The sequence below is a fragment of the Trichomycterus rosablanca genome, chromosome 3 (genome assembly GCF_030014385.1).
Source record: "Trichomycterus rosablanca isolate fTriRos1 chromosome 3, fTriRos1.hap1, whole genome shotgun sequence".
Classification (NCBI taxonomy): Eukaryota; Metazoa; Chordata; class Actinopteri; order Siluriformes; family Trichomycteridae; genus Trichomycterus; species Trichomycterus rosablanca.
The window spans coordinates 16,572,359-16,644,447 of NC_085990.1; the positions used below are offsets into that span (position 1 = coordinate 16,572,359).

Genomic DNA, 72,089 nt, shown 5'->3' on the forward strand with positions numbered 1-72,089 from the left:
GTTTCCCAACAAAATCCGCCCATTTGGTGGATAACTGCCCAATCTGGCAACACTGGAACGAGCAGAGCCCGGTGGCACCTTTACTCGTAGCGCGCCACAATTACTACTAAGTGCAGTAGTATTAGTGCTAAGTAGCAGTAGTACTACTTCTGTGTTGGTGATTGACATTAATGTTGAGAGTATTCCTGAACTGTTTGGTGGAGGTGCGCTGTTGAATTGAGTCCCTGTGCAGAAATACTTCCGCAAAAAAGTTGCCGGCAAAGCGGTGGTTGGGGTTTGGGTTGCCAAATATTAATTTATAGTGGACTTGGAGTTTGTGGAACGAGCTCCTCCACTGCAGAGCCGCTTTCCGCCGTACTAGTTGCTGTGCCCAAATGACCCACGTAACGAACGTACGCCATTTGCGTAGCTGTGTGACGTCATTACATAAACAACGCAGAATATCGCTATTATCACGATATGGGATTTTTTTATCGTTTTAAAAATTATACCGGTATTAACGTAAACGATACGATATAGCACACCCCTAATCAAAAGGTTGCTGGTTCAAGCCTCACCCCTGCCAGGTTGCTGCTGTTGGGTCCTTGAGCAAGGCCCTTAACCCTCAATTGCTCAGATTGTATACTGTAACTGTACGGTAAGTCACTTTGGATAAAGGCATCTGCTAAATGCTGAAAATGTAAATGTAAATGTAGTTAACTTGCCTATTTCACGAATACTGTTGGTGAGCATTATTGTTTAACTGTAAGGGTAGAGTTATGTGTTCTTTTATCCCCAACTTGCTCCCCTTTGATTACCTTAATCACACTTTACAATAGCAACTGTAAGATTTAAAGTGTATTTTGACTAGTTTATCATTCATGTTCTCCATATTTCTGTTTATTTATTTATATTGTTTTTGCATTTTCCCAATTTCCTCCCTAATGTAGTCGTATCCAATTACCCGATTGCATTACACTTCCTCTCTATTGATGCTGAACCCTAATTCTGATTGAGAAGAGCGAGACTGTCACACGCCCCCTCCGACACGTGTGCAGTAGCCGACTGCATCTTTTTACCTGCACGAGGCGAGTTCATATGTGGATCAGCTTTGTGTATGGAGAGCCACACCTTTGTCAATGTTTATTTGTTCTACTCAATAAATAGTATAAAAAAGCATTGCATTGTACTGTGCATGTAATATATGGAAAAGGCAAATAATGTCCTTTTTTCTATTCTATACTATTCTTTTCTTTTCTTTGATTGTACAGCCCCAAAATGAATTTAATACCTGTAAATGCCAAAGGTGCAGAATCTCTTTTTATCTTAAAGAGTACAGAAAAATGTTATATTTTCTTTGAAATTTTGTGCAAGTGCTGATATTTATATTACAACTACCAAACAAGATGTATTTGGAAAAAAATAGAAAAACTCTTTATGTCGTACAAAACACTTATTACTATTACAAAAAAAATTAAGGAAACATTACAATCGAGGGACGGCACAGTGGATTGGAGGGTAGCACCTAGTCATCTTACAGCAAGAAGGTCCTTGGTTTGATTCCCAGGTTGTGCAGGTCCTTTCCATTTGGAGTTTGCAAGTTCTCCCCATGTCCATGTCCATGTGGGTTCGGTTTCCTCCCACAGTCCAATGACTCTCAGGTTAATTGGAGCTACTAAATAGCCCTTGAGAGAGAGAGCGAGAGAGAGAGAGAGAGAGAGATTGTGTGAATGACAACATATCCGGAATGTTCCCGTTTTTTCGCCTGATGAACTTTACCCACTGCAATTCTGACTAGGATAAAATCGTGGTAATACAGACAACAAATGAACGTTGCAATTGGAATCTACTGTGCAAAGGATAGATAACCCTAACCTTCAACAAATTACCACATATACCTGTCCTTATAGGCAAACGTGTGACCTGTCACAATCTCTACCCCTATTTTTGCATCATCGCCCTAACAATGGAACATTAAAGGAGCATACCGAGGAGTTAAGTCAAAGGTCTAAAGCAAGCTGAGACCACACTGAACCATGACCTAGAGAAGCTCCCACTCCTTACCGATTCCTCTGTTGCTATAGGAAGATGGTGAGACTTATTAGTGTTCACATTAACCATTTCCTGTTGGATTAGAAGTAGTAAGGGGAGTAGTGCGAGAATTCACAATGCTATTCAGGTTGCTGAAGGAGCATACTCTCAAAGTGGATAAAACTTAGAAAACCATTCTTCCACTAAAACTTTGGCCACCATTGTGGCTTATTGGTCTCTGGTGATGCTCTAATTACCCCAAAGATACTCCCTAAACTTTTGGTCATACTCCACTTTAGTGCCAAACTCTCCAACTTCATCTATACACTATGGTATAGCTATAATACATTTAATGGTTGTAATTTTTTCTCATTTTGTCTTTTTCTATGGACCTAAGAACTTGGCTGGCATAAGCAATAGGTCAGACCAGGCGATCCTGGGACTGGGATGGCACTGCTATCAATCCACTATGACTAGCAACCAACTCCAAAATAAAACATAAAAAAATAGGCATAGGCTTATTCCTAAGCTGTCGAAGTCCCTCTATACTTACCAACTGAACTGACAATTTATACAAATATGACTTTGGTTTAGAAATAGGGGGTGTGTTCAAAAACCTAGTGAGCTGCCTACATAGGCAGCTGCCCAAGTAGAGAGGATTCTAGTAAGTCATTGACTTATAAGGCAGATTATTCGAACTCGCTACTCAGACAGCGATAACATAGGTTTTGACTAACTAAGCTAACACAGTTAGCCTCATGCCATTCAAACCAATGGGATGGGGTGGCACAATGCGCTAGCATGTCAACTAGTTGTGGGCGATATGGCCCTAAAATAATATCACGATATTTCAGGTTATTTTTGCGATAACGATATTTTTGGCGATATAACAAAACACTGAAAAATATTGTATTTATTTCAAGAAAACACTATTGCAAAAAAAATAATGTTCAGGTTTGATTTAGAATTAATATAAGTTTCAAACACTTCATAGAAAAATGTAAGAAGTATGTAAGAATTACACACACTTTTCTTTATTTTGTCTTTCCAATAAAAATAATGTAACAATGTAATGGCGGATTTAGACAATTTTCATAGGGGTGGCCAGACTGACCATTGCTCACACACAGGGGTCACACAGAAACTGATACTTTTTTCTTATGTGGTCACTCACTCATTTACCTATACAGGCAGTGAATGCCATGTAGAATTGCATCACAAAGACCCGCATAATAATAATAATAATAATAATAATAATACGCTTTTTTTCTTTTCATTTTCCCTGACAAGTGAAAAACCAAAATATAGCAACCTTAACATTATGAGGAAGAAAGATATTCCTTTGCAATACTTTATCATTTGGCTGCCAACTTGTGTGTACTGATGAGACTCATTTGAACCCCAGAGCATGCCAGTGTGAATGCATGGTAAACTAAGTTTAATTTTCTTTCAACAATATGATACAGACTGACCAACACTATTAAGCCAAATCAGCATTGAAAATTGACTTTACTTTAATAGCCTTCTACAATACTGGAGCTTCTTAAAACGGAACATTTTCCTTTAAATAGAAGTGTTATTTAACTGCTATTAAATTGTTTCCCAACAAAATCCGCCTAATTTGGTGGATAACCGCCCAATCTGGCAACACTGGAACGAGCAGAGCCCGGTGGCGCCTTTACTCGTAGCGCGCTTCCTCGTACTCGTACTTCCGCAAAAAAGTCGCCGGCAAAGCGGTGGTTGGGGTTTGGGTTGCCAAATATTAATTTATGGTGGACTTGGAGTTTGTGGAACGAGCTCCTCCACTGCAGAGCCGCTTTCCGCCGTACTAGTTGCTTTGCCCAAATGACCCACGTAACGAACGTACGCCATTTGCGTAGCTGTGTGACGTCATTACGTAAACAACGCAGAATATCGCTATTATCACGATATGGGATTTTTTTATCGTTTTAAAAATTATACCGGTATTATCGTAAACGATACGATATAGCACACCCCTAATGTCAACTAATATCTCTCTCTGTGTACCGAAAACGGTTAAACTGACAAGCCCGAATTTGCAAATAAATGACACTTGTGCATGTTTATACAAATTAAAAATCAATAATAATTTATTTACGTTTGAAAATAACTCTTTATATTTTTCTGTGAGAAAAGTTGTGCCGCACTGAATGCTGGGATTGCCCCCATTGCTAAGGCAGCATCGGATGCTCACTCATTCTTGAGTCAAAACAGCATTGAAATTTTAAGATACCTTAATAGGAATTCCTTGCACAGAATGATGTAATATGCTGTCTATGTAGAGAGCTCCTTAAATTTTCTAACACACTCATGGTTATATAATAATTATCAAAGCATTCAATACTTATAGCTGTTAAAAAATAAATCTAAGGGTGTTTTCGAAAACCTAAGGAGCTCTCAACATAGACAGCATTTTACATCATCTTATGCTTGCTCCAGAGAAGGAGGCTGTTCGAAATCCTAGATGCCTTAAAATGCTGTCTACTAAGGTATCTTAAAAATTCAATGTTATTTTGACTCAAGAACGAGTGAGTATCGAAAGCGTCCTTAGCGGTCAAGGCAATCCCAGCATTCATTGTGGCACAACTTTTCTCACAGAAAAAACAAAACAAAACATGGCAAACAGTGTGGAGAAACGAGTTTTTTTCAAATGTAAATAAATTATTATTGATTTTTAATTTGTATAAACTTGTACAAGTGTTTTTATTTGCAAGTTCGGGCTTGTCAGGGACAGTTTAACCGTTTTCGGTACATGGAGGGAGATGTTATTTGATATGCTAGCGCGTTGTGCCACCTCATCCCATTGGTTTGAATGGCATGATGCTAACTGTGTTAGTTTAGTAAGCGAAACCCGATGTTATCGCTGTCTACGTAGTGCGTTCGAATAAGCTGCCTTATGAGTCAATGACTTATTAGAATCCTCTCTACTTAAGCAGCTGCCTATGTAGGCAGTAAGACAGCAAGGCAGCTCACTAGGTTTTCGAACACACCTTAAGTGACTTGTTACTTCCCATGCCACCAAACTTTTTCTCCTCTGGATCATGTGTTGATGTTGTGACGTTTAATAATTACTAGGAATAATTCATAAAAGTAATAATAATAATAATAATAATAATAATAATAATAATAATAAAAGTAATAATAATAATAATAATAATAATAATAATAATAATAATAATAATAATAATAATAGTTTACTCGCAGTGCCTTGTCTTAAGTACTAGTAAAAAAAATTACCTGTTTTCTCCATGGTGCAACTCAACGTGTTCATTAGCGTTATAATAGCTTTGGCTTTTTTGTAGTTCTACCGCCATCTAGCGATTAAAATTGATCATGAATTCAGGACTGTTAATTAAGCTCCGGTTTCCTCCCACAGTTTAAAAACATTCAGTCAGGTTAATTGGAGACAGTGAATTTCCCTATAGGTGAATGTGTGTGTATGTGTGTGTCTGCCCTGTGATGAACTTGCACCCCATCCAGGGTGTTACTGTGTGCCTTGTGCCCATTGAAAAACTAGGATAGGCTCCAGCACACACCCCACGCGACCCTAATCGGATAAGCGGTGAAGAAAGTGAGTGAGTAATATCACAATATTAAAGGAAGGTGTGGCACAGTGGCTCAGTGGGTAGCACTGTTGCCTCACAACAAGAAGGTCATGGGTTCATTTCCCAGGTGTAGGTCCTTTCTGTGTGGAGTTTAAATCTTCACCATGTCTCTGTGTGGGTTTCAGTCCAAATACATGCTGTCAAGTGACTTGAGCTACTAAAATTGCCCCAGCTATTTCTAAATTAAATTTTGAATACTTGACAGTCATTTTCATGTTTAAATGTCAAGGATGGATAACAGTTGTGTTTATTTTGTCTCAGTCAAGACTCCAAGACTGGGACAACTACTGTAAGTACTTGCAAAAAGCAGCTGCTTCCATCTAGAGGAAACATTAGGAACTACTACCAAGAACTGCTGCAGTTTGTTAAGCTCGATCACCACATGTGCAACTATTTACCAAGTTTTATTAATTAATTAATTAATATTTTTTAAATATTTTATACATGTTCATACAGTAACTTAGATGATTGATTAGGTAATGTAAAAAACTACATAATGTCTTTAATTTAGGAACATTGCTTTCTATTTTCTTATTGACTATAATTAGGGCCCTTCCACATTCAAAAATCACAGATATTACTTATATGTTAAAAAAAAAAAGTGCCACATTTCACAGCCCCCAATAAATAACACTCATAAATGTAATGGTAGAATAAATGGAAGCTACAATACACACCACAGTCTACCTGAATATTTAAAAGACAAAAATTCCTGTCAGTGTTTTGACACAACCCCTCTGCATCTACAGAATTGGTTAGGAGTTTTGTCTAACCAATTGCTAATGTAACTGAGCGTCTTTAGAGTTTGCTGAGTTTATAAAGTATAAAAAGAACTAAACTGTACATAGACAAATTATCAGGAGCATAATACTTGACTTTACTGGCTTGTTCATTTGAGGCGCAACAGAGATGATCACGTGTGTAGCGAAGCAAAGGGAAAAATGCACTCAATACATACACACACATCAAATATTGTCAGCACACTACACCACAGAAAAGTCACACTAACTTAATTACCGTACGTTTGCTAGGACCGCCTCATACTGCATATTGTGCCTTATATTTTATACTGAAATATAAAAAATGTTGAATAACTAAACTCAAGCCTTACATTTTGAATTTTACAGCAACTTGCATATTACATGGGAAACGACTCAGTTCATGGTCCGTGACATGATTTTCACGGCCGTGAATTAGGCAGGGCCTTAACTATAATTCTCTGTGTGCCTACACCAACAAGCATTGCAGTGGTATAGGATTGAAAAGTTTGTACAGGAGTAACTGCCTGTACGCACAGTTTTTTAAAACATAAAACAAGCAGACCTTTTTGGGTACTTTTTGATTACCCCTAACCGTCAGGGCAAAATATTCTTCAGGCAGATGGTAAAAGTTTTGGTTTTTCTCATTACCTTGGCAAAGAGACAACTACTTGGCAAAAATAGTTGTTTGTAAAGCTACGTATGTAACCTCAATTAAAGTGAAGATGAATTTAAGTGACATTTCTGACTATTCCATCATCGCAGGTCAAGTGAGAGAGAAACTGAGAAGGCTTTGTCCTCACAAGGTAGGTGGCCCGGAAAGGGGTATGCCAGAAAATACTTAAAGTTATAAAATGCACTGATTATTAACAATAAAAAAGTAGTGTCACAAGCTGTAGTCAGTCAAAATAATCAATGAGGTCATGCCACACTAAAACGTTCTATGCCATCTGATATCTCAATTGCTGAATGTGTAAAAGTTTGACGGTACGGTACGGTACGGTCACAAAAATGAATGACAGGAAATACATGTCCCTATAAAAGTGTATGTAACATTTTACCTTTAAAAAAATAATAATAATAATATATATATACAGTGTATCACAAAAGTGAGTACACCCCTCACATTTCTGCAAATATTTCATTATATCTTTTCATGGGACAACACTATAGACATGAAACTTGGATATAACTTAGAGTAGTCAGTGTACAGCTTGTATAGCAGTGTAGATTTACTGTCTTCTGAAAATAACTCAACACACAGCCATTAATGTCTAAATAGCTGGCAACATAAGTGAGTACACCCCACAGTGAACATGTCCAAATTGTGCCCAAATGTGTCGTCGTCCCTTCCTGGTGTCATGTGTCAAGGTCCCAGGTGTAAATGGGGAGCAGGGCTGTTAAATTTGGTGTTTTGGGTACAATTCTCTCATACTGGCCACTGGATATTCAACATGGCACCTCATGGCAAAGAACTCTCTGAGGATGTGAGAAATAGAATTGTTGCTCTCCACAAAGATGGCCTGGGCTATAAGAAGATTGCTAACACCCTGAAACTGAGCTACAGCATGGTGGCCAAGGTCATACAGCGGTTTTCCAGGACAGGTTCCACTCGGAACAGGCTTCGCCAGGGTCGACCAAAGAAGTTGAGTCCACGTGTTCGGCGTCATATCCAGAGGTTGGCTTTAAAAAATAGACACATGAGTGCTGCCAGCATTGCTGCAGAGGTTGAAGACGTGGGAGGTCAGCCTGTCAGTGCTCAGACCATACGTTGCACACTGCATCAACTCGGTCTGCATGGTCGTCATCCCAGAAGGAAGCTGACGCACAAGAAAGCCCGCAAACAGTTTGCTGAAGACAAGCAGTCCAAGAACATGGATTACTGGAATGCCCTGTGGTCTGACGAGACCAAGATAAACTTGTTTGGCTCAGATGGTGTCCAGCATGTGTGGCGGCGCCCTGGTGAGAAGTACCAAGACAACTGTATCTTGCCTACAGTCAAGCATGGTGGTGGTAGCATCATGGTCTTGGGCTGCATGAGTGTTGCTGGCACTGGGGAGCTGCAGTTCATTGAGGGAAACATGAATTCCAACATGTACTGTGACATTCCGAAACAGAGCATGATCCCCTCCCTTCGAAAACTGGGCCTCATGGCAGTTTTCCAACAGGATAACGACCCCAAACACAACCTCCAAGATGACAACTGCCTTGCTGAGGAAGCTGAAGGTAAAGGTGATGGACTAAACCCAATTGAGCACCTGTGGGGCATCCTCAAGTGGAAGGTGGAGGAGTTCAAGGTGTCTAACATCCACCAGCTCCGTGATGTCATCATGGAGGAGTGGAAGAGGATTCCAGTAGCAACCTGTGCAGCTCTGGTGAATTCCATGCCCAGGAGGGTTAAGGCAGTGCTGGATAATAATGGTGGTCACACAAAATATTGACACTTTGGGCACAATTTAGACATGTTCACTGTGGGGTGTACTCACTTATGTTGCCAGCCATTTAGACATTAATGGCTGTGTGTTGAGTTATTTTCAGAAGACAGTAAATCTACACTGCTACACAAGTTGTACACTGACTACTCTAAGTTATATCCAAGTTTTATTTCTATAGTGTTGTCCCATGAAAAGATATAATAAAATATTTGCAGAAATGTGAGGGGTGTACTCACTTTTGTGATACACTGTATATATATACAGTGTATCACAAAAGTGAGTACACCCCTCACATTTCTGCAGATATTTAAGTATATCTTTTCATGGGACAACACTGACAAAATGACACTTTGACACAATGAAAAGTAGTCTGTGTGCAGCTTATATAACAGTGTAAATTTATTCTTCCCTCAAAATAACTCAATATACAGCCATTAATGTCTAAACCACCGGCAACAAAAGTGAGTACACCCCTAAGAGACTACACCCCTAAATGTCCAAATTAAGCACTGCTTGTCATTTTCCCTCCAAAATGTCATGTGACTCGTTAGTGTTACTGGGTCTCAGGTGTGCATAGGGAGCAGGTGTGTTCAATTTAGTAGTACAGCTCTCACACTCTCTCATACTGGTCACTGAAAGTTCCAACATAGCACCTCATGGCAAAGAACTCTCTGAGGATCTTAAAAGACGAATTGTTGCGCTACATGAAGATGGCCAAGGCTACAAGAAGATTGCCAACACCCTGAAACTGAGCTGCAGCACAGTGGCCAAGATCATCCAGCGTTTTAAAAGAGCAGGGTCCACTCAGAAAAGACCTCACGTTGGTCGTCCAAAGAAGCTGAGTGCACGTGCTCAGCGTCACATCCAACTGCTGTCTTTGAAAGATAGGCGCAGGAGTGCTGTCAGCATTGCTGCAGAGATTGAAAAGGTGGGGGGTCAGCCTGTCAGTGCTCAGACCATACGCCGCACACTACATCAAATTGGTCTGCATGGCTGTCACCCCAGAAGGAAGCCTCTTCTGAAGTCTCTACACAAGAAAGCCCGCAAACAGTTTGCTGAAGACATGTCAACAAAGGACATGGATTACTGGAACCATGTCCTATGGTCTGATGAGACCAAGATTAATTTGTTTGGTTCAGATGGTCTCAAGCATGTGTGGTGGCAATTAGGTGAGGAGTACAAAGATAAGTGTGTCATGCCTACAGTCAAGCATGGTGGTGGGAATGCCATGGTCTGGGGCTGCATGAGTGCAGCAGGTGTTGGGGAGTTACATTTCATTGAGGGACACATGAACTCCAATATGTACTGTGAAATACTGAAGCAGAGCATGATCCCCTCCCTCCGGAAACTGGGTCGCAGGGCAGTGTTCCAGCATGATAATGACCCCAAACACACCTCTAAGACGACCACTGCTTTATTGAAGAGGCTGAGGGTAAAGGTGATGGACTGGCCAAGCATGTCTCCAGACCTAAACCCAATAGAACATCTTTGGGGCATGCTCAAGCGGAAGGTGGAGGAGCGCAAAGTCTCGAATATCCGCCAGCTCTGTGATGTCGTCATGGAGGAGTGGAAAAGCATTCCAGTGGCAACCTGTGAAGCTCTGGTAAACTCCATGCCCAGGAGAGTTAAGGCAGTTCTGGGAAATAATGGTGGCCACACAAAATATTGACACTTCAGGAACTTTCACTAAGGGGTGTACTCACTTTTGTTGCCGGTGGTTTAGACATTAATGGCTGTATATTGAGTTATTTTGAGGGAAGAATAAATTTACACTGTTATATAAGCTGCACACAGACTACTTTTCATTGTGTCAAAGTGTCATTTTGTCAGTGTTGTCCCATGAAAAGATATACTTAAATATCTGCAGAAATGTGAGGGGTGTACTCACTTTTGTGATACACTGTATATATACGTATATATATATTTTAGCGCATCCAATTGCCCGATTGCATCATGCTTCCTCTCCACCAATGCCGATCCCTGCTCTGATTGAGGAGAACGAAGCTAACCCACGCCCCCCTCCGACACATGGGCAGCATGCCGTATGCATCTTATCACCTACACTTTGGCGAGTGCAGTGCAGCTCAATGTCGTGTACGGAGAGACACACCCTGAGAGCACTCTTTTCTCATCTCTGTGCAAACGCCATCAATCAGCCAGCAGAGGCCGCAACCGCACCAGTCATGAGAGAGAGACCCCATCCGGTTTAGTCCCGCCCATATCTGAACAACAGGCCTAACCTTGTTCATGTGGCCGCTCAGCCTTAGCCGGCAGGAAGAGCTGAGATTCGATACGATGTATTCGAGATCCCAGCTCTGGTTCCAGCAAGTGTTTTTGCCGCTGCGCCGACTTTTAATTTAGTTTTAAAAAGCTTTATCAGTTTTGGGATTATGACTGTATGATTGACTCCCAGCCATTCCGAACAGTACACCAGCAAACCAAATCAAGGCTGTCAACTTCGATTAAACTATTAAAACTGTGCATTTGAGAAAAGAAAACAATGTACTTCTACAACTAATAAGCTACTTGCTTTAAATGCATTGCTGCCTTCTAGCCTTGAACCTTTGAAGAAGAAAAAAACTAATAGCTTTTCTACTTGAGATGCTGTTGTCCAAAAGTCTGATTGGTATTTATTCACAGTAGTGGGAATATATTGTTTTTTGTGCAGTGTTCTGTCCGAGTCTTTACAAGACAGGCCTTGTAAAAATAAAAAATATAATCAACAGAAAACCAAAGCAGACAAAATCAATGAATGTATTTCTTTTCTCTTATCATTCTTTTATAAAGAAGATCAAACTAGCAAGAATCTTTTAAAGGCTTGTCAGGCCACACACTAAACCCTAACAAACTCCAGAAGGATTTTTATCTGAAATATAGCTTTATATTTCCAGAAACAAACAAACTGTCAAATATACAGTACATCACATTTGTGTTACACTTTAGTCATGCAGCCATCTTTAAGCGTTTTACAGGCTCACCATTGCAAAATCGTATAATGTTAAAAGTGCTGTAACAACATTTAAGTCTTTGTCATATATTATTCTGACTCCAGGACACCACTGAACCACAGCAGGAGACATTACCATTGGGTAGTGGTGATTCTAACCAATAGTGATCAAGAGTTTAGTAATAAGCAATAAGCATGTATACACTGATCAGCCACAACATTAAAACCACTTCCTTGTTTCTACACTCACTGTCTATTTTATCAGCTCCACTTACTATATAGAAGAACTTTGTCGTTCTACAATTACTGACTGTAGTCCATCTGTTTCTCTACATGCTTTGTTAGCCCCCTTTCTTGCTGTTCTTCAATGGTCAGGACCACTACAGAGTAGGTATTATTTAGGTGGTGGATCATTCTCAGCACTGCAGTGACACTGACATGGTGGTGGTGTGTTAGTGTTTGTTGTGCTGGTATGAGTAGATCAGGAGCAGCGCTGCTGGAGTTTTTAAATACAGTGTCCACTCACTGTCCACTCTATTAGGCACTCCTACCTAGTTGGTCCACCTTGTAGATGTAAAGTCAGAGACGATCGCTCATCAATTGCTGCTGTTTGAGTTGGTCATCTTCTAGACCTTCATCAGTGGTCACAGGACGCTGCCCATGGGGCACTGTTGGCTGGATATTTTTGGTTGGTGGACTATTCTCAGTCCAGCAGTGACAGTGAGGTGTTTAAAAACTCCATCAGCGCTGCTGTGTCTTATCAGCTCATACCAGCACAACACACACTAACACACCACCACCATGCCAGTGTCACTGCAGTGCTGAGAATGATCCACCACCTAAATAATACCTGCTCTGTAGTGGTCATGTGGGGGTCCTGACTATTGAAGAACAGCATGAAAGGTGGCTAACAAAGCATGCAGACAAATAGATGGACACAGTCAGTAATTGTAGAACTACAAAGTGCTTCTATATGGTAAGTGGAGCTGATAACATGGACAGTGAGTGTAGAAACAAGTAGGTGGTTTTAATGTTATGGCTGATCGGTGTACATTCATACTACAAAAGATACCAGGTCAACCTAAGAATCATGAAAGGGTAGCAAGAACAAACGATAGGAAAAAAAACTATAAACCAGTAACCAATCAAAGCATCAGTGCATGACATTTGCAAATAAACTTCTACATGGACTTAAAACTATTTGGGCATGATGCTTACATGTAACAAACAAACCAAACAAGAATATTTTGGACAACATGGGTCTTATGTCAAAGATGGTGAGGGTAGTGTGATGGTGTGAGGTGGTGCTTCGCTCTATGAAAAAAACAAAGGGAATGATAAAACCTATTCTATCAAAACATAAATGAAAATGTAAGGTCAGCTGTAAGCGAGACGAAGCAAAAGTGTAACTGGTTTATGCAGCAGGACTTTGAGCCAAAGTACAACATCATATTTACATCTGAATAGCAGTAAAGAAAATGAAATGAAGTTTAGAGTTGCCTAGTTCAGGGTTTTTTTAAACCTTGGGTGGGCTGCAATCCAAAAAAATGGGTTGCAGAGAGAAACAGTAATAATTAAATAAACTAATTTTTAAAGACACCACTAAACCACAGTGGTTCACTTATTAATTAAGTATTTTAGTTTAGAGTCAGATGCATTGTTTGTGTTGCCTGGGTCGCGGTTAAAATCATGGACAAAATGTGGGTTGCCTGAAACAAAGTTTAAAAAACACTGGCCTAGTTCATGCTGTGATCGTAATTATTAAGTTAAAGTGTTTCAGTCACACCTATTGCTAACAGGTTTTAAAATTGAATTTTACAAACTCGTCGGTTCGAAACTGAGCTCTGCCATCCGGCAGGCTTGGCGCCTACATGAACAACATGATACGCTGTTGTTTATACAGGGTGGGAGCTGGACGGGACCTCATAACTGATGCAACTACGACCTCTGCACAGAGGCGAAGGATACTGTGTGATCAGGGTGTGTCTCTCCATACACAAAGCTGATCCACATATTAACTCGCCTCATGCATATGAAAAGATGCAGTTGGCTACTGCACATGTGTCGGAGGGGGTGTGTGTCAGTGAAGGCTCTCCTCAATCAGAGTATATGTATATACACTGTACACCAATCAGCTATAACATTAAAACCACCTCCTTGTTTCTACACACACTGTCCATGTTATCAGATCCACTTACCATATAGAAGCACTTTGTAGTTCTACAATTACTGACTGTAATCCATCTGTTTCTCTGCATGCTTTGTTAGCCCCCTTTCATGCTGTTCTTCAATGATCAGGACCTCAACGGACCACCACAGAGCAGGTATTATTTAGGTGGTGGATCATTCTCAGCACTGCAGTGACACTGACATGGTGGTGGTGTGTTAGTGTGTGTTGTGCTGGTATGAGTGGATAAGACACAGCAACGCCGATGGAGTTTTTAAACACCTCACTGTCACTGCTGGACTGAGAATAGTTTATCAATCAAAAAACATCCAGCCAACAGCGCCCCGTGGGCAGCGTCCTGTGACCACTGATGAAGGCCTAGAAGTTGACCAACTCAAACAGCAGCAATACTGTAGATGAGCGATCGTCTCTGACTTTACATCTACAAGAAAGACCAACTAGGTAGGAGTGTCTAATAGAGTGGACAGTTAGTGGACACGGTATTTAAAAACTCCAGCAGCACCACTCATACCAGCGCAACACACACTAACACACCACCACCATGTCAGTGTCACTGCAGTGCTGAGAATGATCCACCACCTGAATAATACCTGCTCTGTAGTGGTCCTGTGGTTGGTCCTGACCATTGAAGAACAGGGTAAAAGAAGGTTACAAATGTATGTAGAGAAACAGATGGACTACAGCCAGTAATTGTAGAACTACAAAGTGCTTCTATATGGTAAGTGGAGCTGATAAAATGGACAGTGATTGTAGAAACAAGGAGGTGGTTTTAATGTTATGGTTGATGGGTGTGTATATATAATTGCTTTTATAATAATGATTGTTTCCAACATGAATGTGCTCCAGAGTAAGACATGGTTTGAAAGCCATTGTTTGATGTGGAGGAACCCCTGTGGCCTGCACTAAACCCTAATCTAGATGACATTTACATTTGCGGCATTTAGCAGATGCTGTTATCCTAAGCAACTGACAACTGTGACTGAATACAATGCAAGCAATTGAGGATTAAGGGCCTTGCTCAGGGGCCCAACAGTGGTAACTTGGCAGTGGCAGGGCTTGAACCGGAAACCTTCTGATTACTAAGCCAGCACCTTAACCAATCAATGAAACGATCAATGTGAAGGCTTTTTGTCCAACATTAGTGCCTTAGAAATGTTCTTTTGACTGAATGGGCACAGATTCCCACATATACATGTGGAATTACATATTTATTATTGTTATTATTATTATGAAGTCTGAATTATCCTGAAGACTTCCCCCACCCACCACCACCACCAAGAAAAATCCTGTAGCATACTTGACTGCTTAATGGAATTTATTGTTAAATCCTATTAGAATGGAATAGATAAGGAAGCAGAAAATCGGATGGGGTTTAATTATCCCTTTAAACTCAGTATGGATGAAACAGCTGGACCTTGACTCGACTAACCACTTGTCAGCCTGTGTTTCTTTTCCAATCATTGAAAATCTGATATTTAATCAGACTTCAATTGACCTCTATCTAAATGCCTAAATCACTTTTCTTATGCTAAACCCAGTTCTGCAGCATTTAGCCACTTGTGGAAATAAGAACGAGTAGATCAGTAGAGCAAGGCTGATATACAGCTGAGTCACATGGTGTGTCAGAGCTTTGTCTTTGTGTTTTGTTTCAGTAATGAACTTGACCTTGGAAAGTCCCTCAATAGCTCATGTAGCTTTCTTTTTCTTTAGTTCACATTCCATGTAGCCACAGGGCACTTACTAGTACTCACTGATCATAAAAATTCTATCTCTCCCTTTTGAAAGTAAAATGAGCATGGAGCTATTTTAAGTTATTTATTTACAACCCAAATCAGAAAAAGTTGGGATAGCATGGAAAATGCAAATAATAATAAAAAAACATTTACATTTACTTTAACTTTTATTTGATTGCAGACAGGATGAACCTGAGATGTTTCATGTTTTATCTGCTCAACTTAATTTCATTTATTAATAAACATCCAATCCTGCATTTCAGGCCTGGGACAGTAAAGCATTTACCACTTTGTAATGTTGTCATTCCTTTTCATCACACTTAAAAGACGTTTTGGCACTGAGGAGACCAAGTGATTTAGTGTTTCAGCTTTTATTTTGTCTCATTCTTCCTGCAAACACGTCTTAAGATGTGCAACAGTACGGGGTCGTTGTCGCATTTTTCCTTTCAAAATTCTCCACACATTCTCTGTTGGGGACAGGTCAGGACTGCAGGCAGGCCAGTCCAGTACGCATACCCTCTTATTCCACAGCCATGTCTTTGTAATGTGTGCAGCATGTGGTTTTGCATTGTCTTGTTGAAAAATGCATGGACGTCCATGGAAACATGATGTCAATGCACTTTTCTGCATTAAAGCTGCATCACAGAAGTGTAAATGACCTTTACCAAGGGCACTGACACAGCCCCATACCATGACAGGCCCTGGCTTTTGGACTTGTTGCTGATAACAGTCTGGATGGTCCTTTTCATCTTTGGTCCGGAGCACACAGCATCCATTTTTTCAAAAAAAGACCTGGAATGCTGATTTATCTGACCACAATACACGTTTCCACTGAGTGATGGTCCATCCTAGATGCCCTAGAGCCCAGAGAAGTCGACGCCGCTTATTGACATGGTTAACATAAGGCTTCTTTTGTGTACTATAAAGTTTAAACATTTGTGCATGTAACTCTGTATTGTAGTGCTTGACAAAGGTTTCCTAAAGTAATCCCTCACCCATGTGGTTATATCAGCTATTTATGCACTGAAATTCCGCCAGATTCCTTGAATCGTTTAATGATATTATGCACTGTAGAGGGAGAAATATGAAAATCCCTTCCAATCTTTCTTTGAGGTACATTGTTTTTATACATTTCAATAATTTTCTTACATATTTGTTGACAAACTGGAGATCCTCTGATCATCTTTGCTCATCAAAGACTCAGCCTTTTGTGCATACTGCTTTTGTACCAAACCATGATTACAATCATCTGTTGACATCACCTGTTTGGAATCACACCATTAGTTAGTTTTTTCACCTCATTGCTAGCCCTAAATTGCCCCCGCCCCAACTTTGTTTGGAATGTGTTGCAGGCCTGAAATGCAGGAATGGATGTTTATTAATGAATGAAATTAAGTTGAGCAGACAAAACATTAAATATCTTGGGTTCAATCAAATAAAAGTCAAAGTAAATGTAAGAAACACTGCATTTTTATTTTATTTGCATGTTCCATACTGTCCCAACTTTTTCTGATTTGGGGTTGAATTTAGTAGGATTTTAACACCACATTTTACACACTTTGGCAGGACAGGACAGGTAGTTACTGGTTACACAATATTCATCAGTTCAAGTCTTTTATGTCAAACACCGTCATGGACAATTTTGTATCTCCAATTAACCAGAGCTCCCGGAGAAAACCCACTCAGACATGGGAAGAACATGCAAACTCCACACAGAAAAAACCCAGAACGCTCCACCTGGGGATCAAACCCAGGACCTTCTTGCTGTGAGGCGACAGTGCTACCCACTGAGCCACCGTTCCGCCCCTATTTGAAATTAAGGTCAAAATGTGCATACATGTCCACTATACTGACCATCCTATGCAAAACCAAGAGCATTAATATGGATTTGTTCCCCTTTCCTCGTTTGCAATCTCCACTTACCTGTAAGGGCTTCCTCCAAATATTTAGAGTGTGTCTGCAGGAATTTGTTGTCTTCCAGTCAAAAGAGTATTTGTAGGGCGTTTGAGTAGTTGTTGCTCTTTGTGCAATGCACTAAATTCAATGGCAACAAAACAGTGCAAAAGTAATTTATAAGTAAAATAGCAAAAACTTCTTCACACAATAATTTTAAATAATTGAAAAACTATGAACTATATTTGTAATTATAAACAGATTTTAAAATACAAGGTTGTGAAAAATTAACTGCCTTCTTTCTGATTGCTTTCGATATTCGTCGCACTTAATATAGAATTATAATAATAATCACATAATTCCCCTTGTTAAAAACCCAGCTACAACCATTGTAAAAGAACAAGTGCTTGCAATAGTAATTACATATCTCATTGCAGCACTGTTTGGAGCAATGACTGCAATCAAATGCTTTCATTACCAGGCTCGGTTTTCTGGCATTAATTGCTCATTTCAGGTTTTACCACATTAGCTCTTAGACTAGGCCACACCAATTACTGTTTATTTCTGACATTTACATGTGCACTTACTTTTGGAATTTGGATCATTGTCCTTCTGCAGCAAAGCAACCCACATCACTATTCGACAACTACCATGTTTAGGTATAATGTATTAACTGATATACACTGATCAGCCATAACATTAAAACCACCTCCTTGTTTCTACACTCACTGTCCATTTTATCAGCTCCATTTACCATATAGGAGCACTTTTGTAGTTCTACAGTTACTGACTGTAGTCCATCTGTTTCTCTACATGCTTTGTTAGCCCCCTTTCATGCTGTTCTTCAATGGTCAGGACTACAGGGCAGGTATTATTTGGGTGGTGGGTCATTCTCAGCACTGCAGTGACACCGACATGGTGGTATGTTAGTGTGTGTTGTGCTGGTATGAGTGGATCAGACACAGCAATGCTGATGGAGTTTTTAAACACCTCACTGTCACTGCTGGACTGAGAATAGTCCACCAACCAAAAATATCCAGCCATCAGCGCCCTGTGGGCAGTGTGCTGTGAGCACTGATGAAGGTCTAGAAGATGACCAACTCAAACAGCAGCAATAGATGAGCGATCGTCTCTGACTTTACATCTACAAGGTGGACCAATTAGGTAGGAGTGTCTAATAGAGTGGACAGTGAGTGGACACGGTATTTAAAAACTCCAGCAGAGGCCGCTCAGGTGGCGCAGCAGTAAAAACACATGCTGGAACCAGAGCTGGGATCTCGAATACATCGTATCTAATCTCAGCTCTGCCTGCCGACTAGGCTGAGCGGCCACATGAACAACGATTGGCCCGATGTTCAGATATGGGTAGGATTAAGCCGGATAGGGTATCTCTCTCATAACTAATGCAATTACGACCTCCACTGGCTGATTGATGGCTCCTGAACAGAGATGAGAAAAGAGTGCTCTCAGGGTGTGTCTCTCCATAAACAGTGCTGAGCTGCACTGCACTCGTCAATGTGTAGGTGATAAGATGCATATGGCTGCTGCCCACGTGTCGGAGGGGGCATGAGTTAGCTTCGTTCTCCTCAATCAGAGCAGGGATCAGCATTGGTGAGGAGAAAGCATGATGCAATCGGGCAATTGGACGTGCTAAAATGGAGAAAAAACATAAATAAATAAAATAAATAAATAAAATTTATAAAAACTCCAGCAGAGCTGCTGTGTCTGATCCACTCATACCAGCACAATACACACTGACACACCACCACCATGTCAGTGTAACTGCAGTGCTGAGATCATCCACCACCTAAGTAATACCTGTGGGGTCCTGACCACTGAAGAACAGGGTGAAAGCAGACTAAAAAGGTATGTAAAGAAATACATGGACTACAGTCAGTAATTGTAGAACTACAAAGTGCTACTATATGGTAAGTGGAGCTGATAAAATGGACAGTGAGTGTAGAAACAAGGAGGTGGTTTTAATGTTATGCCTGATAGTGTATATTTTTGATCCAGCATAAATTCACAATAATCTTAAATGTTTTTTTTTTTTTTTTTTAAGAAATCACTAAAATTCTAATCCTCCCATGAACTATAGATAAACTTTGGACTTCTTAATTATAATAATAAGTATATATTTTACCCAGGTGTATGTGTGTACAGTATTATAGATACACATCATGCTTGAAATGCTACACCACACTAGCATCTTCTTAAATGCTTAAATGAGTGCAAGCACAGCGTGAAGTCCAAAAAACCCTCAATTAACATCTACATTGTTGAACCGACTCAGTATCCTTTTTGCTGCTGCACTGACAAGTCAGGACAATCAGCAGTGTGACGCATTAAGTACTTCTCATCATGGCTTTATGTACATTTTCATTTTGACTTGCTGCTGAAAAGCTGATTCAGACTTGGCAACGTCACACACCCTGCTGTTTATGCTTTATGGTTCCTAAAAAGTTTGAGTCAAGAATTTTGTGCTTTTTAAAACTTTAAATAAAGAATAAACCCAGATAAATTAAAATGGATAGCCTATAAATATTAATGCAAACCTTGGTTCACAAATAAGAGCCGAACTTTTCAATAATTAACCATGTTTTTCTTGATGCCAAGTTTGGTGTGGGTAATTGCATCTGTGAGAAAGCTAGGAACCTAATTTGCCAGGCATATACTGAGGCATAATTGAAAAGTTGGTTTGATAATGACTCTAACCTTTTAGTTAGAGTGTGTCTAGACTGTTGTAACTGCCGACGCCAGCCTGAGATGTGTGTTCTTCCACATTATATTTTTTTGTTAAAATAAAAAATTACTATCATATTGTGGGGGGTCAAAACATTTACACAACAAACTAGACTTTTAATTTGGTTGTGTAATATGGCATTTCATTTCGTAGCATCTCAGTGGGTAGCACTGTCGCCTCACAGCAAGAAGGTCCTGGGTTCGATCCCCAGGCGGGGCGGTCCGGGTCCTTTCTGTGCGGAGTTCGCATGTTCTCCCCGTGTCTACATGGGTTTCCTCCGGGAGCTCCGGTTTCCTCCCACAGTCCACAAACATGCAGCCAGGTTAATTGGAGACACTGAATTGCCCTATAAGTGAATGGGTGTGTGTATGTGTGTCTGCCCTGCAATAGACTGGCTCCCCGTCCAGGGTGTTACTATGTGCCTTGCGCCCATTGAAAAGCTGGGATAGGCTTCAGCACGCCCATTGCCCCCCAACCGCCCTGCAAACCCTAATTGGATAAGTGGTTAAGAAAGTGAGTGAGCATCTTATTACTCCTAAGATTACTGTAAGTAATCATGGTTGACTATAGCTGGAGAGTTCTGTGAACACATATAGTACATATACTGTAGGTTCATTTTGACTTTACTTAATTAAAAATTATATGAGAAAGCTCAAACTATCACCTTATGCTGAGAATAAATGTCTTGATGGCCAGATGTAATTTGAAAATAATACAAAAATAAATAAATAGATAAACGTGTGACATGCTTGGAGCTTTACAATGCCTTGGTCTTGGACAATGCTGTTTAAAAATATCCCCCTATTTTTCTTAATGTAATGAGCAAATATTGTTGTATAACAAATGTAATGACTACAAAAAAACAAATAACCAACTGCACAGGATTGTAATAACTACCATAAAAATTGATATGTGCATAATTTAACATAGCAGATGTTGTGTTGGCAAATGTTTAGCAAACCCACAATTCACAAACTTGTAAACTTTTATGTTTTAATAATTTAGTCACAGGGAAAAAGATGTTGCAGAAGTCATTATTATGTTATGTTATTTAACTGAATGTGCATTTGATGTATGTATATGCTTAGACATTTACAAACATGGTCATGCACAAAAGTACGGAAATACAACCACAAATCAGAAAAAGTTGGCACGTATGGACAATGCAAATAAAATAAAAATGCAGTGTTCCTTACATTTACTTTGACTTTTATTTGATTTCAGACAGTTTGAACCCAAGATATTTAGTGTTTTATCTGCTTAACTTCATTTCATTTGTTAATATACAACACATTCCAAAAAAAAAAGTTGGGACGGGGCAATTTAGGGCTAGTAATGAGGTGGAAAAACTAAATAATGATGTGATTCCAAACAGGTGATGTCAACAGGTGATTGTAATCATGGTTTGGTACAAAAGCAGCATCCAGGAAAGGCTCTCCAGAGGATCTTATGTTAACCATGTCCAGAAGTTGTGTACTGTTGCACATCTTAAGATGGAAGAATGGGACCAAATAAAACCTGAAACACGGTGCCAAAACGTCTTTTAAGTGTGATGAAAAGGAATGGCAACATTACAAAGTGGTAAATGCTTTACTGTCCCAACTTTTTTTGGAATGTGTTGCAGGCCTGAAATGCAGGAATGGATGTGTATTAATAAATGAAATGAAGTTGAGCAGATAAAACATGAAATATCTCAGGTTCATCCTGTCTGCAATGAAATAAAAGTCAAAGTAAATGTGTTTTTTATTTTTTATTATTATTTGCATTTTCCATGCTGTCCCAATTTTTCTGATTTGGGGTTGTACCTTCATACAGAGTATGCACCTTTTTATAAAAGTGTATAGTGAATTATTATAAATGTAGACACCTACTATTTTAGAATGGACTTTACATCTAAGGTAATATAAAATAAAATAAAATATTTACATATTCAAAGGTCTTTAATAGACACTCACCTGGCACCAATCTCAGGTAAGATAACCTGAAAGAGGACTGAACTGCATGGAAACAAGTGACGTTGTGGAGAAAAAAGAAAGTGCACATTCATGTAAATTACCACTTATATGACAAAAAACTTGACAATATTTAGGAATAAATTGTGTTTTATAAATAAACAGCCATACTAGCATCGAGTGTACGACTGTACCCGTCGATTTTGGATTCTCGGGGTTTGTTTATAACCTTCTCGAGTATCACGCGCGTCTCAGAGTCTGAAGCTCCGCCCCCGCTGTTATAAATATAGAGCACAAACATTGCATTGACAGACAGTTGAGATTCAAACGCTGAGAAGGAGAAGAAACGCTGAACATTCAAAATGAAAGGCTGCATTTTGCTCGCCGTGGTTATCCTCGCACTCCTGAGGAGCAGCACTGGTAAATACTCTAGATATAGCTCTAGATATAATATTCTGTGTATAATTCAAGATATATTAAAATTTTTTCCGTTTCGTTTCTGCGTCTCCGAAGTTGAGGCGTTTAGTGGGTTAACTGAAGGTTAAGTTACCGTCTTTCACATTCAACGGTTGCCTTGTTTTGATAAATAGTTTAAAAATACAAAGTTTGCTATATTTTATTATTAACCGAGTATTTGCTTAAAATACTCTAAAATATTATCTACCACTTGACTTGAAAGGAGAAAACACTATAAATGTTATTATAATATATCAACAGTCAAGGTAGGTCAGGACATTAGGGGCATTTCTAGTTCTCTTTCGGAAAGCACCCATGTACAGTAGAATCAGAAATGAAACTGACTGAGTCACGTTGTAGGTGGATTTATCCGCATTCCTCCTAAAACAATAGCAGATAAAAAGTACCGTGGCTTCCCCCAGCTTCTGCTGACCATTTTATATCAGGCCTATAAAAGTGCGCAATCACAAAGCTTCCTCTTGTTTATGAAACAGAGCTGCAGAACTGGATTGTTCACATTTCTCTGTTGGCATATTGAGTGCTTTCAGTTACAGGCGTGCATCAGGATTACATAAACATACAATAATAACATAACCCTTTAAGATCCTGGTTGTCTCCTTGGTTTAACAACTTTTTTTAAGTCTGGAAATGCTTAAACAATCTTTAAAGAGGAACAGTAACGTTTGACTTGTTTACACACACACACACACACACACACACACACACACACACACACACACACATATATATATATATATATATATATATATATATATATAAAACTATATGAAACTATCGATTATTTTTGTTACCGAGTATTCTATCGATTATTCCAGCGAGTAATCGAATAAGAAATACTTTTGCTTTAATAAAGAGCGAAAATAAACACATATAAGATTAAATAAGACATGTCTCTTAAACCAAACTGCACATTTTTTATTCCTTGCATACAGTTTAAAGAAACAGATTTTGAAATGCAAAAACAAATATATCAAAAATAAATCAAATTTTAATTATTTTCAAAATGTATACAGGCAACCTAACACTAAGGCATAAATAATAATAAACAATAATACATAAACATAAGCCTCTAATTTGTGCAACTTTTAGAACTAAACCTTTAATATTTTGTTGGGAGTCTTTGTGAAATAAATATATATATATATATATATATATATATATATGTGTGTGTGTATATATATATATATATATATATATATATATATATATATATATATATATTAACATCATGTTTAAAATGTATACAGGCAACCTAACACTAAGGCATTAATAATAATAATAAACAATAATACATAAACATAAGCCTCTAATTTGTGCAACTTTCAGAACTAAAAGTTTCAGCTACTGCTCACTCATAACATAAACCTTTAATATTTTGTTGGGAGGTTTTGTGGCATACATACAAACCCAAAACGTTTCCTTGGCTTAAACCATTAAAATTATTTTACCATTTGTGAGAAATTTATTTATTCATTTATTAGGATTTTAACATCATGTTTTACACACTTTAGTTACATTCATGACAGGACAGGTAGTTACTCGTTACACAAAATTAATCAGTTCAAGTCATGGAGACACAGTCATGGACAATTCACCTCACTTGCACGTCTTTGGACTGTGGGAGGAAACCGGAGCTCCGGAGGAAACCCACACAGACACGGGAGAACATGCAAACGAGACACAGAAAGAACCCGGAGCGCTCCACCTGGGAATCGAACCCAGGGTCTTCTTGCTGAGGCAACAGTGCTACCCACCGAGCCACTGTGGCTCCCCTAGTTTGTAAGAAAAAAAATGAAAAAAAGTTTAATTTGTGATTGTGATATTTTGCAAGATTTTGCAAAGCCCAATCTATCACATTATGCTGAGAATAAATATGTCTTGATGGCCAGATGTAATTTGAGAATAATAAAAAATAATAATAAATAGATAAACGTAAAAAATATAAATAAAAAAATATATAGTTTGTCCAAGTGAAGGCAGTCTACGATATACATTTGAGTATATACCCTGCTCAGCAATGTAATTGGTCATTTGTAATTGGCAAAGCTCTGGTATTAAACATTGTTTTTAAAATATTGTAAAAATGTCAAATGAGATGGTTTCCCTTTAATTCTCCTAACCAGTCAGGAATGAAGCTTTTTGTAGGACTGTAAAGAAACTACAAACATTGCTAGTATAATTAATTAAAATAATGTTCAATGCTTAGAAAAGTATAAACTCTTATTCCTGACCTGAATACTTGAGTCCATATCCAGTGACAATTCTGGTCTTGTTTGGAAAAGGGCATCATTGTTGGAGTGTTTCTTTCTGAAATCTGACTCCATTAACCTGCTCTTACAATGTCCATTATGGAGAAAATCTTTGGAAAATGAATAATAAAATGTGCTATGTGTATTGAAAGCCCTATAATAGCAAGAAAGGTGATCTGGGCTCAGCATGATGTTATCTGTAAATCTGTATTCTATTTATTACCTAGCATACAAGCCCCCCCCCCCCCCCCCCCCAAAAAAAAAGTATTTAAGGATATATACAGTTTACGTGATTTATAGATACACTTGAAAACAATGATATTTATCACATCTTATTTCCTGCCAGTGTAAAATTTGAGATAGTGTAAGGAACTCAACAAGTTCAAACCCCAGTTCCTATTTTTTTAGGTGTACCAGAGATCTGTACCCCGATCTAAAACTGCTATCACACGTGCCCAAACAAACTGGGATGCTTGTGTAGAAACAGTAGAAATAAGTGTGTTAGTGTGTTAAAATGTTGGTTAAGATATCTTATACACAAAACATTAGCACTGCATGTATGGTCATATTATCTGTTTGACACTGTCTTTTTACACTGATCAGCCATAACATTAAAACCACCTCCTTGTTTCTACACTCACTGTCCATTTTATCAGCTCCACTTACCATATAGAAACACTTTGGGGGTTTTTGTATCTGTTTTTTTGTTTTGTTTTTGTATCTGTTGGTCCTGGATTTTGTAAAGTTGTTTTGAGACAATGTCTATTGTAAAAAGCGCTATATAAATAAAGTTGACTTGACTTGACTTTGTAGTTCTACAATTACTGACTGTAGTCCATCTGTTCCTCTACATACTTTTTTAGCCTGTTCCAATGGTCAGGACCCCCACAGAACCACCACAGAGCAGGTATTATTTGGGTGGTGGATCATTCTCAGCACTGCAGTGACACTGACATGGTGGTGGTGTGTTAGTGTGTGTTGTGCTGGTATGAGTGGATCAGACACAGCAGCACTGCAGATGTAAAGTCAGAGACTGGCTGGATATTTCTGGTTGGTGGACTATTCTCAGTCCAGCAGTGACAAGTGAGGCATTTTAAAACGCCATCAATGCTGCTGTCTTATCCACTCATACCAGCACAACACACACTAACACACCAGCATCATGTCAATGTCACTGCAGTGCTGAGAATGATCCACCACCTAAATAATACCTGCTCTGTAGTGGTCCTGTGGGGGTCCTGACCATTGAAGAACAGCATGAAAGTGGGTAACAAAGTATGTAGAGAAACAGATGGACTACATTCAATAATTGTAGAACTACAAAGTGCTTCTATATGGTAAGTGGAGCTGATAAAATGGACAATGAGTGTAGAAACAAGGAGGTGGTTTTAATGTTATGGCTGTTTGGTGTACGTAAACACTGTACTCAACAATGTGATATTTTAGGCAACAAAAAGCCAACAGCACACATGACTGTGTTCACATACCTCTGGAACCTGTGGTAGGGCATGAATTGTATAAAAAGTACAGGATGTGCTTTTGATTATTTTCTTAAACAATACTAAGGAACAATGCAAAGGACAGACTGGAGTCCTTGATTGACCTTATTCTTAAAGGTTGAAACCTTTTGTGTAGATAAACAATTTAGCTGTTGTATTAAAGGCTGTATGTGTATGGTAGAGGACAAAATCTAGACATTAAACATTTCTGAAAAGTTTACTATCAAGTTAGTTGGCCTACACGTTCACTGGCATGTAGTAAGACCAGAGAAACATTGCTTTGCAGTTATGTACGCTCCAGTTGATCTAGACTATTTGGTGATAACAACATAGACGTCATGTAGATAAGAATTCCCGTCAAACCAACAAGAACTTCCTTCACGCCAACTCAGTGGTCACCTTAAAAGTGTTCAGTGCGCAGCTTAAATTCCAGCATACAAGCAGTACATGTACTCTGAGATACAGAAAAAAACTTGTTTACACAAGTCAGAACGGCTTTTTTATGGATCGGTGTCTGCTTTGTAATGAAAGTAGGAAGCAGGTGAACTCCAATGTTCTTTGCATAACCAGCCAGCTAAACAAAGCAGCGTTCTAAAAAAAGAAATGTCTGATTTGGTTTTGTTTGTTTCGTTTTTCTTATGCACCTGTATTTAATGTAGGACCTAAAGTCATGATGCTGGATGTTTGCTCACAACCTGTGTGCTATAATAGTTCAAATTTTGAAATAGGCATTTTAATATACACACACTCAACTCAAAAGAAGCTTTATTGGCATGACAAATAAGGACATTTGTATTGCCAAAGTTCAGTTACAGAGAAAAATAAAAATAACAATGAGAAAGAACAAATATATACAAAACAGTTACAGGTGCAAAAATATAAAATAGAATAAAATAATAATATATAATACATTACCAGTAATGAGGTAGTAATATAAATTAATGTGTGTGTGCGTGTGTGTGAGACATGGTCACCCACTGTCCCTCACCTGGTGGCAGGTGTGTGTGTATAGAGTGCTGCTAGTGTGCAGCTCTCTCTGTGCTCCCCCAGTAGGTGGGGCAGTTTGTCGGGGTCTGGGAGGGAGTTGAACTTGTTAAATTTGGGGAAGAATTGGGCCCGGATGTGGTGGTACTTGGTACACCGGGTGAGGAAGTGCAGCTCCGTCTCCATTGTACTGAGAGTGCAGTGCTGGCACAGCCTCTCCTCCCGGGGCAGCCGGGACCGGGTGTGTCGCCCCGTCTCCACGGCCAGGTCGTGTGCGCTCAGTCTGTACCTCGTCAAGGTGTTTCTTAATTTAATCTGCTGCACTGTAGTGTCTGTATAGCACTGCATTTTACTATGGACTTTAGTTTCAGTTTCCCAATAATTGTGTACCGTAATTTGGTTCATTCTAATTGGGTTTGCAGATTTTTAGGTTTTTATTGAGGCTTTATTGTGTTAGTGTGTGTTAGTGGTGTATCGGTGCAGTGACTCAGGACACACACTTACTCATGCTTTGGCCAGTTTAATGTATAGTTAAGTAAAATATATTCCTCTGTTTTAAAAACATAAGCCCAGAATAATCTCATTTTGATCTGAGCAGTCTGGTAAAGAATGTAAAGTAGGGGATAAATAGTAGTGCGGTAAATTAGATGTCACTAGTGATGAATAATGCATCTGCTATATTTCTTTATTGCCTAGTAATAAATGGACTGCTTTGTAAAATACTTATAATTTACTCCTTTTTTTCCTTGTCAGTGTTTAATGTACTTTTTAAATTAATCCTGTTTTGTACTTTGTATTATGCTGTTTGCTTTATGCTTTGTTTGATGAAAGGCCATTCTTCCTATACTAAGGCAGTGAAACTGACAGCTGGAAGAATCATAAAGGATTAATTGCAAAGCACAATGAAACAGACAAAACGAATAAATGACTGCACAAAGCGGCCAACTCGCAGATGCATTATTCAGTATTCATTATGACTCCTGGAATTATTAACTTGCCTTGTTCTTACTCGCTTGCATGAGTGTTCATGTGTATTTAAACAAAAATCCTTAATCATCTTGCACACTGGAGTGTAGTTAGAAAACTACAGGTCAAATTAACACACCTGAGGTGTTGTTTTAAACCTTAGGGTGTCTACTTTTTAATCAGTATAGCTATTTGCTTTCATTACAATAAGTCTACAAATATTTTGGTATTAATGAAGCATTTTTCATCAATTTTCATCAACCACTTTATTCTGGGTAGGTTTGCAGAGGGCCTGGTTTCACTGGACGCAAGGCAGGAATACCCTGGACAGGGACAGGGATCTATCACAGGGCTTCAAATACCCACCCCCCACCCACCTGGCTGGCAGATAGCACTTAGCGGTGATGGACTTGCATACTAGACCTCTGCACCATCCGTACACCATTAGTATTAGTGAGAATGTTTGTTTTCCTTTAACCACAGCTTTTGTCAATGTAGACATCATATATCAGTTACGATTGATTATAATTGATCACTAAAATAGTCAAATAAACTAAATTTAAAACCTGTAACTTGTATAGACTTACAGTATAAATGTTTTTTTATATTTCCTTTCATTTTTATCAACTGCTTTATTCTGGTTATGGTCATGGCGGGCAGCACGGTGGCTAAGTGGGTAGCACTGTCGCCTCCCAGCAAGAAGGTCCTGGGTTTGATCCCCGGGTGGTCCGGGTCCTCTCTGTGTGGGGTTTGCATGTTCTGCCCGTGTTTATGTGGGTTTACTCCGGGTGCTCCGGTTTCCTCCCACAGTCCAGACATGCATGTGAGGTGAATTGGAGATACAAAATTGTCCATGACTGTGTTTGATATAACTTTGTGAACTGGTAAATCTTGTGTAATGAGTAACTACCGTTTCTGTCATGGATGTAACCGAAAAATCCTAATAAAACAAAACAAACATGGTCATGGCAGGTCCTGGGTTCAAAGCAGAACCCCCCCCCCACACACACCTTTCTGACCCAGGCAACAAAAGCAATGCATCTTACTCTCTCTGGGGTTTACAAGATGTAACATAAAGCCTCCACAAGGGGGCATTTGTGTACAAGTTTATTTAATTATTATTATTTTTTCTCTATGACTGATTTTTTCCGGCTTAAGTCCCACCTAAGGGTTGCGACCCAGGGCTTAAAAACCCTGCGGTAATAGACCTCTGCTTCACCTGAGCACTGATTACATTTATTATATTTTTTGATGCTATATTTTCATGATTGAACACTTAGGTGTACTCAGGTATTTGAGTACTCTTGTCCATTACCATTAACTAGACATTTGTTATTAGGCTATTACACACTTAGCTAGTAATTAATTTTTTTCAGAATATGTTACTGTCTGTAATATGTTTAGGGAAACCCTTTTAAAGTTAATGCTATTATAAAACCTTTCACCTGTATTTCATGTTTATGTACCTGTGTGTGTTTTGCAGGCTCTCTGATTGTAAAGGGGCCGGCTGAGCCAATCCTGGAGGGGCAGAGCGTGACTCTGGAATGTCTTGACTCGGAATTGGAATACAACATGAGCTCAGTGCACTTCGAGAAGATGTCAAGGGTACGATCGGTTTATGCAGTAGTGATGGAACACATCTATTAGAGCGTCCTTTAATGTGCATTTACCTTCAAATGTCAGAGAAAGTATAAAGTGCTAGAATGGAGACCTGAGCACCTTAATGAACCTGAGCACTCAGCAACACAGTGCTGAACAGCTGCGTCGCTCAGATATCTCTCTTATGTTTTATGAGTCTATTTGCCTGGGTAATTGTACAAGCCTGGTAGTCAGGTCTCTGCTATACAATTCTAATAAGGAAACGAACCAAAATCAGCAGCTTGAGTTTTTGTTATTAAGGAAATTCAGCCTGGGTGAAAGCCAGGGAGCATTTTGTGTTTTACAGGGCTACAGGGGGCGTTTATCCGTTTGTTTTGATTAACACATCACTGCAGTCTGTCTGTGGAGGATTCATGGCATCTGCCACTGCACAAGACACAGTGCCTGGTGCAATCGAAACCCGATGTTTATTGTTTATTGAGATGTATGCGCAATAAGGGTGTCAAACAGATGGTTCCTTTTTAATAAGCTTGATCATTAGAGTCACACAAAAAGTACTGTTATTTTTCCTGATATGAAATTATGATGATTTATAAACTTTTTTACTGCGTTTTATTGCAATGTTGTAGCTGTTAGTAAAACACCCTTAGCCACAATTGTTTAATGATTAATATGACCAAATACTGAACATAACCAGAGTCTAACATCCTGGAGTTCACTCACGAGTTCTAAACTTTTTTGGGAGCATTCCCCCATGTATTTTTCAGTCTACTGCATTGCTGTACAGGATGTCATTGATTACACATTTAGACAAATGTACAAGTTTGTGCAGCCATTGAAACACATAAAGCCAATTAAACAATGGGCCATACGTTATAAAAGACTTCATTTCTTTCAAACGAACCAAAACATAGTGACCTGACAAAAAACATAATTGGACACATACCATTATTCCGGATGCACTTCACATAGCTAAAAAAACTCCTAAATGAAGTAAATATCCTTTATAATATATTTTTAATATCAAGTTGCTATACACCGATCAACCATAACATTAAAACCACCTGCTTGTTTCTACACTCACTGTCTATTTCATCAGCTACACTTACTATATAGAAGCACTTTGTAGTTCTACAATTTCTGACTGTAGACTGTCTGTTTCCCTGCATGCTTTGTTAGCCCGCTTTCATGCTGTTCTTCAATGGTCAGGACCACTACAGAGTAGGTATTATTTGGGTGGTGGATCATTTTAAGCACTGCAGTGACAATGACATGGTGGTGGTGTGTTAGTGTGTGTTGTGCTGGTATGAGTGGATCAAACACAGCTCACTGTCCACTCTATTAGACACTCCTTCCTAGTTGGTCCACCTTGTAGATGTAAAGTCAGACACGATCGCTCATCTAGTGCTGCTGTTTGAGTTGGTCATTTTCTAGACCTTCATCAGTGGTCACAGGACGCTGCCCCTGATATTTTTGGTTGGTGGACTATTCTCAGTCCAGCAGTGACAGTGAGATGTTTAAAAACTCCATCAGCACTGCTGTGTCTTATCCACCAGTACAAGACACCAACACACCACCACCATGTCAGTGTGTCACTGCAGTGCTGAGAATGATCCAACACCCAAATAATACCTACTGTGTAGTGGTCCTGTGGGGGTCCTGACAACTGAAGAACAGCATGAAAGGGGGCTAACAAAGCATGCAGAGAAACAGATGGACTACAGTCAGTAATTGTAGAACTACAAAGTGCTTCTATATGGTAAGTGGAGCTGATAAAATGGACAGTGAGTGTAGAAACAAGGAGGTGGTTTTAATGTTATGGCTGATCAGTGTATAATGAAAGTAACAACTTTTATGTATGTAATTTCCTTGACATTCCATGACAAACATATATTGCTATGATTTGAAATCATTATAAAAACAAATGTGCACTGGTAAAATGTCATTGTATTAATTATTACAGGGAAAGTAAAGATGTAGAAAATGAAAAAACATAGTTGTTAAAACAATTGGATAAGCATCTGAAAAGCATTGAGACAGGCTGTCGCCCTGCCAGTCACAAGAATAATACGATCTGTTGCTGTAGTCTACCTTGTAACCAGTAGATCCCAAAATCTAGCTTTTGCTCTTTTATTAATACTTATTAAGAGAATTTATGTCACGATAACAAGTACCAGATAATTTTAGCATGAATTCCTGATAGAAAATGATGTGTTTTTTTCTTATCCTGCAGCATTTCATGGCATGGCATAGCCTGGAAGGAAACGGTTATGAATATTACTACCGACGCTGTTTCATGTATGACATGGACATAAACAGGGAAGATGGACGTCTGCGCCTCACAATCCCAAGAGTCCATAGCTGGACTGCTGGAATGTTCCGCTGCGTGGCTGACAACACCACCGATGCAGACAATTCGTCAGAGCCATATGAAGTAGTGTTTCACTGTGAGTGTTCATTTTTGTTCTGTCTGACATCTGTTTTACAATACAATCATCAATGTGATAGCAAACTTTAGTCAAGCTTTAACGTGTTCATTTTTAAGCAAGGGCTTACCAGAACCAACTAAATCCTAACAAAGAATTTGGACTCATGTCATGGGCACATGGGGTGGCACATCTGTCTAACATGCTAACACACCACTGCAGAGTGTTCGAACTCTCCAGTTTGAACCTGGCTGGGAACCCATTTAAACACAATTGGCCGTGTTTGAGGGAGTAAAGGTCAAACAGGGTCTCTCCAACTGGTCTGGACTAATGCAGGAGTGGGGTAAGGGAGGCACTTGGAGCTTAGCTTGGCTCTCCACTACACAATATGACTCTGTGTGGGAACCCAACCATGGCAGGTGATAAGATGCGTCCGCAGATGGGACACCCGTCGGAGGGGCTGTGTGGTGATCCGGCTGTCTTTGATCAGATCGGGGGTTGCGTAGGCTGTAGCAGATTCACAATGGGGAACTGGAAACGACTACATTGGGAGAATAATCTGATTCAGGTTGGCAGAAAGTGACACGTAATTACAGTACAGTGCACGCTGATCTAACTGACAAGACAATAGTGGAGATGCTGACGTGAGATATTGTCTTATTTTGGAAAATGTAGTTCCCGTGATTTAAGTTCAATGCAGCATTTTAAATCTGGGTTGTAAGAGCAATGGCGAAGAAAAAATTTGTTGTTCTCTGTTCTGACAAGATGACAGAACCAAGCTTGATATTAAGTGGTTGTTAGGCTGCGCCTTTGAATGATTAGAAAGTAGTGCCTGATCAGAAAAAATAGCACACTGCAGTAAATGAGATGAACAGCAGAATAGGTCAGTACTCACATGTGTAAATAACCATTACACATTTTAATATGGTGGGTCAAGTCTGTACAGACCAGCTTTATTATTACTATTGATTTGGTCTCAGCACTGCTTTGCTGGAAGACCAGGATCTTACTGTGCTCTATTGCCCAAAGGATGTAAACATTCTTTTAATTACTGTATTAAGTTTAGCTGTTAAATCCCAGCAAGACAGAGCTGATACTTATTCCTGGATATTAATCTCCATCCCAAGACTGAGTCATCTCTCTCGATGACTTTCAGATCCAACCATTTGACAAGGCACGAAGCCTTGGTGTTGTCCTTCTCTCCTCATGTAGCCAACATGACAAGATCAGGCCATTTCTCTCCATGGAAGCCACTCAGATTCTTGTCCAGCCACTTGTAATCTCTCGGCTGGACTACTACAACTCCCTCCTGGCAGGTGCTCCCATGTTCACTATTAAACCCTTGCAACTCGTTTAAAATGCATCTGCTCGCCGTGTTGATTGCAACCAGGTCATCTTGTCTGGCATCAGTGTCTGACCTCACAAACACTTTATAAAGAATGAGCACAAATTTACCAAACAACCTTTTCAAACGAGTATAGGCTGTTATAGTCACAAAAGTGTCAGGCAACTCTATATCAATATCAGTGCCCATGGTTTTGGTATGGGACATTCCAAGTCCTGGTCTGGTGTCTATGTACTTTTCATAATATAGTGATTGCCTGGTAAGAGATCTTGATTCAAAATGATTCAGTGACATACTATTGGGTATCCCAACAGTAAATAACTCTAATGTAACCACTGTCAGGTTGCCACTGTTGGGCCATTGAGCAAGGCCCTTAACCCTCAATTGCTCAGACTGTATTCTGTAAGAGTATATAGGCATTTGATATTTTCTGTTGCGCCAAAGCTACCATCCAAGCACGTTCGGGCCACCAGTCATGGGTCATTGAGCAGATTAAATAAGTGTGCCTATTCACTTTGCTCTCCCCCTTTAGTTCCTTATTAGTCATTTCCACTTGCAACTCACAAGCGGCCCACATTTCACCTTCCAATCTGAAAGGTTAATGACCTGCACATGCTTACTTTAGATGTGAATTAAAGCACTGCATGTAGAACTGCAGGCCATCACTGGATAGCATAGCTTTGTTTTGATTGATATCAAGTAATGTCATTCCTCTCACCCGTGACTCTTGATCATTGGCAACATATTCATGATAGATAAAAGGTTTATACTGCAGCCCTTAGGAGTTCCTTTTAATTGGTTAATTAATCATTTGTAATCGACACAGAATGAACTGAACTAATCAATGTCAGCTTGGCCAGTGAGACTAAGAAAGCTGCATTCTACCACTGTAAAGAGGTTATCTGACTTGGACTACAGTCTATTGCCTGTGCTAGGATGCATTTGGCTATATTTACAGTGGATTCAGAAAGTATTCAGACCCCTTGAGTTTGCACATTTTACTTTGTTGATTATAAATGGATCTAATTGCCATAAATCCTCATCTAATCACCTACAAATAGATGAAGTGAAAAGATGTATTTAGTTTAAAAATCAAAACCTAAGCACTGGAGTCTATCCATTGCAATTTAAATAAATTACTCATAGCATAGAAAGGTACACACCTGGGTCTGCAGGGGGCAACAGTTTACATTGTGTTCTCAGGATAGAAAACATTAAGTCCAAGGAACTGTCTGTGGATCTTGGTGATCAAATTATAGCAAGGCATAGAAAATATGTAACAATGTCTAAGGATTTGAGTGTTTTCTGTTCCTCAGTGGCCTCAATAATAGTCAAATGGAAGAAACTTGGCACAACCTTAACCCCCACCCTTTTAAGAGTTGGTCATTTGGCCAAATTGGACAACAGGCCAAAACAACACAAAAGAAAAAGCCCAGAATGAAACCCCCCCAAACATCTATGGAGAGAACTGAAGATGGCAGTTTACAGATGTGTACCATCCAATCTTACAGAGCTTGAAAGGATCTGTAATGAAAAATGAGATAACCTGCCCAAATTCAGTTGTTGAACATGGGTGATGCTGTGTGGACTAATGGGCAAAATGGCAAGAGAAGTCTACAATGCAGTAGTGTGCAAAAAGACAAGGGGTTTGAATACTTTCTGAATCCACATTATACATGTGACATTCATTTTTGTCTTTCTCAGATATGAAAGACCTTACTGTGCGCCAAGCTGGTCTTGCCAAGGCCGCCAACTACTTCACCTCGCTGGAGGAATTGAATGTTCAGCTAGGGGATGATGTGGAGCTGGACTGCTCTGCCTCTTCCTCTGAGGATCCTCAGTACTTCTGGGTCAAGGAGGTAAAACTGACACAGAATCTAGGCACACAGTAATGTTTAATGGGGTAGTTAGTGCGTGTATATGACAGATGACTACACCAGTCAGTGCAAACATTTTGTTACCTGTTTTTCATATAAGCAGTTATTGGAAATGTGTTGTTTAAGTAATGTTATATTAATGTATTAATTTATTAGGATTTTAACGTCATGTTTTTACACACTTTGGTTTAATTAATGACAGGACAGGTAATATCTGTTAAAGACTTCAATGTTAAACACAGTCATGGACAATTTTGTATCTCCAATTCACCTCACTTGCATGTCTTTGGACTATGGGAGGAAACCCTAGCTTCCGGAAGAAACCCACACAGACCCGGGGAGAACATGCAAACTCAACACAGAAAGGACCCAGACTGCTCCACCTGGGAATCAAACCCAGAAGTTTCGTACTGTGAGGCGACAGTGCTACCCACTGTGCCACCGTGCCACCCGTTTAAGTAATGACTAAATATAATACAGAGACTGCAAGTGATCAAAAGATTAGTTGAGCCTTACATAAGATAAACATTCATTCATTTATTCATTGTCTGTTTTACCACCACTTTATCCTGTTCAAGGTCGCAGTGGGTCAGATTCACTGGGCGTAAGGCAGGAAACACCCCCGACAAGTCACCACTTCATCACAGGGCAAACACATATACACACACAAGTATACCTAGGGATACTTTAGTATCTCCAGTTAATCATGTCTTTGGACTGTGGGTACTGAGAAAACCCATGCAGACCCGAGGGAGAACATGCAAACTCCACACAGAAAGAACCTGGACCCAGGACTTTCTTGCTGTGAGGCAACAGTGGTACCAACTGCACCATCATGCCACCCTAGGATGAACATGTATACAATATACACAATAAATAAGGGTTGTAAAGAAAATGAGCACACAGTCTAGGGCAAGCCGTAGCCTAGTGGTTAAGGTACTGGACTAGTAATCAGAAGGTTGTTGGTTCAAGCCCCACCACTGTCACACCATTGCTGCTGTTGGGCCCTTGAGCAAGGCCCTTAACCCTCAATTGCTCAAACTGTATACTGTTATGTAAGTCGCTTTGGATAAAGGCGTCTGCTAAATGTCGAAAATGTAAATGTGTTACTCTCATCACATTGTGTGAGTAAAATATGTCACACTGTCTACTGACTACTATAAAAAAAACACTAGTTCCATACCTGGTAAATTTGGGATGTATTTAGATCCACAGTCTTATTTAAATGTATAAAGACCTGGGGTAAGTTCGGGCGGCAGGGTGACGGCATGGGTCCAGGGTTGGATTCCCAGGTGGAGCGGTCCGGGTCCTTTCTGTATGGAGTTTGCACGTTCTCCCCGTGTCTGTGTGGATTTCCTCCGGGAGCTCCGGTTTACTCCCACAATCCAAAAACATGCAAGTGAGGTGCATGTCTTTTGTCCATGACTGTGAACTTGAACTTATGAATCTTGTGTAACCAGTAATTACCTGTCCTGTCATGAATGTAACCAAAGTGTGTTAAAACATGACGTTAAAATCCTAATAGAATAAATAAACAAAAATAAGTTATCACTGAGCAATAACCGCTTGCATATTTAATACTAAATTAGACATTTAAAGCCTTAAATGCTCTTGCTGGCTTTCTAAAGACGGGTATCTCATCCCAACCACTTTGCTCAGCAAACACAGGACTTACTCATCTGATGGATGATGTTTTTCTTGTTTCGTCCCTAATAAACTAAAGCACCATTAATAAGTGGCCTTTAATAACACCATTTATGAGAATAGGGATGTCCCGATCACGCGTTTTTGTTCCCGATCATTAATTTTGATCCCGATCTGATACCGAGTCTCAAACCGATACTTGTATTTTGTAGATATTGTCTAGATTAGAACTGGATAATACTGTTCACACAGTGCACACTTCAAGTACATTACAGTTATTCAAATTAATCAAATGTATATGTTTAACAACTGAATAGCTCTGCTGTGCTGTAGGAAAAAATTGCCTGCATCCAAGCTATTGCTTAGTGTTCTTTTATTTTTACAAAATAAAAGTAAACAAACTTAGTGCAGCATTGTAGTAGTAAAACTAGAACACTCAAAATGTTGTGATGTTTTCTGTTTTTTTTTGAGGAAAATCAGCATCTCTGCCGTGTTAGTGGACAGCCGGTTCCTCTTCTCATCATATAATAATAAACTCGCTGTATTCGACCATGTGTTAATTTTTTAGGTGCCGTATCAAATTGGTAGATCGTTTGGTTAAATTATATCTAGTTTGTTTATGAGCCACTGTACTTGTAGGCGTTTTGTAACTAAGCCAATCAGAGTGCCGGAGTGATCCTTGACTCACACACCATATAAATAGTAAAATTCTACAGTAATGAACTAAGCTCTGCTACTACCGCCTCGTGAAACGCTCACATTGCAGACATCACACTTCACTGTTGGACTCTCCGTTTACGACACCTGCCGATACAGTAAAGCCGATACCGATCAGTTAAAAAATGCCTTGATCGGGCCCGACTCCGATCTTTGAGATCTGATCGGGACATCCCTAATAGAGAATTACAACAGATGAATAATATTATTAGTGTGAGAATAAACAGTAGAAAATCAGCATTTTTATTCTAGTTGATATACTGGGAATTAGTTCAATGAGTTGAACTTTATTTGGCAAGCATTAGAAATTCCTTTCTTGCCAGAATCATTTGTCTGTGACATTGGCCTCAATTTTTAACTGGCAAACCCTTTCTGTTCTGTAGTTATTTTAGTCCTTTAAGTTTATTTTTCCTTTCACTATTATTTGTTTTAACAAGACACTGCAGTACAGAGACAATTATCAAGCTTAATTACTATCTCTTTTGTTTCTGTGCTGGAGGACTTGGCTTTTTTCCTAGCCTGGATGGTTTGAGCTAATTTCACAATGCCTTTCAGAAAACACGTATGGACATCTGTTTGGGATTGGGACATCTGTCACAGTCTTTTGTGTGTGTTTTTTCCCTAATTATGCCACCATGTTTCCTGTCAGGCTTTTCTTTGCCATTTCTTCTTTTCACAATTTTCTTTACAAATCAGCCCCCTCCCCAGCCTAACTCACTCCTCTCCTGTGTTTCTGCAGGGAGAAACCTGGATGGTGCCCTCCAGTAAGCTGAAGCTGTTTCAAGTGAGGGATCTGGACAGTGGAGCATACACCTGCACGGCTCAGCACCCCACCGTGAGCTCCCTCAGCAAGAAGCGCACCGTCAAAATCACTGTGCTGCCGGGTAAGACATACCTGCAGGGGGCACCACAGGGCTGCTGAACACCAAGTATCAAGCACTTGCTCTTTAAGATTGAGTGTATAAGACGTGTACATTATATGAACAAATATTCGTGGACACCTTACCTTATGTTTGCTGTACATTTCATTCCAGAATCATAGCATTGATATAGAGTCTCCACTTTCTCTGGCCATTAAGTTACAAAATGATTAGTGAGAAGTCACTAATCAGGTACTGATCTAGCTGGAGAGGGTCTGTTTCTTATTCCACGTTCAATCCCTGTGTTCAGTGGGGACAGGTTAGGACTCTGTACAGGCAATTGGAGTTTTTATTACATTTTCATTTAAACTTGTCAGATCATATCTTTATGGTCATTACTGCTAGAACAGAAATGAGTCTTCCCTAAACTGTTGCTACAAAATTGGACGTATTTAACTAATTTTATATTTATTATGTTACATCCCTCAAATGTGTCTAAAACACCTGAATCTTTTACTTAGGGGCGTGTCTATGTATTTTTGGCCATATAGTGTTTGTCTGTGTATATATATATATATATATAAAACACATTTTGTTGTTATCTGTAAGTCTTTTTAAACTCACTTACTCACTCAATTTCTTAACCGCTTATCCATTTGAGTCGCGGTTGTGCTGAAGCCTATCCCAGCTTTTCAATGGGTGCAAGGCACACAGTAACATCCTGGACAAGGCGCCAGTCCATCGCAGGGCAGACACACATACACACACACATCCATTCACCTATAAGGCAATTCAGTATCTCCAATTAACCTGACTGCATGTTTTTGGACTGTGGGAGAAAACTGGAGCTCTCAGACGAAACCCACGCAGACACGGGGAGAACATGCAAACTCCGCACAGAAAGGACCTGGACCGCCCCGTCTGGGGTTAGAACCCAGGACCTTCTTGCTGTGAGGTGACAGTGCTACCCACCGTGCCACCCCTTTCTAAACTTAAGAAGTTATTATTTGGTATCTATTCAAAAATGTTAAAGAACAAGATGTTCCTTGATGAATATACGAGGGATCTTCAAAAAGTTTCCACACTGAGAGACTGAGAGTGAGCTTATAGTCCTGATTTAGCGCCATCTGATTTCCACCTTTTTGGACCGCTCAAAGAAGCTTTTAGGAAGAAGATTTTCATGTGATGATGATGTGAACGCAGCGGTGCATCAGTGGCTACACGCTCAACCAAAAACCTTTTATGCTGATGGCATTAAAAAGTTGGTACGACGCTGAGAAACATGCATCAGAAGGTGACTATGTAGAAGAGTGATGTAATTTGTTTTTGAAATTCCTAACAAATAGAGTTAGAAAAGTGCGGAAACTTTTTGAAGAACCCCCGTAGTTGCATCATCATCTGAAAAAAACACCTTTTTTTCTTGCTGAGCTAAAGCTCCATTCAGATTGAATTAGTTTAGCAGGGGGGTGTCTGTAATATGATTTTTACAAGTGAGCTCAGCAATAAAACTTTTGTTCAGACAGTAGAAGAATGACTAAAGAAGAATCAAGTTTCTTTGATTTGTTTTGTTTACGAAGTTAAACTGTAGAGCAGCAATGAAGCCTAGTCAATCTCCTTCAGTTAGGCAAAGACAATAGTGCCTGTTTGGACACTCAGACAAGTCGATAGCACTGCCTGGGATGTGAAAACCAGAGCTGTGCGGGGTTAGCGCATTAGACTGCTGCACCACCCAAGCAGTTGTGTATTTTACACCGATCAGCCATAACATTAAAACCACCTTCTTGTTTCTACACTCAGTGTCTATTTTATCAGCTCCACTTACCATATAGAAACACTTTGTAGTTCTACAATTACTGACTGTAGTCCATCTATTTCTCTGCATGCTTTTTTAACCTGCTTTAACCCTGTTCTTTAATGGTCAGGACCCCCATAGAACCACCACAGAGCAGGTATTATTTGGGTGGTGGATCATTCTCAGCACTGCAGTGACAATGACATGGTGGTGGTGTGTTAGTGTGTGTTGTGCTGATATGAGTGGATCAGACACAGCAGCGCTGCTGGAGTTTTTAAATATTGTGTCCACTCACTGTCCACTCTATTAGACACTCCTACCTAGTTGGTCCACCTTGTAGACGTAAAGTCAGAGACGATTGCTCATCTATTGCTGCTGTTTGAGTTGGTCATCTTCTAGACCTTCATCAGTGGTCACAGGACGCTGCCCACGGGGCGCTGTTGACTGGATGTTTTTAGTTGATGGACTATTCTCAGTCCAGCAGTGACAGTGAGGTGTTTAAAAACTCCCATCAGCGCTGCTGTGTCTTATCCACTCATACCAGCACAACACACACTAACACACCACCACCATGTCAGTATCACTGCAGTGCTGAGAATGATCCACCACCCAAATAATACCGGCTCTGTGGTGGTTCTGGGAGAGTCCTGACCATTGAAGAACAGCATGAAAGGGGGCTAACAAAGCATGCAGAGAAACAGATGGACTACAGTCAGTAATTGTTGATCTACAAAGTGCTTCTACATGGCAGGTGGAGCTGATAAAATGGACAGTGAGTGTAGAAACAAGGAGGTGGTTTTAATGTTATGGCCGAGTGGTGTATTTCTACTACATGTTTTAAGACATTAAACAACAAGGTAAATGCAAGCAACTAAACCTTTACCTTGTGTTTGTCGTTTACAGAGGAGGCCGCATGGTATGAATCAACAAATGGACGCATCTATCTCATGGCCTCTGCAGCAGGCGTGGCTCTTCTGATCATCATCGTCTCCATGACCGCCTTCTTGTGCCGCCGGGCCAGACAGACCAAGAGCAAGGGACCCATGTACGTAGCACACACCAGCCTTACACACAGTTTACACCTCGGTGACAAATGACCAATTTCCCTGTTTATGTTGGGTGATAATTCAAGCCATATTCGTACATATACGCACAGTTTTGTTTACTGGAAGTGTACTAATATAATATTTATAGCACTGTTACTATATAAATAATGATTGGTTAGTGGATTGAAAACAATCCTCTAATTACGGAACAACATCAGTAAGTGTGAAGCACTTCTTTTGAATGCAGCTATTAAACAGTCTGAGGCTCATAAATGTCAGGGTGGTGAGTGCCTCGTTACAGAGAGGTGCCAAGTGTCACCCCACACCTGAAATAATAGGTGATGAAACCAGTTCAGAGAGAACTAAACTGACTCTGCTGCAGCCCAGAGAGCGCGACTCGATAATAAAAAAGACAGACCATTATGGGAGCACTACCACTGCTTTTCACTCACATGATTTCCAGAAAACAAAGTGCACTTGGGTGCAACTTTGACAGCTATTAAGTGTGCCGGCGAGTTACAACCCAAACATTCACCAGCTGTGGCTGACCAACCCAGAAAGCCACCACGCCACCTTTTGGAAAACTTGGAACTGAAGGATGCCTGTGGCAGCTGTAGACGTTTAAGAGTAAACCGAGCTAAACGACGCTAGCAAGAGAGCTAGCAGATAGGGGCACGGAGTATGTCAGGGATTCAGAAGACTCAGGCTGCGTCCGAAATCGCATACTTAAACAGTACGTACTAAATTGGAGGTAGTGCGCACTGCTCGGCCGGTAAAGCAGTCGCTCTTTCAGTATGCAAGTGTGGAGTATGCACGCAACCTCAGACGTACTACGCCCACCATCCTATTTTAACTATTTTAAAATCTCCACAAAGCTACTCATAACATCATTCAGGAATGTACTTAATCATAACATTTAAAATTTTTGCTTTACGCCTTTGCTGCTCCAGTTGAATTCTTCTTCTTGTTCCTCAGCCTTTGTCCCGTTTTTCGGTTACGTGCTCGGCATTTCCGGCTTCTTCCCGTCAGGGGTCGCCGGCGGGATTTGGCATAGTTTTTACGTCGGCTGCCCTTCCTGACACAACCCTCCCTATTTACCCGGGCCTGGGACCGGCACTACAATGCACTGGTTTGTGCATCTAGCGGCTAGGTAACTATAGGACAATTCAGTGTCTCCAATTAGCCTGATGGCATGTTTTTGGACTGTGGGAGGAAACCGGAGCACCCGGAGGAAACCCACGCAGAAGGTCCTGAGTTCGATCCCTAGGCGGGGCGGTCCGGGTCCTTTCTGTGTGGAGTTTGCATGTTCTCCCCGTGTCTGTGTGGGTTTCCTCTGGGAGCTCCGGTTTCCTCCCACAGTCCAAAAAACATGCAGTCAGGTTTATTGGAGACACTGAATTGCCTTATAGGTGAATGGGTGTGTGTCTGACATGCGATGGACTGGCGCCCCGTCCAGGGTGTTATTGTGTGCCTTGTGCCCATTGAAAAGCTGGGATAGGCTCCAGCACCAACCCCCATGATCCTAACTGGATAAGCGGTTTAGAAAGTGAGTGAGCGAGTTATCAGACCGCAAGTGTGCTGTGTTTGCACACTCAAAAATGGCCCCCCATGCAGAAGGTCATCTGGGTACTATTCGCGTACTGTTTAATGAATACTACGTATTCCGACACACTACCCACTCTCGCGTACTGCTTTCGCATACTATTCAGTATGGAAGTATGCGATTTCGGACGCAGACTCAGCCTTGAGTTGAGCTAATTCAACTTTAGGCGCCACCAGTGAGAGGAATTGCTTATAGACAAAATAGACAAAACGCTGCACAGGCATGGTGAAACCAACCTAAAATTTTGCATCACATTATGATTTGGCCCAGCGACTAGTGAGCTGTGAAATGTGAAAACCAGGCTTGCATATTAGGTAGCAAGTTTCTTCATCCTGGAATCACTTGTCGTGGCTTTGTAGCTCTTTGATAAGATTTAATGCATCCCTAGATTAACGAAACAATAAAATTTCACTAAGCCACTTTATTCTGTTGCCGGGTTTTTAATCTCCCCACGTCTCTAAATGACGACACTGCTTAGCATCCCTGTATGAACTAAAATACATTTCATACAAGCAGTCAATACTGTGGATTGATTTCAAGCCTGGCGCTCAGTGGCACAGCCAGCAGAAAGCACTCCTGCCGTGCATTATAGGAAAGGCTTAAAATACTGTGGTAAGCTGCAATGTGTGTCAGGCATTGTGGTGAACGAAGCACAAAAGACTTAGAAAGAGTCTTTAAGTCTTAATTACAGTGTTCTTCTCAGCTCTGAGACATTCTAGATGATTTTGTGTTCTTACTTACACAGTATGGCCTGAAGCATGTAGACATCTGACCATCTCATTCCAAAATCATGGTCAATAATATGGGGTTGCCACCATGTCCCCTCACTGTGGCAATAAGACCCAGAAGAGCATTTGTGTTATCGAGCACTGATGTCTGTGGTGGGTCGCGAGCCAAAAAACCTGGGTCGCAGAGAAAAATAATAATAATAATTAAATAAACTTGTAGCTCGGTGGGTAGCACTGTCGCCTCACAGCAAAAAGGTCCTGGGTTCGATCCCCAGGCCGGGTCCGGGTCCTTTCTGTGCGGCGTTTGCATGTTCTCCCCGTGTCTGCGTGGGTTTCCTCCTGGAGCTCCGGTTTCCTCCCACAGTCCAAAAACATGCAGTCAGGTTAATTGGAGACACTGAATTGCCCTATAGGTGAATGGGTGTGTGTGTGTATGTGTGTCTGCCCTGCGATGGACTGGCGCCCTGTCCAGGGTGTTACTGTGTGCCTTGCGCCCATTGAAAAGCTGGGATAGGCTCCAGCACCCCCCCCCCCCCCCCCCGCGCGACCCTAATTGGATAAGCGGTTAAGAAAGAAAGTAAGTGAGAGTATGTGAATGCCCCCTTGTGGAGGCTTTATGTTACATCTTAAAAACCACAGTGAGTGGTTTGTGTCTGGGTCACGTAAAAAATCATGGACAAACTTTGGGTCGCTTGAATAAAAGTTTGCAAAACCCTGGTCTAAAGGATGTCTTTATAAGCCCTGCATTGTGTACACGGGCACAGAGATGCTGAAACGGAAATAGCTTAGAAGTGTATATTTTATTTGATATAATTGATTTTAGGTGCTTGGGTGGCGTAGCTTTAAACTTTGCCAGCCCTCTACTGCTCAAATCCAAGGTTTGATTCCCCAGTAGTGCTATCAGCTGGTCAGGCGTCTAGATACAGACATGATTGCTTTGTGTGTGTGTGTGTGTGTGTGTGTGTGTGTTGGGGGCGAGGGCAAGGCGTTTGCATCCAGGGTGTGTGTTACTGCATTGCGCCCAGTGGTTCTGTGGAATACAGACATGACTGGTTATATCTGAGGTGTAGGGATGGCCGGGCCTTTTGATGGAGCCACCACCACCCTGTCCAGGATAAAGCAGTGGGAAATAAATGATGCTTTATGGATATAAGAATATAAGAATGCATATAAGAATACATTTTATACACCAGTTAGCAATGGGTGTGGCTGAAACACTCAAACTTAGTAATAATGAAGGGTGTGCATAAATGCATTCATACACGGATCAACCCTTACATTTAAACCACCTCCTTGTTTCTACACTCACTGTCCATTTTATCATCTCTACCTACCATATAGAAGCACTTTGTAGTTCTACAATTACTGACTGTAGTCCATCTGTTTCTCTACATGCTTTGTAAGCCCCTTTTCATGCTGTTCTTCAATGGCCAGGACCCCCACAGAGCAGGTATTATTTAGGTGGTGGATCATTCTCAGCACTGCAGTGGACACTGTCATGGTGGTGGTGTGTTAGTGTGTGTTGTGCTGGTATGAGGGGATCAGACACAGCAGCGCTGCTAGAGTTTTTAAACACCTCACTGTCCCTGCTGAACTGAGAATAGTCCACCAACCAAAAATTTATCCAGTCAACAGCGCCCCGTGGGCAGCGTCCTGTGACCACTGATGAGGATCTCAAAGATGACCAACTCAAACAGCAGCAATAGATGAGCGATCGTCTCTGACTTCACATCTACAAGGTGGACCAACTAGGTAGGAGTGTCTAATAGAGCGGACAGTGAGTGGACACGGTATTTAAAAACTCCAGCAGCGCTGCTGTGTCTGATCCACTCATACCAGCACAACACACACTAACACACCACCACCATGTCAGTGTCACTGCAGTGCTGAGAATGATCCACCACCTAAATAATACCTACTCTGTGGGGGTGCTGACCATTATAGAACAGCATGAAAGGGGGCAAACAAAGCATGCAGAGAAACAGATGGACTACAGTCAGTAATTGTAGAACTACAAAGTGCCTCTATATGGTAATTGGAGCTGATAAAATGGACAGTGAGTGTAGAAACAAGGAGGTTGTTTTAATGTTATGGCTGATCGGTGCTTAGATAAATGAAATTCACCTGGATTAAAAAGCTTGCATTGCAGTCTTACATAGTGTGAAGATTGATCTAATTCCATCATTCATTCTTCCTCTTTCATGCGCTGTTCGGTTGAGGAGCAGCATGGTGCATGTCTGTTCCTCTCACATTTCACACCTGCTGTGCTGTCCAGAAGGACCAGTCCTATCTGCGCCTCTGTCAATAACCTGCTTGGTTATATTTTTCTTTGTTTCTTTTTACATCTTTTGTTTTCCAAAAGTGCCTCATTTTCCCGTCCAGCTCAGTGCTTATCACTTAGTATTGTTATTCTGTCTTTAGTGATGACCACTCTCAGAAGAAGCCCATCTACAGGAACAGCGTGGAATCCCTCACCTCAACTGCCGGAGACAATCAGCCGCTGGTGTAATGAGGGAGATTGATGGAGGAGAGGAGTAAGTGGAGGAAAGGGAGCGTCGAGGGTGAGGAGAGACAGAGACTGCCAGATTGGATAAGAGATAGTTTTGTTTGCCAGCGAAACTCCGACCGTGAATGGAATTGACGGCGGTATGAAAAGTGTGCGTCTGTGTTTGTGTGTATGAGTGTGTGTGTGTGTTTGTGTGTGCACAAAAAGATAGGCAGACATGATTGTTTCATGGTAATGGTTCCATTCCAGCAGGTTTGGCAGCAGAACTCCTTGACAAAAGGTGTGCAATTTTCTCTATATTGATTTCACAAGCTAACAAAATTGAGATTCACTCTTGTTGTCAAAATTTGAGACTGTGCTTTCTGACTATACTGGTGTGAGCTTTAAATTTTAGGTTTTTTTAAGCTAGTCATTCTGGCAGCCTTGAGTTATAAACAACATTCCAAGCACTTTTGCGTCTTTACTTGTTAATCATTCTGGGATTGTTATTATATACACTTTTTAAATGAATTGTTTGAGATTACTTGACAGTACCTTAAGATTATATTAAATTCTACTGAAGCACTTTAAATCGTTTTTTCACTGGGTTTATTCCTTCTTTTGTACATTTAAAAAATAATTAAACTGCTTTTAAAACATTAGAAACTGTCTTTGTTGTTACTGATTCAAGTAGGATACAGAATGACATATACAACATACAGTGGATCTATAAAGTATTCAGACCCCTTTATTGTTTGCATCAGAGATGGGGACTCGAGTCGGCGACTTGAGTCGCAAATGACTCGTAAACAACAAGATCTGTTAACATTAATTCCGTGTGACAATTATATATATGTACATGACAGCTTTTTGTTACTGAAATTTCTTTGAGCGTATACTCGGTTTGAGCATATACTCGGTTGATACTCGGTTTGAGCGTATACTTGGTATACTTTACCTTTATATACTGTATACTCGGTTCATTTGAAAGAGCCGTTCAATAGAATCGGATAGAACCTCCCCACAGTAATACCGCGGTGTTTTCTGAAGACGGTATGACGGCAATACCGCCCAACCCTAGTTTGAACGTTGCTTTACTTTCTAAACTATAAAACTAATAAAGCCATCTATCATATTGTGATGTCATCTGGGAATAAACCTGATTTTATCATCGTACAGCCACTTTGTGATGTCATCACGTGGTGTTTTATTGTTTGTGATTAACGAGCTACATTTGTGTTTTTGGTGGATTGGGCAGCGTTTCTGGACGTTCACTACTTATCATCACATTACTGCTAGTTTTTATTAAAGATGAATAAAACGTCGGTCCAAAATCATTCTGATCGTGTCATTTTCTGCCCTGCAACGCACGCAATGGATAAATGTTACAGCCAGCTGCCGGTGTAGTGATAAAGCGTCGCTCCCTACTCCCTACACAGTTTGAAGTTCACTTCATTTGAACATTTTCTTTACCTTTTTATTGGAATCTCACTAAAAATGGTGGAATACCCTACAAAGTGCACTTCACAACAACTACTGGGGTGAATGGAACGATCCTACAGAATTGGCGCTAATGGTTGAAATGGTAATGGTTCGTAAGAAATGCTGTTATTTGCATTTATTCAGTTTGCGTCACACAGATGATGTGTTAATGAAACGCTTGATTGGTTTTACAACGAATTAGTTTTTTACTTCACAACACACAAGCACACATTTACAAAATAACGGATTATATTCCTAATGGGACACAGTTATAAATTTTATAGCATCTGGAAGAACATAAGCTAAGGTAAGCAGTGGTTATGATTTTGCTGTGTTTTGGATTTTGGCCACTGTGCCATAATTTATCGCACGCTTTTGTTTTGCAATGAAAACAAAATAAATCAGTTTAAGGTTTTAACTGGTACCTTTTTGTTATGGAAATTACATTTATTTGCACAATGACTAGGAAAGTAAAGGCACTAAGTAAAACGGCAAAATACAGTTGCTTATATTATTACATATTATTTGTTTATTTCTACGCTACAGTTCCAGTATATGTTTTGTGTATATTATATTGACTCGTGACTTGACTCGAACTCTAGCCTAAAGACTCGTGACTTGACTCGGACTCTAGCCTAAAGACTCGTGACTTGACTCGGACTCATATTTTGTGACTTGTGAACATCTCTGGTTTGCATACTGTAAAGTGTTAAGGATATTTTATTTTATTTTTGGTCAGCAGTTGGGTCGGCATACCTGATCTGACAGATGTGCTAAAACAATTACACTAACCCACTACCGCTGAATTAAGGGGACAAATCCCCACTGGTGCTATAAGATGACTGGGCGTCTACAGTACATACAGACATGACTGGCTATGTCTCAGGGTTGGGGATGGCCGAGACCCTGTCATGAATTGGCATCATTCATTGTGCCCATTGTACCCTGACCAGAACAAAGCGGTGGTCAAACATAAAAATGATGATGATGAGCACTGTAATAGCTTTACAGTTGATCTGAACACCAAGACATCTTCCACATGACTAACTGACTAATTTGTACAGCACAGATAAGCAGGACAAAGAGACAATTCCCATCCCAAGCGGTAAGGTACAAAATGATTTTTTGTTTTTTTAATAAATTTTTACCCCTTTTTCTCCCCTTTTTAGCGCATCCAATTGTTCAATTAGCATCGTGCTTCCTCTCTGTCTATGCCGAACCCTGCCCTGACGGAGGTGATTGAAGCTAACCCGTATCCCCTCCGAAACACGAGCAGCAGCCAGATGCATCTTTGCCACCCACACATTGACGAGTTTGGCGCCACCTAGCGTTGCATGCGGAGAGACACACCCTAAGGGCACCCTCTCCCATCTCTGTGTAAGCGCCTCTAATCAGCCGGCAGAGAACGCAATCGCATTCTGACAGAGAGAGACCCACATCCGGTTCTTTGTCCCACCCCCCCCCGCATGAGCAACCGGCCAATCGTTGCTCATATAGCCACTCAGCTTCGAACTGGTAAAGCAAGGCTGGATTCGATACGACGCTTCTCAGAATCCAGCCCTGGTTGCAGCGCGTTTCTTTTTACCGCTGCGCCACCTGAGCGGCGTACAAAATGATTTTAACATGTTACTCAAAACAGAGCGCAATTTAAAACTTATGAATTGTTTATTTCTGCAATTTCTTATTTAATAGTCTTAAAATTGCAGAAAGCAAATACGTGAGTAAGACGCAATTACTGGATGGTATTCAATAAATGTGTTTTTTTTTAAGTCTAAATGGAATGTCAATGAATGAATCTGTTTTCCATTTTCATGGTTAACTGTCTTCTGTTTTGGAAAAATCTATCAAAAAACACAATCAAAAATCAAATCAAGGTTTATTTGTCACATACTGGCAGTGGAATGCTAAAGGTTCTTCAAAAAGTTTCTGCACTTTTTAAACTATTTATTAAGAATTTCAAAAACAAATGACATCACTTTTCTACATAGTCACCTTCCCATCATTCCAACTTTTTAATGCCATCAGCAAGAAAAACATAGGTTTTTGGTTGAGCGTGTAGCCACTGATGCACCGCTGCTTTCACATCACCTTTACATGAAAATCTTCTTCCCCCTAAAGCAGGCATGTCCAAAGTTCGGCCCGTGGGCCAATCGCAGCCCGAGGTCGGATTTTATATGACCCGCGTCTTCTGTCTTAAATTGCATTATTTGTGGCCCGCCAGCACAGTCAAGCAAAAATAATAAATCATACAAATTCAACCTGCAATTCTTCTTTTTACCAGATGGTGGCTGCAACACTCAATAATTTCCTCAAACAAAAATAATAAATCATACAAATTCAACCTGCAATTCTTCTTTTTACCAGATGGTGGCTGCAACACTCAATAATGTCCTTCGGGATAAATAAAGTATCTATCTATTTATCAACACTGTGTACGTATGCATTCATATGAGAAGCGGCAATACCGTTAAAAATACGGATAAAAACGACAGGCTGTACAAACAACGATTAACGCGAACAAAATGTATCGTGACGTATTGTACTAAAACATTGACCTAACAATTTCAATGGTAGAGAAAACTTATGACCAGTAATAATTTAGTGAAACTCAGTGTTCCTGTATCGTTCTAAAGCTACGTTAACCTTTTTTTCGTAAATGCCCCCCCGTCATTCAGTCTTTGAGTTTATGAAAGTTTTAAATTTCTGTTATTTTGTATGCTCTGATTTCTTTATCTGAATGCTTACATTTGGTTACTTTGTCGTTTGCTGTGTGAAAATAAAATGATTAAATAACAGTGTATTTATATGCATTTATATGTTATTGTTTAAAATAATATCACCTGGGACTGTTGGCCCTTGGGCACTTTCACATTATCAAATATGACCCTCCTTGAAAAAGTTTAGACACCACTGCCCTAAAGCTTCTTTGAGCATCCATAAAGGTTGAAATCAGATGGTGTTAAATTCAGACTTTAAGCTCTCTCTTAGTCTCTCAGACACGACCAATTACTACTCCTCCTGCCCTCACCAAAATATAAAAGTGCGGAAACTTTTTGAAGATCCCTTGTATTTTCCATATTTCATTTTCTCCTCAAAGCCTGTGTGTGCTGCCATGATCAAGACAGCCAGATATAAATACAGTGGTACCTTGTTACTCGACGTCCCCTAAACTCAAAATCTTTGAAACTCAACGTCCTTCCTCGAGAAATTTGTACCCTTAAACTCAAAGTGTTCACCTTTAAAAAATATTTTGTAAAAAAAAAATATCTTTGTTCAGCGCTTTGCTTGAGCGGTGCAGTGAGAATCAGGTTTTTTTTGATAGAGTCTAAAACTCTTGCTGCTTAAAAAGCTTATCGTGACTTATTGTATTAAAATTATGACATAAAAACACTAAACTTCTCTTAATTATTACTGCTCATAAGTTCTTACTGATGAAATTTGATGAAATGATAAGCTTTGTGCAACAGTTAACGATTTTTAACTGTTTTTTTATAGTATTTCAGTGTTTTTATATTATATTTGTGTTATGTTTAAAATAAATCCATTATTTTACATTAGCCTAAAATATATGCAGTTCCACAGGACCATGGAACACATTAACAGGTTTCCCATACAAAAATACCTTAAAATTCAACTCCTAAAAAAACTTAACGCCACTCCCAGAACCAATTGATGTTGAGTTTCAAGGTACCACTGTATACTGATTTTACTTATTCTGATATCTTTCTCAGTCCTAATAAAACTTAGATGTTACCATTGTTACAAGTTTAACACTGTTTAATATTTCTAAAGCCTGCATAGTAATAAAAAATCTCCCACCATTCTGCTCCAGGACGGGACTAAAACAGAACACTTGCACTATGATTTTACATTTGTCTCTGTGTAAAATAGCATAGGGTTCGTCTAGCATAGTGTTGATGGGGTAATTACTGTAATACCACATTACTGTTAGTCATACAGAAGACAGCTTAATAATAATAATGAATGTACATTTATTACGCACTTTCTACAAGCTCAAATAACTCATAGTAATGGGCAACAGTATTGGTACCCTTGAGCTTCTTTCAGACAATACACCCATGAAGGTCTTCTTTAGAAATGGACACAACCAAATTATTATTGGCACCTTCTCACAATTGTAAGGAATCATTTGATTTCAGTCATGTGATGCTCCTTGAATTCTTCCTTAAATTAAACTGCCACCTCCGGAAGAGAAAAATTGATTGATTGCAGTGAAGAATTATTCAAATAGTAAAGATAAAGAACCTCAGTCAGCTTCAAAACAAATTCAAGCTGTCAGCTTACACTGTGAGTCATCATCTGATTAAAATGGGACGCTATGTTAGGAGACTCAGGAGAACCCCACTGCTGACAGAAAGACAAAATTACCAGACAGGAGTGACCTGAGGAAGCCACAATACTGCTGGGAGTACTGTTCTGTGGACAAATGAGGCCAAACCACCAAATGAATACCAAAGCATTTGTAATTGCAGTTTTTTAGTGGTTTCTCTACATATCTTTTTTAGCCTGCCTTACCCTGTTCTTTAATAGTCAGGACCCCAACAGGACCAGCACAGAGCAGGTATTATTTAGGTGGTGGATCATTCTCAGCACTGCAGTGACACTGACATTGTGGTGGTGTGTTAGTGTGTGTTGTGCTGGTACGAGTAGATCAGACACAGCAGCGCTGCTGGAGTTTTTAAATACCGTGTCCACTCACTGTCCACTCTATTAGATACTCCTACCTAGTTGGTCCACCTTGTAGATGTAAAATCAGAGACGATCACTCATCTATTGCTGCCGTTTAAGTTGGTCATCTTTGAGATCTTCATCAGTGGACACAGGACGCTGCCCACGGGGCGCTGTTGGCTGGATATTTTTGGTTGGTGGACTATTCTCAGTCCAACAGTGACAGTGAGGTGTTTAAAAACTCCACCAGCATTGCTGTGTCTGATCCACTCATACCAGCACAACACACACTAACACACCACCACCATGTCAGTGTCACTGCAGTGCTGAGAATGATCCACCACCCAAATAATACCTGCTCTGTAGTGGTCATGTGGGGGTCCTGACCATTAAAGAGCAGCATGAAAGGGGGCTAACAAAGCATGTAGAGAATCAGATGGACTACAGTCAGTAATTGTAGAACTACAAAGTGCTTCTATATGGTAAGTGGAGCTGATAAAATGGACAGTGAGTGTAGAAACAAGGAGGTGATTTTAATGTTGTGGCTGATCAGCGTATATTAAAAGTGTATTTTTCCATCCAAAGCGCTGCATTATTGTGCAGACACTAAACTCACTACTGAGAGCTTTGAGGATTTAGAACCACTAAAGACGTTAGAGCTCTGCTTATGTGTTAGGCAAAGATAAGTGTTAGGCTGCCAAGTTTGAGTATTTGGCTCCCCATCAAGTTATTGCTTCTGGCTAACAGTATTCTAATCAGAGCAAGTTTGCTGTTTTAACCAAAGCGCTGTCGCCTCACAGCAAGAAGGGCCTGGGTTTGATTCCCTGGCCAGGGTCTTATGTGTGTGCAGTTTACATACAAGGAATAATTGAATTAATGAATGTTTAAACCAAAGCTTTAGCCAAAAAATATCTTAAAGCAAGAAATGATAGCAAAACAGACCTCAGTGCAGGATGTTTTAGCAAAAAGGTCTCAAGATGGCATACTAGCCAAAAAAGTGAGGCTGTATCTACTGGCAATTCATGCTTTAGGGCAGGTTGTATTAGCAGTTAATGTTATAGAGATGACTGTACCAGCCATGAAGGTCTTAAAGACAGCAGTACCAGCCATGAAGGTCTTAAAGACGACTGTACCAGCAATGAAGGTCTTAAAGACGACTGTACTAGCCATGAAGGTCTTAAAGACAGCAGTACCAGCCATGAAGGTCTTAAAGACAGCAGTACCAGCCATGAAGGTCTTAAAGACGACTGTACCAGCCATGAAGGTCTTAAAGACGACTGTACCAGCCATGAAGGTCTTAAAGACAGCAGTACCAGCCATGAAGGTCTTAAAGACGACTGTACCAGCCATGAAGGTCTTAAAGACGACAATACTAGCCATGAAGGTCTTAAAGACAGCAGTACCAGCCATGAAGGTCTTAAAGACAGCAGTACCAGCCATGAAGGTCTTAAAGACGACTGTACCAGTCATGAAGGTCTTAAAGACGACTGTACCAGCCATGAAGGTCTTAAAGACGACTGTACTAGCCATGAAGGTCTTAAAGACAGCTATAGTAGTCATGAAGATCTAAAGCCTTGAAGCCATCAAGGTTTCAATGGAGGCTGAACTAGGAAATGATCATAGGACAGGCTGTACTACTAATACAGGTCTATTGGTAGGCTGGTCTACTTACGAAGGTCTGAAAGTAAGCCTTACTAGCACACTTCTGGAAATAACACTTTCAAGCTAGACTAGACTAGTAACAACAATCTTAAGGTGGAATGTACTTGCCATGAAAATTCTCAAGCAAGGCTATGATAGATAGAAATTGTCCTCTGTAGGTTGGACGAGCCATAAAGGTCTTACGGCTTGCTGTACTAGCAATAAAGGTGTCAAATGTGGCTTTACTTTTAATGGAGATCTCAAAGCAGGTTGTACTAGCAAGAATATAGGCAGGCTACATTAGCAACAAATTGCTTAAAGCATTTGCTAGCAATAAAGGTCTTTAGGCAGGGTATACAATCAATAGTACTTAAGGCAGAATGGTCCAGCGGTAAAGCTCTTTATTCAGGCTATACTTTTAAAAAAGGGCTATACCATTAATAATCTGAAAGGCTGTTATATAAAACGGTCTTGGAGCCGGCTGTATTAGCAATGAACGTCGTCGGACAAGACAGACTGGACGAGAAGGTTGTTTGTAGGGTGCACCAAAGGTTTTAGGAAAGGATGTGCTAGAAAAAAAAAATCTTGAGAATCTTAAAGGTCTTAAAAGCAGGTTGTACTAGCAATAAAGATCTTAAGATCAGGCTGTACTAGCAATGAAGATCTTAAGATCAGGCTGTACTAGCAATAATGATCTGAAGAACAGGTTGTACTAGCAATAAAGATCCTAAGGGCAGGCTGTACTAACAATAAAGGTCTTAAGATCAGGCTGTACTAGCAATAAAGATCTTAAGGTCAGGCTGTACTAGCAATAAATGTTTAAATGGCAGGTTGTACTAGCTATAAAGGTCTTAAGGGCAGGTTGTACTAGCAAAAAAGATCTTAAGATCAGGCTGTACTAGCAATGAAGATCTTAAGACCAGGCTGTACTAGCAATAAAGATCTTATAGGCAGGTTGTACTAGCAATAAAGGTCTTAATATCAGGCTGTACTAGTAATAAAGATCTTAGGACCAGGCTGTTCAAGCAATAAAGATCTTAAGGGCAGGTTGTACTAGCAATAAAGGTCTTAAGATCAGGCTGTACTAGCAATAAAGATCTTAAGAACAGGTTGTATTAGCAATAAAGATCATAAGGGTAGGCTGAACTAGCAATAAAGGTCTTAAAATCAGGCTGTACTAGCAATAAAGATCTTAAGATCAGGCTGTACTAGCTATAAAGGTCTTAAGGGCAGGCTGTACTAGCAATAAAGGTCTTAAGACCAGGTTGTACTAGCAATGAAGATCTTAAGATCAGGCTGTACTAGCAATAAATGTTTTAACAGCAGGTTGTACTAGCTATAAAGGTCTTAAGGGCAGGCTGTACTAGCAATAAAGATCTTAAGATCAGGCTGTACTAGCTATAAATGTTTTAAGGGCAGGTTGTACTAGCAATAAAGGTCTTAGAGAGCAGGCTGTACTAGCAATAAAGGTCTTAAGAGCAGGCTGTACTAGCAATAAAGATCTTAAAAACAGGTTGTACTAGCAATAAAGATCTTAAGAGCAGGCTGTACTAGCAATAAAGGTCTTAAGATCAGGCTGTAATAGCAATAAAGGTCTTAAGATCAGGCTGTAATAGCAATAAAGGTCTTAAGACCAGGCTGTACTAGCAATAAAAATCTTAAGATCAGGCTGTACTAGCAATAAAGATCTTAAGGTCAGGCTGTACTAGCAATAAATGTTTTAATGGCAGGTTGTACTAGCTATAAAGGTCTTAAGGGCAGGTTGTACTAGCAAAAAAGATCTTAAGATCAGGCTGTACTAGCAATAAAGATCTTAAGACCAGGCTGTACTAGCAATAAAGATCTTAAGATCAGGCTGTACTAGCAATAAATGTTTTAACAGCAGGTTGTACTAGCTATAAAGGTCTTAAGGGCAGGCTGTACTAGCAATAAAGATCTTAAGATCAGGCTGTACTAGCTATAAATGTTTTAAGGGCAGGTTGTACTAGCAATAAAGGTCTTAGAGAGCAGGCTGTACTAGCAATAAAGGTCTTAAGAGCAGGCTGTACTAGCAATAAAGATCTTAAAAACAGGTTGTACTAGCAATAAAGATCTTAAGAGCAGGCTGTACTAGCAATAAAGGTCTTAAGATCAGGCTGTAATAGCAATAAAGGTCTTAAGATCAGGCTGTAATAGCAATAAAGGTCTTAAGACCAGGCTGTACTAGCAATAAAAATCTTAAGATCAGGCTGTACTAGCAATAAAGATCTTAAGGTCAGGCTGTACTAGCAATAAATGTTTTAATGGCAGGTTGTACTAGCTATAAAGGTCTTAAGGGCAGGTTGTACTAGCAAAAAAGATCTTAAGATCAGGCTGTACTAGCAATAAAGATCTTAAGACCAGGCTGTACTAGCAATAAAGATCTTATAGGCAGGTTGTACTAGCAATAAAGGTCTTAAGGGCAGGTTGTACTAGCAATAAAGGTCTTAAGATCAGGCTGTAATAGCAATAAAGGTCTTAAGACCAGGCTGTACTAGCAATAAAAATCTTAAGATCAGGCTGTACTAGCAATGAAGATCTTAAGGTCAGGCTGTACTAGCAATAAATGTTTTAATGGCAGGTTGTACTAGCTATAAAGGTCTTAAGGGCAGGTTGTACTAGCAAAAAAGATCTTAAGATCAGGCTGTACTAGCAATAAAGATCTTAAGACCAGGCTGTACTAGCAATAAAGATCTTATAGGCAGGTTGTACTAGCAATAAAGGTCTTAATATCAGGCTGTACTAGCAATAAAGATCTTAAGACCAGGCTGTACTAGCAATAAAGATCTTAAGGGCAGGTTGTACTAGCAATAAAGGTCTTAAGATCAGGCTGTACTAGCAATAAAGATCTTAAGAACAGGTTGTATTAGCAATAAAGATCCTAAGGGTAGGTTGTACTAGCAATGAAGATCTTAAGATCAGGCTGTACTAGCAATAAATGTTTTAACAGCAGGTTGTACTAGCTATAAAGGTCTTAAGGGCAGGCTGTACTAGCAATAAAGATCTTAAGATCAGGCTGTACTAGCTATAAATGTTTTAAGGGCAGGTTGTACTAGCAATAAAGGTCTTAGAGAGCAGGCTGTACTAGCAATAAAGGTCTTAAGATCAGGCTGTAATAGCAATAAATAAAGGTCTTAAGATCAGGCTGTAATAGCAATAAAGGTCTTAAGATCAGGCTGTAATAGCAATAAAGGTCTTAAGACCAGGCTGTACTAGCAATAAAAATCTTAAGATCAGGCTGTACTAGCAATAAAGGTCTTAAGGGCAGGTTGTACTAGCAATAAAAGTCTTAAGATCAGGCTGTAATAGCAATAAAGGTCTTAAGACCAGGCTGTACTAGCAATAAAAATCTTAAGATCAGGCTGTACTAGCAATAAAGGTCTTAAGGGCAGGTTGTACTAGCAATAAAGGTCTTAAGATCAGGCTGTAATAGCAATAAAGGTCTTAAGACCAGGCTGTACTAGCAATACAAATCTTAAGATCAGGCTGTACTAGCAATAAAGATCTTAAGGTCAGGCTGTACTAGCAATAAATGTTTTAATGGCAGGTTGTACTAGCTATAAAGGTCTTAAGGGCAGGTTGTACTAGCAAAAAAGATCTTAAGATCAGGCTGTACTAGCAATAAAGATCTTAAGACCAGGCTGTACTAGCAATAAAGATCTTATAGGCAGGTTGTACTAGCAATAAAGGTCTTAATATCAGGCTGTACTAGCAATAAAGATCTTAAGGTCAGGCTGTACTAGCAATAAATGTTTTAATGGCAGGTTGTACTAGCTATAAAGGTCTTAAGGGCAGGTTGTACTAGCAAAAAAGATCTTAAGATCAGGCTGTACTAGCAATAAATGTTTTAACAGCAGGTTGTACTAGCTATAAAGGTCTTAAGGGCAGGCTGTACTAGCAATAAAGATCTTAAGATCAGGCTGTACTAGCTATAAATGTTTTAAGGGCAGGTTGTACTAGCAATAAAGGTCTTAGAGAGCAGGCTGTACTAGCAATAAAGGTCTTAAGAGCAGGCTGTACTAGCAATAAAGATCTTAAAAACAGGTTGTACTAGCAATAAAGATCTTAAGGGCAGGCTGTACTAGCAATAAAGGTCTTAAGAGCAGGCTGTACTAGCAATAAAGGTCTTAAGATCAGGCTGTAATAGCAATAAAGGTCTTAAGATTAGGCTGTAATAGCAATAAAGGTCTTAAAAACAGGTTGTACTAGCAATAAAGGTCTTAAGATCAGGCTGTAATAGCAATAAAGGTCTTAAGATCAGGCTGTAATAGCAATAAAGGTCTTAAGACCAGGCTGTACTAGCAATAAAAATCTTAAGATCAGGCTGTACTAGCAATAAAGGTCTTAAGGGCAGGTTGTACTAGCAATAAAGGTCTTAAGACCAGGCTGTACTAGCAATAAAGGTCTTAAGATCAGGCTGTAATAGCAATAAAGGTCTTAAGACCAGGCTGTACTAGCAATAAAAATCTTAAGATCAGGCTGTACTAGCAATAAAGGTCTTAAGGGCAGGTTGCACTAGCAATGAAGGTCTTAAGGGCAGTTTGTATTTCCAATAAATAGTTTAACGCATGCAATACGACGAATAAGACTTAGGTCTTAAGATCAGGCTTTACTAGCAATAAAGGTCTTAAGGGCAGGTTGTACTAGCAATAAAGGTCTTAAGTTCAGACTGTATTAGCAATAAAGGTCTTAAGAGCAGGCTGTACTAGCAATAAAGATCTTAAGATCAGGCTGTACTAGCAATAAAGATCTTAAGATCAGGCTGTACTAGCAATAAAGGTCTTAAGGGCAGGTTGTACTAGCAATAAAGATCTTAAGATCAGGCTGTACTAGCAATAAAGGTCTTAAGAGCAGGCTGTACTAGCAATAAAGGTCTTAAGGGCAGGTTGTACTAGCAATAAAGATCTTAAGATCAGGCTGTACTAGCAATAAAGGTTTTAAGATCAGGCTGTACTGCAATAAAGGTCTTAAGATCAGGCTGTACTAGCAATAAAGGTCTTAAGATCAGGCTGTACTAGCAATAAAGGTCTTAAGACCAGGTTGTACTAGCAATAAAGGTCTTAAGATCAGGCTGTACTAGCAATAAAGATCTTAAGATCAGGCTGTACTATCAATAAAGGTCTTAAGATCAGGCTGTACTAGCAATAAAGGTCTTAAGGGCAGTTTGTATTTCCAATAAATAGTTTAACGCATGCAATATGACCTATAAAGGCCCCAAGACCCCAAGTTTGAGGCAGGCTGTACTAGCAATTAGTGTCTTAAGGCCGGCTGTACTAGCAATAAAGATCCTAAGGGTATGTTGTATTTGCAATGTATAGTTTAAGGCATCCTATATTACCAATAAAGACTCTAAAGAAGGTTTTACCAGCTATAAAGGTGTAAAGGCAGAATATACTAGCAGTAAATGTCTTAAAACAGGCTATACTACCAATCAAATCAGGATTTACAGGTAATAAATAAAGGCCAGTATAATAAAGGCCAGCCTAATTGTTAAGGTTTGGGACTACTGCTCAGAAGGTTACGGATTTAGGCACCACCTCTACCAAGCTGCCACTGTTGGGCCCTTGAGCAAGGTCCCTAATCCTTACTTGTTTGGATTTATACCAAGACAAATGAATACTAAGCAGATCATATTACCTAAGCCACACTCACACACTAACTTTTCTCAAGATTTTCAACCTCATAAAACTGATTATTCAGTATCCATCACTGTTCTGATAAAATAAAAATACAAATCTTGAGAATCTTAAAGGTCTTAAAAGCAGGCTGTACTAGCAATAAAGATCTTAAGATCAGGCTGTACTAGCAATGAAGATCTTAAGATCAGGCTGTACTAGCAATAATGATCTGAAGAACAGGTTGTACTAGCAATAAAGATCCTAAGGGCAGGCTGTACTAACAATAAAGGTCTTAAGATCAGGCTGTACTAGCAATAAAGATCTTAAGATCAGGCTGTACTAGCAATAAAGATCTTAAGATCAGGCTGTACTAGCAATAAATGTTTTAATGGCAGGTTGTACTAGCTATAAAGGTCTTAAGGGCAGGTTGTACTAGCAAAAAAGATCTTAAGATCAGGCTGTACTAGCAATAAAGATCTTAAGACCAGGCTGTACTAGCAATAAAGATCTTATAGGCAGGTTGTACTAGCAATAAAGGTCTTAATATCAGGCTGTACTAGCAATAAAGATCTTAAGACCAGGCTGTACTAGCAATAAAGATCTTAAGGGCAGGTTGTACTAGCAATAAAGGTCTTAAGATCAGGCTGTACTAGCAATAAAGATCTTAAGAACAGGTTGTACTAGCCATAAAGGTCTTAAGGGCAGGCTGTACTAGCAATAAAGGTCTTAAGACCAGGTTGTACTAGCAATGAAGATCTTAAGATCAGGCTGTACTAGCAATAAATGTTTTAACAGCAGGTTGTACTAGCTATAAAGGTCTTAAGGGCAGGCTGTACTAGCAATAAAGATCTTAAGATCAGGCTGTACTAGCTATAAATGTTTTAAGGGCAGGTTGTACTAGCAATAAAGGTCTTAGAGAGCAGGCTCTACTAGCAATAAAGGTCTTAAGAGCAGGCTGTACTAGCAATAAAGATCTTAAAAACAGGTTGTACTAGCAATAAAGATCTTAAGGGCAGGCTGTACTAGCAATAAAGATCTTAAGAGCAGGCTGTACTAGCAATGAAGATCTTAAGATCAGGCTGTACTAGCAATAATGATCTGAAGAACAGGTTGTACTAGCAATAAAGATCCTAAGGGCAGGCTGTACTAACAATAAAGGTCTTAAGATCAGGCTGTACTAGCAATAAAGATCTTAAGATCAGGCTGTACTAGCAATAAAGATCTTAAGATCAGGCTGTACTAGCAATAAATGTTTTAATGGCAGGTTGTACTAGCTATAAAGGTCTTAAGGGCAGGTTGTACTAGCAAAAAAGATCTTAAGATCAGGCTGTACTAGCAATAAAGATCTTAAGACCAGGCTGTACTAGCAATAAAGATCTTATAGGCAGGTTGTACTAGCAATAAAGGTCTTAATATCAGGCTGTACTAGCAATAAAGATCTTAAGACCAGGCTGTACTAGCAATAAAGATCTTAAGGGCAGGTTGTACTAGCAATAAAGGTCTTAAGATCAGGCTGTACTAGCAATAAAGATCTTAAGAACAGGTTGTACTAGCCATAAAGGTCTTAAGGGCAGGCTGTACTAGCAATAAAGGTCTTAAGACCAGGTTGTACTAGCAATGAAGATCTTAAGATCAGGCTGTACTAGCAATAAATGTTTTAACAGCAGGTTGTACTAGCTATAAAGGTCTTAAGGGCAGGCTGTACTAGCAATAAAGATCTTAAGATCAGGCTGTACTAGCTATAAATGTTTTAAGGGCAGGTTGTACTAGCAATAAAGGTCTTAGAGAGCAGGCTCTACTAGCAATAAAGGTCTTAAGAGCAGGCTGTACTAGCAATAAAGATCTTAAAAACAGGTTGTACTAGCAATAAAGATCTTAAGGGCAGGCTGTACTAGCAATAAAGATCTTAAGAGCAGGCTGTACTAGCAATAAAGGTCTTAAGAGCAGGCTGTACTAGCAATAAAGGTCTTAAGATCAGGCTGTAATAGCAATAAAGGTCTTAAGACCAGGCTGTACTAGCAATAAAAATCTTAAGATCAGGCTGTACTAGCAATAAAGGTCTTAAGGGCAGGTTGTACTAGCAATAAAAATCTTAAGATCAGGCTGTACTAGCAATAAAGGTCTTAAGGGCAGGTTGTACTAGCAATAAAGGTCTTAAGGGCAGGTTGTATTTCCAATAAATAGTTTAACGCATGCAATACGACCAATAAGACTTAGGTCTTAAGATCAGGCTGTACTAGCAATAAATGTTTTAACGGCAGGCTTTACTAGCAATAAAGGTCTTAAGAGCAGGCTGTACTAGCAATAAAGATCTTAAGATCAGGCTGTACTAGCAATAAAGGTCTTAAGGGCAGGTTGTACTAGCAATAAAGATCTTAAGATCAGGCTGTACTAGCAATAAAGGTCTTAAGGGCAGGTTGTACTAGCAATAAAGATATTAAGATCAGGCTGTACTAGCAATAAAGGTTCTAAGATCAGGCTGTACTAGCAATAAAGGTCTTAAGATCAGGCTGTACTAGCAATAAAGGTCTCAAGGGCAGGCTGTACTAGCAATAAAGGTCTTAAGATCAGGCTGTACTAGCAATAAAGGTCTTAAGATCAGGCTGTACTAGCAATAAAGGTCTTAAGACCAGGTTGTAATAGCAATAAAGGTCTTAAGACCAGGCTGTACTAGCAATAAAAATCTTAAGATCAGGCTGTACTAGCAATAAAGGTCTTAAGGGCAGGTTGTACTAGCAATAAAGGTCTTAAGACCAGGCTGTACTAGCAATAAAGGTCTTAAGATCAGGCTGTAATAGCAATAAAGGTCTTAAGACCAGGCTGTACTAGCAATAAAAATCTTAAGATCAGGCTGTACTAGCAATAAAGGTCTTAAGGGCAGGTTGCACTAGCAATGAAGGTCTTAAGGGCAGTTTGTATTTCCAATAAATAGTTTAACGCATGCAATACGACGAATAAGACTTAGGTCTTAAGATCAGGCTTTACTAGCAATAAAGGTCTTAAGGGCAGGTTGTACTAGCAATAAAGGTCTTAAGTTCAGACTGTATTAGCAATAAAGGTCTTAAGAGCAGGCTGTACTAGCAATAAAGATCTTAAGATCAGGCTGTACTAGCAATAAAGATCTTAAGATCAGGCTGTACTAGCAATAAAGGTCTTAAGGGCAGGTTGTACTAGCAATAAAGATCTTAAGATCAGGCTGTACTAGCAATAAAGGTCTTAAGAGCAGGCTGTACTAGCAATAAAGATCTTAAGATCAGGCTGTACTAGCAATAAAGGTCTTAAGGGCAGGTTGTACTAGCAATAAAGATCTTAAGATCAGGCTGTACTAGCAATAAAGGTTTTAAGATCAGGCTGTACTGCAATAAAGGTCTTAAGATCAGGCTGTACTAGCAATAAAGGTCTTAAGATCAGGCTGTACTAGCAATAAAGGTCTTAAGACCAGGTTGTACTAGCAATAAAGGTCTTAAGATCAGGCTGTACTAGCAATAAAGATCTTAAGATCAGGCTGTACTATCAATAAAGGTCTTAAGATCAGGCTGTACTAGCAATAAAGGTCTTAAGGGCAGTTTGTATTTCCAATAAATAGTTTAACGCATGCAATATGACCTATAAAGGCCCCAAGACCCCAAGTTTGAGGCAGGCTGTACTAGCAATTAGTGTCTTAAGGCCGGCTGTACTAGCAATAAAGATCCTAAGGGTATGTTGTATTTGCAATGTATAGTTTAAGGCATCCTATATTACCAATAAAGACTCTAAAGAAGGTTTTACCAGCTATAAAGGTGTAAAGGCAGAATATACTAGCAGTAAATGTCTTAAAACAGGCTATACTACCAATAAACATATCAAATCAGGATTTACAGGTAATAAATAAAGGCCAGTATAATAAAGGCCAGCCTAATTGTTAAGGTTTGGGACTACTGCTCAGAAGGTTACGGATTTAGGCACCACCTCTACCAAGCTGCCACTGTTGGGCCCTTGAGCAAGGTCCCTAATCCTTACTTGTTTGGATTTATACCAAGACAAATGAATACTAAGCAGATCATATTACCTAAGCCACACTCACACACTAACTTTTCTCAAGATTTTCAACCTCATAAAACTGATTATTCAGTATCCATCACTGTTCTGATAAAATAAAAATACAAATCTTGAGAATCTTAAAGGTCTTAAAAGCAGGCTGTACTAGCAATAAAGATCTTAAGATCAGGCTGTACTAGCAATGAAGATCTTAAGATCAGGCTGTACTAGCAATAATGATCTGAAGAACAGGTTGTACTAGCAATAAAGATCCTAAGGGCAGGCTGTACTAACAATAAAGGTCTTAAGATCAGGCTGTACTAGCAATAAAGATCTTAAGATCAGGCTGTACTAGCAATAAAGATCTTAAGATCAGGCTGTACTAGCAATAAATGTTTTAATGGCAGGTTGTACTAGCTATAAAGGTCTTAAGGGCAGGTTGTACTAGCAAAAAAGATCTTAAGATCAGGCTGTACTAGCAATAAAGATCTTAAGACCAGGCTGTACTAGCAATAAAGATCTTATAGGCAGGTTGTACTAGCAATAAAGGTCTTAATATCAGGCTGTACTAGCAATAAAGATCTTAAGACCAGGCTGTACTAGCAATAAAGATCTTAAGGGCAGGTTGTACTAGCAATAAAGGTCTTAAGATCAGGCTGTACTAGCAATAAAGATCTTAAGAACAGGTTGTACTAGCTATAAAGGTCTTAAGGGCAGGCTGTACTAGCAATAAAGGTCTTAAGACCAGGTTGTACTAGCAATGAAGATCTTAAGATCAGGCTGTACTAGCAATAAATGTTTTAACAGCAGGTTGTACTAGCTATAAAGGTCTTAAGGGCAGGCTGTACTAGCAATAAAGATCTTAAGATCAGGCTGTACTAGCTATAAATGTTTTAAGGGCAGGTTGTACTAGCAATAAAGGTCTTAGAGAGCAGGCTCTACTAGCAATAAAGGTCTTAAGAGCAGGCTGTACTAGCAATAAAGATCTTAAAAACAGGTTGTACTAGCAATAAAGATCTTAAGGGCAGGCTGTACTAGCAATAAAGATCTTAAGAGCAGGCTGTACTAGCAATAAAGGTCTTAAGAGCAGGCTGTACTAGCAATAAAGGTCTTAAGATCAGGCTGTAATAGCAATAAAGGTCTTAAGACCAGGCTGTACTAGCAATAAAAATCTTAAGATCAGGCTGTACTAGCAATAAAGGTCTTAAGGGCAGGTTGTACTAGCAATAAAGGTCTTAAGGGCAGGTTGTATTTCCAATAAATAGTTTAACGCATGCAATACGACCAATAAGACTTAGGTCTTAAGATCAGGCTGTACTAGCAATAAATGTTTTAACGGCAGGCTTTACTAGCAATAAAGGTCTTAAGAGCAGGCTGTACTAGCAATAAAGATCTTAAGATCAGGCTGTACTAGCAATAAAGGTCTTAAGGGCAGGTTGTACTAGCAATAAAGATCTTAAGATCAGGCTGTACTAGCAATAAAGGTCTTAAGGGCAGGTTGTACTAGCAATAAAGATCTTAAGATCAGGCTGTACTAGCAATAAAGGTTCTAAGATCAGGCTGTACTAGCAATAAAGGTCTTAAGATCAGGCTGTACTAGCAATAAAGGTCTCAAGGGCAGGCTGTACTAGCAATAAAGGTCTTAAGATCAGGCTGTACTAGCAATAAAGGTCTTAAGATCAGGCTGTACTAGCAATAAAGGTCTTAAGACCAGGTTGTACTAGCAATAAAGATCTTAAGATCAGGCTGTACTAGCAATAAAGGTCTTAAGGGCAGGTTGTACTAGCAATAAAGATCTTAAGATCAGGCTGTACTAGCAATAAAGGTCTTAAGATCAGGCTGTACTAGCAATAAAGGTCTTAAGACCAGGTTGTACTAGCAATAAAGGTCTTAAGATCAGGCTGTACTAGCAATAAAGATCTTAAGATCAGGCTGTACTAGCAATAAAGGTCTTAAGGGCAGTTTGTATTTCCAATAAATAGTTTAACGCATGCAATATGACCTATAAAGGCCCCAAGACCCCAAGTTTGAGGCAGGCTGTACTAGCAATTAGTGTCTTAAGGCCGGCTGTACTAGCAATAAAGATCCTAAGGGTATGTTGTATTTGCAATGTATAGTTTAAGGCATCCTATATTACCAATAAAGACTCTAAAGAAGGTTTTACCAGCTATAAAGGTGTAAAGGCAGAATATACTAGCAGTAAATGTCTTAAAACAGGCTATACTACCAATAAACATATCAAATCAGGATTTACAGGTAATAAATAAAGGCCAGTATAATAAAGGCCAGCTTAATTGTTAAGGTTTGGGACTACTGCTCAGAAGGTTACGGATTTAGGCACCACCTCTACCAAGCTGCCACTGTTGGGCCCTTGAGCAAGGTCCCTAATCCTTACTTGTTTGGATTTATACCAAGACAAATAAATAATAAGCAGATCATATTACCTAAGCCACACTCACACACTAACTTTTCTCAAGATTTTCAACCTCATAAAACTGATTATTCAGTATCCATCACCGTTCTGTGTGACATTAACTGTACTGGAGCATGACACTGTATTAAACTCTATACGATCATAATTGCTAATATGATTATTACTCTTGATGCCATTTTATGTTCATTTTATGTGGTTTCATCAGTGTTGTGCACTTGACCATGGGGTGCCATTAATAATGCAAAATCCACTGCTTTTTAACAATGACACTCCATTACTAAGGCACGCGCTACAAAGCACAACTGGGAGAATGTTATTAAGTTGTTATTCATGTCTTCTCTTTCCTCTATGCTAGTGCTTGATACATTCTGTTCTAAGTGGTGTGAGTTTTGGTTTTTAGTGGTTTTTTAAATCATTGGTTTCATTTGGACCTTATTTTCTTGCCATATTTTCTTTAATTTCCCAAGGTTATGTGGGTTTCTTTAATTTCCTAGACCTGATTTATTGTTCTAAGTATCTGCCTGTCTCTGTGTTGTATGACTAAGTCTATTCCCCTACCCCTTTAAACACATGACCTTTGCTACATGTAATCAATAGCTGTTAATATTGCAGGCTTGTATACAGGCTTGTAAACATGTGCAGCCGCTGGACACTTCTTTTTACCAGTCAGCAGTGGATTCCTTCAAAGAGCCGCAACACAAAGAAATACACAGACCAAGCATGACGTCATGACCACTGACAGGTGAACTGAATAACACTGATTATCTTTTCATCACAGCACCTGTTGATGTGTTAGAAGCAGGAAAAATGGACAAGTGCAGGGATTTGAGCGAGTTTGACAAGGGACAAATTGTGATGGCTAGACGATTGGGTCAGAGCATCTCCAAAACTGCAGCTCTTGTGGGGTGTTCCCGGTCTGCAGTGGTCAGTATCTATCAAAAGTGGTCCAATAAGGAACAGTGGTAAACTGGCGACAGGGTCATGGGCGGCCAAGGCTCATTGATGCACGTGGGGAGCGAAGGCTGGCCCGTGTGGTTCAATCCAACAGACGAGCTACTGTAGAAGAAGTTATTGCTGGTTCTGATAGAAAGGTGTCAGAATACACAGTGCATCGCAGTTTGTTGCGTATGGGGCTGCATAGCCGCAGACCAGTCAGGGTACCCATACTGACCCCTGTCCACCACTGAAAGTGCCAACAATGTGCACGTGAGCATTGGAACTTGACCACAGAGCAATGGAAGAAGGTGCCTGGTCTGATGAATCACGTTTTCTTTTACATCACGTGGATGGCCGGGTGCGTGGGCGTCACTTACCTGGGGAACACGTGGCACCAGGATGCACTATGGGAAGAAGGCAAGCCGGCGCAGGCAGTGTGATGCTTTGGGCAATGTTCTACTGGGAAACCTTGAGTCCTGCCATCCATGTGGATGTTACTTTGACACGTACCACCTACCTAAGCATTGTTGCAGACCATGTACACCCTTTCATGGAAACGGTATTCCCTGATGGCTGTGGCCTCTTTCAGCAGGATAATGCGTCCTGCCACAAAGCAAAAATGCTTCAGGAATGGTTTGAGGAGCACAACAACGAGTTTGAGGTGTTGACTTGGCCTCCAAATTCCCCAGATCTCAATCCAATCGAGCATCTGTGGGATGTGTTGGACAAACAAGTCCGATCCATGGAGGCCCCACCTCGCAACTTACAGGAGATAAAGGATCTGCTGCTGACATCTTTGTGCCAGATACCACAGCACACCTTCAGGGGTCTAAAGAGTCAGGGCTGTTTTGGCAGCAAAAGGTGGACCAAGACAATATTAGTAAGGTGGTCATAATGTTATGCCTGAACAGTGTATGTTATGTTTCGTATATTCCTCTGCTGCTTGGACCATGTTTTTCTTATAGATATATTTTGTGCACCTATGGATTGTGGACCATATATGAATAAATGAAAGGTTGCTTTGATACTGAGGCAATTTCTTTTTGTGCATACAGCTGGTGCGCTCTTGTAGAACAGTTCTCCAGCTGCTTTCATAAAAATAAGCTGATTCTATTTACAGTCGGCTACAGTTTGACATTAAAACTCTGCTGTGTGAAAATATTCCAGAGATTCTGTGGGTACCAGTTGGCCAGCAGGTGCTGTATTTATTTTTTTTGTTCATTTGAATAATTTGCAGGTTTTCGTCTACACACATTTTCACTTGCAAATTTGTTGAGATACCTACCACATAGTAACGTCTCACTGCATTTGTGGTGAGTAAATGTTTGTCTTATTCATAATGGTGAACACATTCTGCCCAAATTAACAACACATGTGTTTTATCATATCTTTAAAATACACAACAATGAATCATTGCCAATATTTTCAGCTCCACTTACCATACAGAAGCACTTCTGTATCACATCTGTTTATCTACACACTTATTTAGCCTGCTTTCACCCTAGTAGGTATTATTTAGGTGGTGGATCATTCTCAGCACTGCAGTGACACTGACATGGTGGTGGTCTGTTAGTGTGTGTTGTGCCGGTATGAGTGGATCAGACACAGCAGCGCTGCTGGAGTTTTTAAATACCGTGTCCACTCACTGTCCACTCTGTTAGACACTCCTTCCAAGTTGGTCCACCTTGTAGATGTAAAGTCAGAGACGATCGCTCATCTATTGCTGCTGTTTGAGTTGGTCATCTTCTAGACCAGGGGTGTCAAACTCATTTTCACCGAGGGCCACATCAGCATTATTGTGGCCCTCAAAGGGCCAATTGTAACGTATCCTGCTGTGATTGCAGTCTGTTGTTTTTCTTGGAGGCTAAATTCTGCATTTATATTGTTCTACTTTACCACAGACACAGCCTCATAACACAAGAGACGCACCGGTTTCTCTTCCTGAAGCTCAAACTTGTTTTCACTTTCATTAAATTTCCTCCTTATGCTTAATTTTCTTACTTATCTTGTTGTACATTTTAGGATCATGTGTAAATATGTGTAACATCATCTACCTGGTGGGATGTGTCACTTTGCAGGTCACAAAATCAGCATGCATTTTGAAAGATGCAGTTTGTTTAGGATTTTACAGTGTATTTTTAAGACAATCATTGTGCCCTCACTAATAGTTTATCCCCCTTTCCCAGCTAGACAGACAGACAGCTGCCTTCAGAATACAGTCGGTTTATTTGCTCGCCAGCTGTGTGATACACTGTGTGCATCAAAATGAAGTAAAAATACAAACAATAAAAACAATAAAGAACTTAATACAGTAAAGGCACACAGCTGTAGTCAAGTGTTACATCTGGTACAATATGAGATTTAACCAAACGTAAAATAGCGCTAAGGAGTTAGCATTTTGTGTAAAAATACTAATTGCTATAGTAACGTAATAACCGTATTTAATTACGGTAAATTTGTAACTAAAGCGTTGTGATATACTCACTAAACATTTACTAACAACTGAGAATATAAACGCCACTACTTACAGACAATGCTTTGGTATTATACTGAAAGATAATTATTTGTATTTATTTATTATTGTTTACATTACTGACTACGCTACTTCGCGTTCTCTTTGCCGTAAAAGTCACATGGCTTCTTTGCGAAGGTTAAAGTTAGTTGCCATGACTACGTTGTCTCTTAAAGGCGCAGGAGTCCCGTTAAATTATAAGCGCGTCTCTGTAACGACTCGAACCATCACAACAATCATACAGTCGTTAAACCTCTCGCGGGCCACATAAAATGACGTGGCGGGCCGGATCTGACCCGCGGGCCGTGAGTTTGACACCCCTGTTCTAGACCTTCATCAGTGGTCACAGGACGCTGCCAACAGGGTGCTGTTGGCTGGATATATTTTTGGTTGGTGGAATATTCTCAGTCCAACAGGGACAGTGAGGTGTTTAAAAACTCCAGCAGCACTGCTGTGTCTGATCCACTCATACCAGCACAACATACACAAACACACCACCACCATGTCAGTGTCACTGCAGTGCTGAGAATGATCCACCACACAAATAATACTTACTCTGTGGTGGTGCTGTGGGGGTCCTGACCATTGAAGAACAGCATTAAAAGGGGCTAACAAAGCATACAGAGAAACAGATGGACTACAGTCAGTAATTGTAGAACTACAAAGTGCTTCTATATGGTAAGTGGTGCTGATAAAATAGAAACAAGGAGGTGGTTTTAATGTTATGGCTGATCAGTGTACATAACTGTTGTCATCAATCATCTATGCAATACAAGTCAGGCAATCAGAGGCATTCTTTCACTGATTACAACTACATAACCAATATTTTTCCCTTCATATTGAATAAAGTCTGTAATTTGTTTTGCATTTCCCCCCATTTTTCTTTCCAATTTAGTCATATCCAATTACCCGATGGCATTATGCTTCCTCTCTATTGCTGCAGACCTCCACGCTGACCAAGGAGAGCCATGACTAACACACGCCCTCTCCGACACATGTACAGTAGTCGACTGCATCTTTTCACCTGCATGAGTTGAGTTCATATGCGGATCAGATTCGCGCATGCAGTCATGCACTGATCCCACTATTCCTCATCTCTGTTCAGGCGCCATCATTTAGCCAGCAGAGGTTGTTATTGCATCAGTTGTGAGGAATCCTTTCAGGCACCTTCCCTACAAACCAGCCAATCATTGTTCATGTAGGTGCCCAGCCTGCTGGTAGCAAAGCTGAGATTTGAATTCATGGGTTTCAGATGTGAGCTTTGGTGTGCTATCGTGTAAATTCTGTGTAATGTGGCTCAGATTGTATTTTGGCCAGCAGAGGGGGCATGGAGGTGCAGATGACTGTGTCAATTTTTCTCGATTGACAAATACCTGCCCCCCAAAAGAGGTAATTTGCTTTCTATTAATCACATTTTCTTCCTTTTACACTTGCCAGCTACTCTGTTAGCAAACCTACTTTTCTGAAGCCGTAATGCCAGGCAGCTTATTCCAGTCTGGATTTCCTGGTGTGCAATGCTAGCACACTTCTTTCTTTCTGGAAACTCATCTGGGTTCACAGTGTTTTGGGCACAGATTGCCCAAGGAGCAGACCCTGCCCATAAGTCCATGTTATGAACGCGCAGTATCATTTGGTGTGGATGAAGTGCTGCTCATGCATTGGTTCTGAGGCTTCCCTGACAGGAGCAGCCTGTCATATTGTGCCTACCAGTTCTCAGTTCTGCGCTATCCCTGTTCTGTCCACTTTCTCCAACACATGCTGCAGATGATTTTTGTGACTTTCATTAAGTACTTTGTTTCTGTTATTTTGTCCACCTTATTTATTTCGAATTGTCCCCTTTTTTAGTGACTGTCAAGCCATAGTTCTGTTCTACTTTGGTTAACCTACCTAGAAAACATAAAAATAAAAATATAAAATAGCCCAAATTATAAAGACAAGATAAAGTAAGCAGACAGAAACATAATATCTATCTTAACATTAAATGACACATATGTGTTAAACATGGCATTAGAGTCTAATTAAATTAATTAACTAATTAATGCAGAACGCAACCTCTAACAGGCGGACAGGCAGACCTGCATCATGAGCTGATAATTATTCAGTTAACTTTTTAGAAGCATAAAAAAGCATAAAAAATAACACAGATGTACTGTAGAAGCA

General features: G+C 39.9%; 1 protein-coding gene and 1 long non-coding RNA gene across 2 annotated transcripts; one reads left to right on the forward strand and one right to left on the reverse strand.

Moving 5' to 3' along the window:
* Positions 1-1,424: 1,424 nt before the first annotated feature.
* LOC134310338 (uncharacterized) lies at positions 1,425-22,345 on the reverse strand. The gene is made up of 3 exons (XR_010011290.1): positions 22,289-22,345; positions 17,621-17,731; positions 1,425-1,664 (listed from the first exon to the last, which is right to left on the reverse strand). It is a non-coding gene; the product is annotated as an uncharacterized LOC134310338 (long non-coding RNA).
* Positions 22,346-22,609: 264 nt separating this feature from the next.
* si:ch211-79k12.1 (uncharacterized protein LOC568891 homolog) lies at positions 22,610-47,248 on the forward strand. Its single transcript, XM_062991893.1, has 7 exons — positions 22,610-22,705; positions 29,944-30,065; positions 32,293-32,506; positions 35,535-35,689; positions 38,808-38,952; positions 41,624-41,765; positions 46,519-47,248. Exons 1-7 carry the CDS (start codon positions 22,648-22,650, stop codon positions 46,604-46,606), a joined length of 924 nt encoding a protein of 307 aa, XP_062847963.1. The 5' UTR covers positions 22,610-22,647; the 3' UTR covers positions 46,607-47,248.
* Positions 47,249-72,089: the final 24,841 nt, after the last annotated feature.

Excerpts from the sequence above, each read along its gene's own strand:
- si:ch211-79k12.1 (XM_062991893.1), top strand. The coding sequence starts at position 22,648 with ATGAAAGGCTGCATTTTGCTCGCCGTGGTTATCCTCGCACTCCTGAGG. Across the intron at positions 22,706-29,943 it reads ACTCCTGAGGAGCAGCACTG|GCTCTCTGATTGTAAAGGGG; the intron begins GTAAATACTCTA and ends TGTGTTTTGCAG. Across the intron at positions 35,690-38,807 it reads AGTACTTCTGGGTCAAGGAG|GGAGAAACCTGGATGGTGCC; the intron begins GTAAAACTGACA and ends GTGTTTCTGCAG.